The sequence below is a fragment of the Chiloscyllium punctatum genome, chromosome 2, assembly GCF_047496795.1.
Source record: "Chiloscyllium punctatum isolate Juve2018m chromosome 2, sChiPun1.3, whole genome shotgun sequence".
In the NCBI taxonomy this organism is placed as follows: domain Eukaryota; kingdom Metazoa; phylum Chordata; class Chondrichthyes; order Orectolobiformes; family Hemiscylliidae; genus Chiloscyllium; species Chiloscyllium punctatum.
In genome coordinates this window covers 144,853,474-144,925,562 of record NC_092740.1, presented here as the reverse complement: position 1 = coordinate 144,925,562, position 72,089 = coordinate 144,853,474, and the positions used below count along the sequence as shown (strand labels likewise).

Below are 72,089 nucleotides of genomic sequence, written 5' to 3'. Positions count from 1 at the left end.
TTCCCCCAGTTATACCTCTTTCCTTGCGGTATGTACCTATCCTTGCCCATTGCTATTGTAAACATAACCAATTTATAGTCACTAACGCCAAAGTGCTCACCTACCTCCAAATCTAACACCTGGCCGGGTTTATTACTCAGGACCAAATCCAATATGGCATCACCCCTTGCTGGCCTATTGTGTCAGAAAACCCTCCTGCACACACTGAACAAAAACTGACCCATCTAATCTACTTGAACTGTAGTATCCCCAGTCAATACTATCAGGTTCCTGATACATCTCTTTATGTGATGAACATGGTGGCAAGCTAAGTTGCTGCCATGTACATATATAACCTTTCTTTTTTCTTTGGGTGGATAAATATGAATGAATGACTGTTTAGCACCAGATCTCAAAGTTGAAACAAATATTAAAATAGGCACTTGTGCTTCAATTTGATAGAATTTAGGTTTATTGAACATTATAAGGAAATGATGAAGTGAATAAATTGAAGTACTGTAGTTCGTGATTATGAACCACAATACAATGATATATAAAGAAGGATACTTGATTCATCTTCATTCATCTCTTCAAAAGGTCCTGACAATCCCCGATTGCAGCAGCCATGAAAATTATTTTAAAATAACTTGCCTTTCAGAATGACATGGATAAGCTTTCAATGGTAAATGATTAGGGATTTTGCTGTAGGAAACTTATCTCCTGACTCCACTCAGCTACCTTCCCACAGCCCCAACCCCCTCCCATTTATCTCACCACCCCTTCGGCTCACATCCTCAATCCTGATGAAGGGCTTTTGCCTGTAACGTCGATTCTCCTGTACATCGGATGCTGCCAAACCTGCTGTGCTTTTCTAGCACCACATTCTCAACACTAGTCTTAATCACCTGCAGTCCTTGTTTTCTCCTCCTGACTTCACAAAGCCTGTCCACCATTGACAAGGCACAAGTCAGGAGTTTGATAGAACAGTCTCCAGATGCCTAGATGATTGGTGCCTCAACATCACTCACGAAGTTAGAACATCTGGAACAAAGCAACCTACTTGACTGGCACCCCATCCACCACTTTGAATATTCATTCCTTTCACCACTGGCTCATGGTGACAGCAGCAATGTATACCATCAACCAGATGCACTGCAACTACTCACCAGGGGCCCTTTGACAGCATTTTCCAAAAGTGCGACTTCTACCATCTGGAAAGACAAGTGCAGCAGATTCATGGAAGCACCACCATTTTCAATTCCCCTTCAAGCCACAATATGTTGACTTCCCAACAGGAAAATCCGGTTTAAAAAAAACATACAAGTGGTTGTATTGGATCTCCCATTTTGAAACATACAAGAGGAGTCATAGAGATGTACAGCATGGAAACAAACCCATCAGGCTAACCCGTCCGTGTCGACCAGATATCCCAACCCAATCTAGTCCCACCTGCCAGCACCTGGCCCATATCCCTCCAAACTCTTCCTATTCATATACCCATCCAAATGGCTCTTAAATGTTGCAATTGTACTAGCCTCCATCACTTCCTCTGGCACCTCATTCCATACATGTACCGCCCTCTGTGTGAAAAAGTTGCCTCTTAGGTCTCTTTTATATCTTTCCCCTCTCATCCCAAATCTATGCCATCTAGTTCTGGACTCCCTGACCCTAGGGAAAAGACTTTGCCTATTTACCCTATCCATGCCCCTCATAATTTTGTAAACCTCTATAAGGTCACCCCTCAGCCTCCGACGCTCCAGGGAAAACAGCCCTATCCTATCCAGCCTCTCCCTATAGCTCAAATCCCCCAACCCTGGCAACATCCTTCAAACCAGCACATCTCATTTGCCAGTTTTACTGGGGTTTTTTTGGACTGTAACTATTTCACCATTTTTTCACTGTCACTGGATCAAAATCCTGGAACTCTTACCCTAACAGTGCCGTGGGTGCACCAACCCACTGTAAACTTCAGCGGTTCAAGATGACAGTAATTAGAGACAAGTAATAAATGCTGGTTGGGCTAACAAAGCTCACCTCCCACGAATGAACACAATTTAAGAAGTCAATTTCATCCTGGAACATATGAAGGTCAGAGACCCCAGAAACCTTTACAGTCTCGGGCTCGACTATTAACTGAATGTGCATCCATGCTGCCACCTGACTAATGTTGTAGAGTTTCTTTGTTGTTACTTGGAGTGACCTTGTTCTATCAAATATTAAATGTTTCATAGGATAGAGGCCGCAATATTCTTACACTAGGCAGGACAGGATAGAAGTTGGATTTGGTGGTTAGACAATTAAATATGTGAACCTATCCCACCATTATCACCCTTAAAGGAACAGTCTTTGTGCCTCCTGAGCGTTGGTGTCATGGAGAGATGGGACCTTCACTGACATATTTAAATAGAAAGTAATCTGTAGCCTAATTTAAAATTCACTGCAAACTGGGTTTTCCCGATGTCAGGAAGACAGCGGGAGAAAGGGAGTTAGAGGTAGCTGACCCCACAAATTGTGTCTTTCTTCACACCTCTCATGGGGCTAGGAGAGGCAGAAGTGTTACATTTATAGAACCATAGAATCTCTACAGTGTGGAAACAGGCTATTTGGTCCATCGAGTCCACACCAACACTCCCAAGAGCATCCCACCCAGATCCCTGCCCCTCCTGTCCCACTCCCTCACCTTATCTCTGTAACACTGCATTTCTCCTCACTAATCCACCTAGTCTGCACATCCCTGGACACTATGGGCAATTTAGCATCAGCAATCCCACTAACCTGCACATCTTTGGACTGTGGGAGGAAATCGGAGCACTCGGAAGAAACCCACACAGACGCAGGGAGATGTGCCAACTTCATACACACAGTCACTCAAGGTTGGAATTGAACCTGGGTCCCTTGCGCTGAATGGCAGTAGTGCTAACCACTGAGCCATGTGCTGCCCTACTGAACCCTATTGTATATCCTCTTTGCTTCCTCCTACAAACTCTAGCTAATTCCCCTTATTCCTGATTACTTTAGGTCCTCTAGAATAGGCCCCACTACGGTCTCCTACTGTTGCTCTGTAGCTCTGCCCATTAACTATGAAGTTGGGTGGCTGCCCATTTGAAGGAAAATATCCAAAAATGTCAGGAGATGACAAGGTTGCTCCATATGGCCTACTTCAGTGAACGTCAATGGTGTATTTTAACAGTACCAATTATGTAATGAAAAGTCCTAAGTTGATTCAGAGGAACTTTATGAAACAAAGTGATACTCAATCACAAAGGAAATTTTAAGATAAGTGATGGCCAAAAACTTGGCGCCAGAGCTGTATATTAAGGAATGTCTTAAAGGAGGATAGAGAGGCAGAAAGGCAGAGAGGTGACAGGACAAACCTTTAGAGATTGAAACCTAGCCAACTGACAACATGGCCAGCAAAGATGTATGGCTATTCTCCTAACTAATGAATCTCCTATGACTACTCCTCTGGCTTACTTGTTCCTTTAGACCTGAATAGTCAGGCCTCTTGTGTCCTTGAAGCATGGTAATGTCTATACTCCCTTGCGGAATCGGCACCTCTTTAACAGCTTCCAAAATGGAAAACCAATTTGTGAACATGAGACTTCTGGACGAGCTGCGTGATTATTTATCACAACCTGGTGGCTACCCATTCCCTTCCTTCATCCAGTCCCTTGACCTGCTATATGACCACCTTTCTAAACACGTTATCCACGTAACTCCCAGCCTCACGATGTCCACAATGTCTGCAGATGCCACTCAAGTTTCTGCAATTGGGATCCCTTCCTGCACACATGGTCATCTAAGATGCTGGAGGTTCTGCGACACCCCACATATGACATATTACACATTTTACACAGTTGACCTTACCAATCAAGATTAAAACTTAGTCTTACTTGCTAAGTTTTCAAATTAAATAATCTTAGAGATACTCCCTTTACCTTAATTTTAATTTCCTTCTCTCATACTCTGACTTTTACTTACCTCTGGAGCTTCTCAGTTAATCCCTTATCAATCTTGCAACTCTTGGCCACTGGTCTGCTCCTGTCCCCATTGATTTGTGAAAAGTAGTTAAGAAACCAGACAGCAGAAAATAAAACTTCCTCCCCACAATTCACTAAACTCCTGCAGGTTGCAATCTAACAACATCCTAGAGGAAAAAGTACATAGTTGAGAAAGAGTAAAGAGATGCCAAAGTTTTTGAAGGAGTAAGATTAGGGAAGGATAGAAGAAATGCAAAAAAAAATCTCTGAGCAGGAAAGTAGATGATAGGACAGATAAGCTCAGGCAGATATAAGTAGCCAGCTGAATAGAGTTATTGGAAAGGAGTAAAAAAGATGGTTCCATAACAAATTGAGAGAAACAGCTAGTAAAAATGAGTTAATCCATCTGTACAGCAAATCCATAATAAAACAAGAGGACAAGTGACAATAATATCTTGTAAGGAACCTGATATGGTGGGGAAGTGGTCATGGAAAACTCAGGACTGGGAATTAAATGTTGCACGGTGTGGCATACTTTAAAAGATGGAAAGGCAACATGAAGATCTGGAGTCGCTGTATATATTGATAGTTGAACGAAAAATAGCATCCACAGCTATCAGTCAAATAGAAATAATGTCCAGGACAATGGATATAAAAGATAAAAATCAATCATGCTCATAGGAGTAATCTATATATTTTCAATAAAAATGAAAAAAAGGGATATATACTACATGAAAAGCAGAGGAGAGCAATATAAGGAAGATATGAAGAGATTAAGAGAACAGTCAAAATAATTGGGAAGGAATTGCACCACCACACACTGCCCTCGAAGAGGTGGTTAGATTGGGGGGGGGAGGGAAGAGCCTTTGAGACTGTCAGACCCCTTTGCAGAGGAAGTCGAGAGAGAGATGCAGTGGTTTGTGTTGAAGTTAGTCCCGCGCAGCTCTGTTACACAGGACTCTGTGCTCTATGGTCTGTTCCCCAGGATGTACACCGAGACAACTGTGCCTGGAGGACTGTCAACTTGGTGAAAAATGCTATTTGTCTGCCCGAAAGTAGTTGGTGTCCAGAGCAAGGAGGAGACGTGATCGAGTGTTACAGACTTGCACTATGTGCAGGACTATGTGCTGAGGGGTGCACTAAAGCTTGGGGCAGCTGCTGCCCAGGCACAGTGCAGAAAGACCATCTAAGCTCTTTCTGTTGAAGTACACTCTCCCGATGCCTCAAATATATATAAAGAGTGTCTTGCATAAGTCAGGAAAGCCTTGCATTTGTTTGTTGGAACTGTCAGGAAAGTCAAACTCCAACGTTTGCTTGTTCTTAGAATGGGTAAGACTGTGTGGAACCTAACTGCCTGAGTGACTATGTATGTATACCATGTTATTCTCTGATTAAAGTATATTTTTGGAATGGAAAAAGGGATGAAGCTACAGAAAAGGTGCACTGGAAGGGTGGGATGGAAAGGAATGGGAGGGAATAGAACTTAAAAGGGCATTTATGTCTGGGGCAATGGAAAGATCCTGGACACTGGGGAAAGTGGAAGTAATAGGGTCAATAGAACAAGCAAGGACAGGAGCTGGATACTAAGTGTGGGGAACACAGCTGGATAATGAAGTGTGCTGGGGTGGGGTGGGGGAGAGTGAATAAATGCACCTGTAACTCGAGTGATGGAGCAAAGTGGACAGGTAGAAGAATCGGAAGGGTTTAGAGGGATAAGGGACAAATGCTGGCAAATGGGACCAGTTTGCCAGTTAGGATATCTGTTTGGCAAGGACAGTTGGACTGAAGAGCCTGTTTCTATGCTGTAAAACTCTGAATTAAATTATCAAAAGACATAAAACAGTAAAATATTGTACAGGCAAATAAATATTAAAGGAAAGTCAGAATCATTTGGGATAGTCCACATAAAATCACAGGCAATGAGAGTGACACTGTATTGGCAGTAAATAATTATTTTGCTTCACTACTTATCAAAGAGATTGATCAGTGGATACAACATCAGGAACATATCCGGGGAGCTATGAATCAGATAGCTTAACATCCGCTTTGGAAAAATGAAGGAATCCCAACTAAAAGCTAAAATAGACAAACATCTAGGGCACCAAAAAAAAACAAATGAATAATCAATATAGATTTCAAAAGCAAACCTTTGATCATACTCTCTGAATTCTTTGCAGTGAGATAAAGAGGAATAGTGGCCGGGGGCAATATACAACATTTCTAGATTAACAAAAGGCTCAGATTCCATATGACAAATGGAAACAGCATCCATGATGTATTAATGGACTGGTGAAAGCGTTGTTGGAAGCAGCCCAAGTAAGATGGGAATGAGATAGCTCCCACACACAGACAGGAACAATTGGGACCCATGAGGACACGCAAAGCCACAGCTTTGACTTGGAGAAAGTGAGATGAGTTAAAGTAGGAATCGATCAAAGTGAGAATGAGCTTAGCCGGGTGGAATGTGGTGGTGGATGGGGACCGTGCCGGTCTCTTTTCGAGGGAGAAAGGAACTTTCAGACCGTTGAAATGGGGATGGATGACTAGAGGGATGGTATATTCATGGTGAAGAGGAAGCAGCTAGGGCTAGAAATTATAAATTGTGAAACGGAGGGAAAGTGTCAGAAGAATAATCAAGACTGAATGAGCAGAGAAAAGAAATAGAATCAAGATTGGAAGTACTGCGTTCAGTTCTGTTCAGCTTGCTATAGGAAGGATTTTATTAAGCTGGAGAGGGTACAGAAAAGATTTACCAGGATGCTGCTGGGAATGGAGGGTTTGAGATGTAAAAATAGACTGGAAGACTGTGACTTTTTCCACTGGAACATGGGAGGTTGATAGGTGACATTAGAGATGTTTATAAAATCATGAGAGGTATAGATAAGGTGAATGGCAGGTGTTTTTTCTCGAAGTTGGGGGATTTTGAAGGTGGGAGGAAAAAGATTTTTAAAAAGACACGACGGATAATACTTTTACACAGAGAGTAAAGGTTTGTGTGTGGAGTGAGCTTCCTGAGGAAGTGGATGAATGCACACTAACAACATTCAAAGGAAATTTGGGTCAATGCAGGAACAAGAAATGTTTTGAAGGATGTGGATCAAGCACAGGCAGGTGAGACTAGTTTAGTTTGGGATTATGGTCAGCATGGAATGGTTGGACTGAAGGGTCTGTTTCTGTGCTGTGTGACTCCATAACTCTATGAAGAAATAGGTTCAGTGGAGTAAGAAGAAGCTGAAAAGGTGGATCTATCAAGGCAGTCTTGTGGGTCAATTTTGGGAAGGAGGTAGAAGTGGATTGTGTGGTTTTGGGGGAACTATGAGATGGGAGGCTGTGGAGGGGTGATCTCAAAGGGGATGAGGCCAGTGACAATTTTGGAAATGGGCTCAATATTCAGTGTTGGGGTCATGGTCTGTGGACTCAAACCATTAACTCTACGGAGAGAGAAACAGATGCTGCCAAACCTGATGAGTTTCAATAGGCTTTCTTGTTTTTTTTGTTTTCATTTCTCCAACGTCCACAGTATTTTGCTTTTAACTTAGAATAACAAACAAGGTCAGGGCACATCAAGTCCAGGAATGGATAGCTAGCTGACTGAAAGACAGAAAATCAGCCAAAAAATGAAAATAATAGAGTCAGGTAAAGGACAGATATTCAAAGTTTCAGAATATGGGTAGTGGGGACAAACATCAACAAGCTTGATCACAACTTAAAGCAACAATTTGGGCTTTACAACCCAAAATAGAATTTCTGTATTTGTGGTCACAGAAGGACAGTTAATGCTGTGGACTGCAGTTAATTACAGAAAAATATTAATCATCTTGTTGACTGAGTATATAATTGACAAAAACATTCTTTAGTGGTATAGAGTTGGTTAGCTCAGTTGGCTGGACAGCTGGTTTGCAGAGTAATATCAATAGTACAGGTTCAATTCCTTTACCAGATGAGGTTATCATAAAGATCCCAATTTCTTAACCTCTCCCTCATCTAAGGCGTAGGGACCCTCAGGTTAAATTTATCACCAGTCAACTCTCTCTGATGAGAGAGCAGCCCTATGGTCCTCTAAGATTTCAAGAGAAGTAAATATGAGATATATATTTTGATAACAAAATATTGGTGTCACATCTAATTTAGAACATCCACAAGCAGTGAAGGAGTAGTGAGATCTGGGAGTATAAATACACAAATCACTAAATGTAGTAATGCAGGCAACAGAGTTTATTTTTGTGAGGAATAGAACTGAAGAGTTAAGATATTATTTCAAATCTATAGATTACTATGTGCAGTTCTGGCTGTCAAATTGTAAAAAAGACATACAGCCACTAGAATGAGTACAAAAATTATTTAAAATGATGGTTTCAGAACTGCAAGGTTATATGCATCAGCAAAAGATGAACAAGCTCTTTCTCTTGAAATTAAAAGGCTGACGGGTAACTCCTGGTGTGCTTCCATTTGTGGGAAAGAACAACAATTAAAGGTCATTAATATAAAAATTGTTATTTCTTTTCATGGGATGTGTGCATCCCTGGCAAGGCAAGCATTCATTGCCCATCCCTAATTGCCAGTGTGAACAGGTTTTGACTTTTTTTTAACACTCCTGTGCTGTTAGGAATAGGATTTTGACCCAGAGACAGTGAAGGAATGGCAATATATTTCCATGTGCCCTTGTTCCTGTGGGTGCTAGAGGTTGCACATTTGGAACATTCTGTCAAAGGACTCTTGGGGAGTTGCCAATTAATATAAGATAGCCTCCAAGAAATGCAATTGTGAATGCAGAACAAACCTCTCCACCTACCTCAAGGTGAGTCGTCGGGATACATTTAAAGGATAATGAAATAAGCAGAGAGTGGAGAAGGATATTGATGGTGACGCTGACAGAGATAGATGAGGGGGGATGGCAAGAGTACTGGATGAAGTATTAATGCTGACATGAACTGGTGTCTGAATTACCTGTTTCTTTGTTATATATTTTTTATAACCAGACATGTTGCTTAAGTCATTTAGACCAGAGTCTGTTACAGTATTGGTTCCTGCCAGTTACAGACTGTGACTGAATTCAATATGGCATTTTTCCCATGCAGTAGAGATACCAATGAAATTCATGTGAGAGATTTAGAGAATCTGCCACTTTTATAAGCAGGAGGAAATCCATTACCTTATCAAATGCTGGTTGTGTGTGAAGTCCAACTGTGAATTCTTCACAATAAAACCAACCTGTATTTATAGAGTGCTATAACAGTAAAACACCTGAATTCATTTCACTGGAGAGTTAACAAATGAAATTTGGCAGAAAGTTCATAAGGAGCTATGAGAACATGTAACTAAAAATTTGATCAGTCATAGCTCTAAAGTGTAAAAGTTTATTTAAGCATGTGAATCTAAAAGAGATCAGTTAGGACCAACATGGGCAGGTGGAGACAGGACAACTTAGAATGAAGAACAGGAAAATAGGAACACTAAACAATTATTTGTATCTGACGTCAGAGAAGAAAATACATTAAGTCTCCCAGAGATGCCAGGTAACCAAGGGACTGGTGAAACTAAAATTAAATTAACTTTAGTAATGTTGTGGTGCTTGAGAAGTTAACTAGATTGAAGATTGATAACTTCCTGAACCTGATTATCTACATCTCAGAATGTTGAAGAAAGTGTTCATACAGATAATGGATGCAACAGTGGTTACCTCGTAAAATTCTGTAGACTCTGAAAAGATTCCTGCAGTCCAGAAAGTAGAAAGCATAACCCCATTATTTAAGAAGGTTTGGAAAGGGAGAAACGAGAACTATAAAATTGTTAGTTTAATGTCATAGTAAGGTAAATTTTATAATCTATTATAAAGAGTGATAACTGGACACAAATAAATAGTAGATTTGGGGAATGTCCATGTGGAGCTATTAAGAAGGAATTATGTTTGAAAAAACCTGTTGGAGTTTTTTGAAAGGTATTATTTTTAGCATTGATACAGGAGAATCAGTGTATGTGATGTATTTTGATTTTCAGAAGATTTTTACTAAGTCTTTGTGTCCAAAGCTACGTGGGTGTTACTGCTCACGTGTCACTAAAAGATAACATGCAGGTGCATCAAACATAGGCAGGCTTTCATCACCTGATTAATTACAGAAGTAAAACATATTGTTCTAATTGTACAGAGCTTTGATGAGACTGCAGAGTGTTGTGTACAGTTATAGTCACCTTACCTAAGGAAGAATGTGCTTGACATACAGGTAGTGCAATAGAGGTTCACTAGACTAACTTTAGGGATGGTGGGATTGTCTTATGTGGAGAGATCGAAGAAAGTGGCTGTGTGTTCTCCGAAGTTTCAAAGAATCTTATTGAAACTTATAAAATTTTCACAAGGCATGACAGGGTGGATGTAGAGACATTTCCTCTGGCTGGTGAATCTAGAGATTGGAGACATAATACCAGAATAAGAGGCAGGAATGAAATGAGAAGGAATTGCTTCATCCAGTAGGTTGTAAATCTTTGGAATTCTTTGCATCACATAGCTATAGAAGCTCAATTACTGAGCAAATTCAAAGCAGAAATTTATTTCTGAAGACTAATACACAGATATGGATAGTAGGAAAAATGGTATCTAGGTAGATGGTCATCCATGATCTTGCTGAAAGGCAGATCAGGCTTGAAGAGCTGAATCACGGACTCCTGTTCCAAGGATGGTGACATTGGGGGGGTTAGGATATTGGGATACTTGAATATAATGTTGAGAATTTGAAAATTGAGATACTGTCTGATCAGAAGCCAATGTAGACAGGCAGGAGGCTGGAAGAACACAGCAAGCCGGGCAGCATTATGACGTGCAGGGGTTGACGTTTCGGGTGTAACCCTTCTTCAGGACTGTAATGGTAAGTGAGTGTAGAGAAGATGGATGATCAGGAATTAGTGCAAGTTCAAATACAAGAGGCGGACCTTGTAAGCACTCATGTTTATGGAAGATAGGAAAACTGCCAGGGCTGCATTGTTAGGGCAACAGAATATGGATGAGGGTTTCAGTAGGTGAGCCAAGCCAGGGACGGAGATGAACAACTTTGCAAATGGAGTATATCTCACAGTCAAATGTGACAACGCTATTGCAAATGGTTTCAGCCTCAGCCAGTAGGTACAGAGAGAGACAAAGTCAGGGATTAGGATGTGGAGTTTGTAGCAGAGGACGAAGACAATGACATCTGCTATTTAGTTGGAGAAAATTCATGCTAGCTTGTATGGTCTGTTGGTCTGACAAATCAGAGACAGTGGAGGGGGTCAAGAGATAAGGTAGACCTGGGTGTTATCAGTGTACATGTGGAAACTGGCTTGGTTTTGGATGATATTGTCGAAGGGTAGCATGAAAGTGAGGGGGCCGAGGAAAGACTTGTGGAACTCTGGAAGGAGAGAAGCAGGAAGAGATTATTGGAATGGATTCCCTGGTGGTGGCTGGTTAGAAAAGAGTAAAGGAAACGTGGCAGGAAGCCTTTGAGGATGTGCAAATGCTCCACATTACTTCTTACAAACCTCTATTTCTTAATAAACTGTAATCAACTTTGATTTAGGATTATATGCTAAATAGCATTTTGCTGATCACAAGTCTCATTGCAATCTGACAGCTGTGGCTCATGGAGCTTCCTCATGTGAGTTCCATGATGTGGAGGTGCCAGTGTTGGACTGGGGTGGGCAAAGTTAAAAATCACAAAACACCAGGTTAGAGTCCAACAGGTTTATTTGGAAGGACTAACGTTCGGAGTACTGCTCCTTCATCAGGTAGATGTGGAGCAGGAACATTAAATACAGAATTTATAGTAAAAGATTACAGTGTCATGCAATGGAATGACAGATTGAACAAACCCAGATTGCTGTTAAGTCTTTCATCACCCAGAGACCACAGTACAAATTCATACTTAAACACTTCAGCACAACGCTGAAAACATGCAGTGTTTTCAGAGGGGTCATCCTTTGGGTGAGTTATTAAAGTGGTGGCTTGCTCTCTCAAAGTCATATAAAAAGAGACCATGTTACTTTTTTGAAGAACAGCAGGGCCAATGTTTCTTCCTCAACTGGTGCCACAAGGAAAAAAGGATTATCTGATTGTTTCCTTCATTGCTGTGTTAATTAACTTGACACACATCATGGGAAATGAGCAGGAGGAACACACTATTGGTGGTTTTGTGGGGGATGAGTGTAAAAGGTTTATATGTATTACCCTTTTTGTGGGGCATGGGGCTTGGATTTCAAACTAGTGTCAAATGGGTATTGGCCTATTTTTGTGAAGGGATTTAACAGTTAACTAGATCAGTCTTTCCAAACTATGACTGAAAACCAGTATATATGAGAAAGTGGGTAACTGCAAGGCCTCCTGGAATGTTAATGGATATTTGTTATACTATGGTAGTTTATAACAGGAGAGAAGAAACATTAAGCCATTACCTGCAGCAGAATCTGGGATGAGCAAAGTTTAAAATTTGGTTCAAAAGCTTTTGATTCGGCTCAAAGGAGATCTGGCTGAAATCATATGCAAATACACTCTCTCTTAGAAGATTATTCAGAGCAGATAAAGGAATATGTTATCTCAGTGACAGTGTATAGTTTGTGAAACTTCCAGACCAGGACTGCTTATAGAATCTATAGAATCCCTAGTGTGGAAGCAAGCCATTCGGTCTTTCGAGCCCATACCTGCATTTCCCATGGCTGATCCACCTAACCTGTACATCCCTGGACACTATGGGGCAATTTAGCATGGCTAATCCACCTAATCTACACATCATTGGACTGTGGAGAATGTGTTAACTCCACACAGATAGTCACCTGAGGGTGGAGTTGAACTTGGTTTCCCTGGTGCTGTGAATTTATGGCTCTGCAGATTATTAAAACACTGAAAAGGTCTAAGATCTCTCTGGTGTGTGTGCTTTCAAGAAAAAGATTCCACAGCTCATAGGACATGAACTGAGAGAAAGCAGTTAAGTCAAAACTATACTTTGGACAGGGAAGAAAAAATTCTCTGGATTATGATTAACTTTGAAGTTCAAAGTGTTAGAAAATAGTTGAAATTTTGTTTTGCTCTCAGTTTTAATTTATTTTGCGAAATAAACTTGTTTTATTGTTAAAACTAAATCTGCAGCCGTGTGCTTAAGTTACAGTGAAAGACCATCACATTAAATAAAAAAAAAGATGTATTTCATTATAAGATATGAATTGTCCAGTAATAACATCAGCTACAATCATAACAATAGTGACAATAGAAATGTAGGAACTTGGATGAATATGTTTGAGGGTCGATTTCCTCTCAAGTGGATAGGAGTTCTTAGTTAATAAAAAAAATAAGGTAACATTATCATCCCAGCAAGGTACATGTTCAACAAACATCTTTTACCATTTCAGCTCACTTCAGCAGAATACCACATTTGCCTCTCCCCATCCAGCATTCCAATGGGATCTTAACCACATGACATCCTGACACAAAACTTAATTTGCCCTTCACACTGCATTCTACCATGTAAGTGCAGGAGATGCAACACTTGCCCTTTCGTCTTCTCTAATTCTTATGTTTAAAAACATTAACATTTATTTCAGAAATAGCCACTTATTCACAAAACTTTCAATGCTGTTTATTGTATTTACTGTTCACAATGAGGTCTCCTCTGCAGTGGGCTCATCAAATGCAGATTGGATGACTGCTTTAAGTAAAAGCTTCACAAGTGTGACCTTACACTAACTGTCAATTTAATTTGCAACTTCTTTTCTACTCTAGTCTTTCTGATCTCAGCTTGGTGCCCTAACCCAGTGAAGCTCAATAGAAGTTTCTAGAGCGAGGCTTCATCTTTCCATTTGGGACTTTACAGCCTTCCAGACTCAACATTTATTCAATAATTTCAGGTCATATGTTATGCTCCCAGCTTTTCAGATAATAATGATTTCAGTGATCAGTAAAACATTCCTGTTTCCACCCTAATCCTCCCAGCTCTGTAGAAAGGTAATTGACGTGAAACAGTGTAATAGAGTTGTTACTGCACAGGAGACCATCTCAAGGCAGCTCTTTGCAAGAAGTACTCTATTACTTCCACTGCCCATTCTGCTCCCATAGCCCTTCAATTCTTTTTCAGATAATCATCCAATTCATTTTTGAAAGCAATAATAAATGTCTTCACCACATTCCCACATCATTCAATCAATGGAAAGTTTCCCTCTATCTAATTTTTCTTCAGTTCAAGATTTTGAACACTTTGACAGCTGTGATCTCAACTTTCTGTGACTTCTGTGACAGCTGTGACTTCACTGTGAGAAAAAAGATTTTCATGCTTGCAGCAAACTTGCAAGTTGGGACAAAAAAAGCAGGAAACAATCGTTTCAAGCTAGTGAGAAGGGAAACCAAGGGCAGATTATAATAAATCAGAATGATAGAGAGTTGCTATAAAGAGTGTGAACAAAAAATATTTTCTAACTAGATCGTTGACAAAAGGACCATGTTGATCAGGAGTCTGGGGCGTACTCTATGAGGTGCATGTTTTTCTGTGAAAAGTGGCTCCTTGTTTGCTTCCTTTCTATAATTCCAGATTCCTACAGGTAGCAGAGTGGTTGATTTTGCAGCTGAGTTATGGAAGTTGAATTTTTAGTAATCTTTCTTTTTGAAAACCTTTTACTTGAAACAGCATTGTCTTGGGTAAATTGTGAGAAGGAAGAGACATGAGAAATTTCTCCCTGTGGTGTAGTGGTCAGCGAAGGTGGTTATCTCAGAGTACAACGGGACCTTGATGAGATGGGCCAATGGGCTGAGGAGTGGCAGATGGGGTTTGATTTAGATAGATATGATGTGTTGCATTTTGGTTAGACAAACTAGGGCAGGATTTATACACTTAATGGTAAGGCCTGGGGAGTCTTGCCAAACATAGAGACTTAGAGGTGCGGATGCATACTTTCTTGAAGGTGGAATCACAGGTAGACAGGGAGGTGAAGAAGGTGTTTGATACACTTGTTTTTATTGGTCAGAACATTAAGTGTAGGAGTTAGGATGCCATGTTGCAGCTGTAGAGGACATTGGTGAGGCCAGTTTTAGAATACTGCATACAATTCTGGTTGCCCTTCTATAAGAAGGATGTTGTTAAATGTGAGAAGGTGCAGAAAAGATTGACAAGGATGTTTCAAGGTTTGGAGGATTTGAGTTATAGGAAGAAGGTGAATAGGCTGGGCTGTTTACCCTGGAGTGGCAGAGGCTGAAGGGTGACCTTATAGAGGTTTATAAAACTATGAGGGGTGTGGATTGAATCAAAAACTAAAGCCTTTTTCCTAATGTAGGAGAGTCCAAAACTGGAGGGAATGGGTTTAAGAGAAAAGATTGAAAAAGAAGCTGAGGGCTAAATTTTTCATGCAGAGGATGGTCCATGTATGGGATGAGCTGCCAGAGGAAGTGGTAGAGGCTGGTACAATGACAGCATTTCAAAGGCATCTGAATGGGCACATGAGTAGGAAGTGTTTAGAGGGATATGGGCCCAATTCTGGCAAATGGGACTAGATCAGACTGGGATGGCACAGACAAGTTGGCCAGAGAGTTGGTTTCCGTGCTGAATGACTCTGTGACTGTGTCACAACTTACATGAATCTCATTATACCATAATCAGCACAGAGCCTCTGTAAACATTTGGCCTCTAGGCCTTCAAATTTTTTAATGTTCTTTACTTCTTCACATTTACCCGGAAGTGCTATCACGTACAACCAGTTTTTCCCACCACTGGATCATCTGGCAATATTCATCTCCTATCCACCATCATTAAATCACCCGTGTTTTCCAACTGATTTATTTACATACAAAGCCCATTAGGGCAATGCAGACCACCAAAGATGAGAGAGAACGAGGAGAGAAGGATGGGGCTTGGCCTTTAACTGGCCCCATAAGATGCTGCTCATTTGTGCCTCCATTTTAATCTGAACCTCGATGCAGCAGTGGTTAAGTTTAAATTTAAGTTAAAACTTTCTTTAATTCACCCTCATTTAAATATTAACACCACTGACCTGTCTCTGTAGGGGAGGGAGTTAGTTGCGATGGCTCAAATCTGAAGTGGTCATAAAGAGAGTTGGTTCATTTGCAGCAGTTTTGGAGTTGGACTTTTGCAAATGTAATACTCTCCCAGTGCAGACGCCCTTTTGTCTGTCACGTGGTGAGAAAGGCGCAGGTTAAAACCTCAAACACTATTCTTATCTGCTAAGCAGCTAACCACATTGAAAGCATCATGCCCTTCTCTCAGGAGTGTGAACTCAAATTCTATATGTTTGAATTTATCAAGAGATCTATTTATATCATATATACCATTATCTTTGGTAGAATGTATTCACAATGTTTTCAACAAACTAATCAATACAGTTATTAATTCACATTTTATATTGTGTCCCATCTCTGCAAAACATCTTCACATTTATTGCAACATTCTCTTCCCTTCTGTAGAAGAATCCATTCAATTTTTAATCCAACCAATGAAGGAAATCATTCAATTAATTCCCATCTGTAAAATAATTCATTGTGTTTCATATATTATTCACAATGAAGTAGGAATTAATCCATGTATTCTACTTATACTATAGTGTAATTCATTCACATTTTACATCTTACACTCATCTATAGTGCTTTGTTTACATAATTATTGAAATTTTACAAATGTGAATATTTACATTTTATTCATTTATCAGCAACTGTGAATAAAATCATTTACATTTTATATCTTGTTCCCACCCCTTTCCACCCTACAGTAGTGACCTGCATAACAATAAACCTAATTCTAACTGTAAGGCAGTTTTTTTTGTTAAGTTGGAAGTGACACTCCTCTTGAACTGTTGTCTGTGTTTTACTCAGTTGCAGGCTGCCGCTCCAATGCCTCTAACTGACCTCCCAGAATCGCAAACCTGCTGCCATCCTTAATTAGAAGTAGTCCCATCTCCAGATTAATTAAGAGTTCCCCATAGAAATAACAATGAATGACTGTTGTGACCAGTGGGGGCAAGTTCAGGACTTGAGCCTCATTACAGAGCTGTTTCCATTGCCAGTACAATTGCTGTGCCTGTGTACCTTTAAATCTTTGTGACCTATCAATATTGTGTAGGTTTTATAGATATGCCTTCCGTGTAATAGCATTTACATTGTCATAATGTTTTGTGACACAACTTGTAATGGTACTTAATCTTGTAAATTTCTTTGTTTGCTTCTCATATCCACTTTTGATGTGCCAAAGGGACAATGTAACTGTAGTATTTGAGCACTCGTTGCTGCTGAGTCAGCAGGTTTTAGGTTCAATATTCCCCACTCCTGGGATTTGAGCTCATCATCCAGGCTGACACTTCACTGCAGTACTGAAAGGGTGCCAAACTGTCCGGGGTGCCATGTGTGAGTTGAGACATTGAACTGACCTCTGTCTGCTGGCAGTAAAAGATGCAGAACCACTTTTCAAACAAGAATGGGGAATACACCCAGTGTCTCAGTCAATGTTTATCTCTCAACCAACATCATGATTGACCATTTAAGTTATTGCTCCTGGTGGGATCTTTTTGTGCAGAAATTGGATGCTGCATTTCTCTGCATTTACGTGACTACATTTCCAAAGTAATTCATTCACTATAAACATTTTGACACACGGTGAGTCGTGCTGTATAAGTTCAAATTTTTCTGTTGTTACCATCTTGGTATAAGAATATTTGTATTCCAATATTTGTGAGTTTAAAATGATAGTAATTGGGTGCCATTAGTGAATATGTAAACCATCTTGAACCTCAATGTTTGCATTTCAAGTCCTGCTGGCCTCCCAATCTCCTTGGGATATAAACTCGACTGTATCCAACAATTCCAGCTGAATTTTAACTCCTAAGAACTGCTAAATGGGAGCAGATGTTGGAGGAAGTGGCAGTTTTGGGATCGAGGGGGGAGCTGGGGAAGTGTCCTAGCCTTGGCCATTTTCACCTCCCTCCACAATAACCTTCCCACTGTCTTAATGTCAGGAGTAGGGATGTTCACCATGATTGCACGGTTTAGTTCCGTTCATAATTCTTCTGGTGAACAGAACAGTCCGGACTCATTTGAAGCAAATGTTATGAATGTGGCTCTTTAAAAGAGAGTTATTGAACTGAATTGAATTTATTGTCACGTGTACCGAGGCACAGTGAAGAGCTTTGTCTTGCGAGCTATACAGGAGATCACAGAGTTAAGTAGCATAGATAAGTAAATAATAGGTAAACCAGCGACAAAAACAAAAATACAGATACAGGTGAATGTTAAGAGTTTGTGAGTCCATTCAGTATTCTAACAACAGTAGGGTAGAAACGGTTCCAAAACCGGCTGGTGCGTGTGTTTAGGCATCTGTACCTTCTCCCCGATGGGAGAGGTTGTAGAAAAACATTGCCAGGGTGGGATGGATTTTTGAGAATGCTGGCGGCCTTTCCTTGACAGCGGGCCTGGTAGATGGATTCTATAGATGGCAGGTTGGCCTTTGTGATTGTCCGGGCCGAGTTCACCACTCTCTGTAACCGTCTCCGATCTTGAATGGTACAGCTACCAGACCAGATAGTGATACATCCAGACAGATTGCTCTTGATGGCGCTTCTATAAAAGTTGGCAAGGGTATTCGCCGTCATGCCAAATTTCCTCAGCTGCCTGAGGAAGAAGAGACGTTGTTGGACCTTTGTAACCAGTGCGTCCACATGAAGAGTCCGAGAAAGCTTGTTGTGGATGACCACTCCCACAACCTTGACACTCTCTAGTCGTTCCACCTCTGTGCTGTTAATGTGCAGGGGGGCATGAGTAATATCCCACCGAAAGTCAATAATGAGTTCCTTGGTTTTGCTGACATTGAGAGCTAGGTTGTTCTCAGTGCACCATTTTTCCAGGTCCTCCACCTCCCGTCTGTAGTCTGTTTCGTTGCCATCTGAGATTTGACCGACTATGATAGTGTCATCAGCGAACTTGTAAATGGCATTAGTCTGGTATTTGGCGACGCAGTCATGGGTACATAGTGAGTATAGTAGGGGCCTGAGTACGCACCCCTGGGGGGGCTTCAGTGTTGAGTGTTAGTGAGGATGAAATATTGCCCCCAGTCTTCACTAATTGTGGCCTGTGGGTCAGGAAACTGAGGATCCAGTTGCAGAGAGTGGGGCTTAGTCCGAGATCACTAAATTTAGTAATCAGTCTCAAGGGGATAATAGTGTTAAAGGCTGAACTGTCGTCAATGAGTAGGATTCTTACGAAGCTGTTCTTGGTGTCAAGATGTTCTAGGGAGGAGTGAAGGGTAAGTGATATGGCATCTGACATGGATCTGTTGGTCTGATAGGCAAATTGGAGTGGGTGAAGAGTAGTGGGGAGGCTGGAGTTGATTAATGCCATGACCAGCTTTTCAAAGCACTTCATGACTATTGAAGTTAGGGCCACTGGGCGGTAGTTATTGAGACATGCTGCACGAGCCTTCTGAGACACAGGGATGATGTTGGCCCTCTTGAAACAGTCAGGGACAGTGGCCTGCTGCAGGGAGAGGTTGAAGATGTCCGAGAAGACCTCTGCCAGTTGATCTGCGCGTGCTTGGAGTGCACGGCCTGGTACTTCGTGTGGTCCCATCACTTTCCTTGGATTCACGTGAAGGAAAACTGATCTGACCTCTGATGCAGTGACTCTCATCAGGACTTGTCAGATTAGGTGTTACCTGTCTGCCGAAATTCTGCTCAAAGCGAGCATAGAGGGTGTTGAGATGATCTGGGAGGGATGTATCATTGTCAGCTATCTAGCACTGACTCTTTTTAGAACCTGTGATGTCATTCAGTCCTTGCCATAGTCTCCAGGTGTCTGTCTGGGTCTCCAGTTTGGATCGGTATTGGTCCTGTCTTAATAGCTCTGTGGAGGTCATACTTGGATTCCTTGTATTTGAGTGGGTCTCCTGATCTGAAGGCCTCACGCCTGGTTTTTATCAGGTTCTGTATGTCCTGATTCATCCAGGGTTTCCCGTTGGGGAACACCCAGATTGACTTCCTCAGTTGTGTTCTGAGATGTCTCCTTTAACCTGAGGTGTGACAAAAAGTCCTGAGTAGGGATAGTGGTGATTACATTTAATGTCAATCCAGAGACAAGCCCACAGTTTTTGCTGTGCCCCAAACGTCTACTAGATGGATACAGTTACAAGAACAAATCCACAATCTACTCAACTTTCTATCAAGCTCTCCTGGGTTCACTAGGATCCCCTAAAAGGGTGGATTATCTTACAAACCATAGTTAAACAGGTTGGTACTCTACTTCCAAGAGTTTAAAAGAATGAGAGGTGATCTCATTGAAGCATTTTAGATTTTTAATGGACTTGACAGAGTAAATGCAGAGAGGATGTTTCCCCTCATGGGAAAATCTAGGGGCAAAGGGCATAGTCTCAGAATTAAAGGCACCAATTTAAGACTGAGATGAGGAGTAATTTTTTCTTTCAGGAGTTTGTGAGTCTTTGGAACTTCTTGCACAGTGAGCTATTTGGAGCACAGTCCTGCTGTGTACTTAAGGCTAAGACAGCTAGATTCTATTCTAGATTCAGTTGGGGAATCAAGGGTTACGGAAAAAGAGCTGGGAAGTGGAACATGAAGAATGTCAGATAAGCCGTGATAAGCTGTGGTAAAAAAAATGACTGCAGATGCGGAAAACCAAATACTGGATTAGTGGTGCTGGAAGAGCACAGCAGTTCAGGCAGCATCCAACGAGCAGCGAAATCGACGTTTCGGGCAAAAGCCCTTCATCAGGAATAAAGGCAGTGAGCCTGAAGCGTGGAGAGATAAGCTAGAGGAGGGTGGGGGTGGGGAGAGAGTAGCATAGAGTACAATGGGTGAGTGGGGGAGGAGATGAAGGTGATAGGTCAAGGAGGAGAGGGTGGAGTGGATAGGTGGAAAAGAAGATAGGCAGGTCGGACAAGTCCGGACAAGTCAAGGAGACAGTTACTGAGCTGGAAGTTTGAAACTAGGATGAGGTGGGGGAAGGGGAAATGAGGAAGCTGTTGAAGTCCACATTGATGCCCTGGTGTTGAAGTGTTCCGAGGCGGAAGATGAGGTGTTCTTCCTCCAGGCGTCTGGTGGTGAGGGAGCGGCGGTGAAGGAGGCCCAGGTCCTCGGCAGAGTGGGAGGGGGAGTTGAAATGTTGGGCCACGGGGCGGTTTGGTTGATTGGTGCGGGTGTCTCGGAGATGTTCCCTAAAGCGCTCTGCTAGGAGGCGCCCAGTCTCCCCAATGTAGAGGAAACCACATCGGGAGCAACGGATACAATAAATGATATTGGTGGATGTGCAGGTGAAGCTTTGATGGATGTGGAAGGCTCCTTTAGGGCCTTGGATAGAGATGAGGGAGGAGGTGTGGGCACAGGTTTTACAGTTCCTGCGGTGGCAGGGGAAAGTGCCAGAATGGGAGGGTGGGTCGTAGGGGGGGTGTGGACCTGACCAAGTAGTCACGGAGGGAACGGTCTTTGCGGAAGGCGGAACGGGGTGGGAAGGGAAATATAACCCTGGTGGTGGGGTCTTTTTGGAGGTGGCGGAAATGTCGGTGGATGATTTGGTTGATGCGAAGGTTTGTAGGGTGGAAGGTGAGCACCAGGAGCGTTCTGTCCTTGTTACGGTTGGAGGGGTGGGGTCTGAGGGCGGAGGTGCGGGATGTGGACGAGATGCGTTGGAGGGCATCTTTAACCACGTGGGAAGGGAAATTGCGGTCTCGAAAGAAGGAGGCCATCTGGTGTGTTGGAGTATAATTGTTTCATCTATCACTGATGAAATGGAGTTTTGTGTCAGCTTCTTTCACATTGTGTTAAAAGTTAGTTTGTTTCCTGCTGATCATATCTTGGAAGTGTGTCTATTTGAACACTTCGAACGTACATGCTTTGCTGTTTCGACAATATTTCAAATCTGTTTAACATGCTGTGTTTGTACTTTTATTGTAATATTTTTCAACTACTGCTGACAATCCTCATTGCGCATGGTAGCATGAGCATTTTTCAAAGGAACAGTTAAACCACAGTCTGCCTCTTCATGGGGTGGCACACTGCACTGTTAGAGGCTGTATCATTCAGTAACTCTCTCCTCCACCTTAGGCACATTTGAAAGATTCACAGCACTGTTTTGAGGAATGACAGGGAATTTCTCCATAGGCCTTGATCAAAGTTTATCATTTCAAGCAGATTATTTCATCCTTTGATGTCATTGCTGTCTCTGTTACCTTGCTGTGCACAGATTCACAGCTGTGTTTCCTACGTTGCATGATGAATATAACATGAAAAAATAGGAGCAGAAGTAGGCCATTTATTCCTCAAACCTGCTCTACCATTCAACCAAGTTATGGCGAATCTCCCATCCCAGCCTCATCAACTTGCACTGTCCCTGTGACCCTTCATTACCTTAAAACCCAAACAATGGTCAGTCTTTGACTTGAATATGCTCAGTGACAAAACATCCACAGCTCTCTTCTGTTGGAACCTGACGAGACTCAATCTGCTGAGTGACAACATTTCACCTTACCTTGGTACTGAATTGCTAAGCCCTTTTCTGAGATTGTGACTCCTAGTTCTTCACTCTTCTGCAAGTACAAACATTCTTCCAGCACCTATTTTGTCCAGTTAATTAAGAACTGAATAGGTTACAAAGTGATCCCCTTTTATTCATCTAAACTCTTAAGTCTGTAGACTTTGTCTGTTTAATCTCTCTTTATGGAACATTCGTAATGCCCCAAGAATCACTGTGCCTTCATTTCACTCCCTCTGTGAGGAATGTAAATCCCTTCATAGGAAAGGAGTACAAATCCTTTTACAGTACCAAGATCCTGTTAAATTGCAATTAGATATCTTCAACTTATATCTAATTTATCTTTAAAAATGCATTCCTAATTACTTGCTGCCTTTCTCATGAAATCGTGTATCCTGTGCTCCAGGTAAGATCTTCTCCTGGTTTCCTTGTAACACCCACCCCTGCCCCAAAAGCCCAGCTGCCACTACTTCAGACTCTCCCAATCAGCACTGATCTCTCACACTCCCAATCAGCATTGATCTCTCACACTGCAGGGGCTTGATCTGGAAAAGGTCTTTAGGGGAAAGACAAGCTCCTTCCAGGACAGAGATCTGAAGGTGCTGCTGGGCTGTCTGGTGGAGAGGATGGGAATCCTTATCCTTGCTCACCTCCCCCATCCCCCAAAGGGGAACACCATAACAAAGCCAACCAACCCTGGCATAAAGAGCAGTGTGGGTCAGTGCTGTGTACAGAGTGAAAAGATTTTCTGCACTCTGCAAGATCAAGTGCCACCATCTTCGCTCTGTTACCTCTTACTCAGGATATGGCACTTGCCTTTCCCAAGGCTCATGAACTCCTTGCATGCATTGTGTCCCACCCAAGGGCTCACAGCATCACCTCAGCCTCCCAAACTGCTAACCCTTTCAGCATTTCTAGCTCACTCACGGGGGACACCTGATGACCTCTTGTGATAATGCTGTGGCTAAAGGAAGTGTGTTTTGTCCTGGTTACGATTAAGCAAAGTTTTAAGGCAGAGGTGCCGAATTGGCTAGTGAGAGCCTAGAATGTAAACAACTTGGGAGGCCTTGTTTCTTTTTAAAGTTGGAATAATAGATGCAGCCTGATGGGTGTGGTCAGTTCTCACATTTCTAGTTTTTTAGTTTTGAGATTCAGCATCGGTTGCTATTGTGATGTTGAAAAAGTGGAATCTATTTTTCCCCTCTCTTGATTATAATGAAAAGCTAGCGGTTCTCTTCATAGGTTGCTGGATGACATGTGAGTCAAAATCTGTTTTCTGAATTTGCCTTTTTGCCAAAAGGTGTGTTTATGGAATACTACTATATTGAAACAGTTAATTAGTAATAGTTGTTGTATTTATTGTTCTGTTAAGTTTTCCAGTCGAATTAATTTATTCTAAGTTCTTCTTTCTTTTGTTGTATTTTAACTATAGCATTTGAATACATTGTGTTTTACATAGAACATAGAGCAATACAGCACAGTACAGGCCCTTCAGCCCACGATGTTGTGCCGACCACTGATCCTCATGTATGCACCCTCAAATTTCTTGTTTAATATCAAGTAGTTTGACCAGTAAATAGTGTCCGGAACACGGCACGTTACATCTGTCTTTAAAATAAGAAAAGATTCGGGCCTAGACTACCTTCTTAAAATATTTTGAGAGGGTCTGGTCTGGTCTGGTCCATAACACTCTCCTGTTCATCATCTCCTCCCTCCGCTCATGTGTCCCTCTCTGTCAGACTGAATCTCTCCCTTTGTCTCATTGCAAAAAAAAGCTGGACCACCCCCCTCACAGATTGATGCCTCAACTGACCCACCTGTAATCACTAGACTACATCACTTGAATTGACTGTGACCATCCTCATATAGTGTGATTGATTGACTGTGGTGGATCCTCTAATGTTCACACATCACCACTTACTCGAAGCGCATGAATTGTATTTGGTGTGTAAGCAGCTGGCAGTCTGAGTGATGATGGTCTCCGACAGTCTGTAACCTGGTGCTAAAGTTAATGAGCGTCAATCCGCCATGTCAGCATCCTGTGTCGATGTGTGAAGTGCATTGGGTGATGGCAGGATGAGTCTTCACCAAGTTGTAGTTGTCAGGAACCGGCACTGACCTTTCTGTTGGAAATTTTCACTGTCTACATTTCGTGGTAGAGGAGAGGTGTTTTGAAAAAGTGATGTAAGTAGGTCGAATTGGGCTTTTAATGAACTGCAAATGCACTGAAATAAGGTCGTCACCTCTTCGAAATCACCTTTCTAAGTTGCAGGGCAAATCAAGACCTTCTTTTGCAATGATGCAAATCTATACTTTTTTCCTTTCTCACCTTATTTTGTCACCACACTTGTCATTACTCTCATGACATCAGGGTGGGAGAATTCACTCAAACTTTTAAAATTAAAACTAAGCCTTTCAAATTCACAACTGTCCCAGAAGATGGCATTCCAAGGTAATATGTGGGACTGTAATTTTCAAAGTTTCCCAGCACTGGATCAAAATCCCATGGCCATTTGATGTCTAACCCAATAATTCAGATCTCGGAATCATTTATAGAGTCAGGGCAACACGAAAACAGACTATTCAGTCCAACTCGTCCATGAGGACCAGATAACCTAATTTAGTCCCATTTGCCAGCACTTGGCCCTTACCCCTCTAAACCCTTCCTGTTCATATACCCATCCAGATGCTTTTTCAATGTTGTAATTGTGCCAATGTCCACCACTTCCTCTGGCAACTCATTCCATACACACACCACCCTTTGTGTGAAAAAGGTGCCCCTTAGGACCCTTTTAAATTGTTTCCCTTTCATCTTAAACCTATGCCCTCTAGTTTTGGACTCCCCCACCCATGGAAAAGTCCTTATCTATTTACCCTCACGATTTTATAAACCTCTGTAAGGTCACCCCTCAGCCTCCAGGGAAAACAGACAATCTTGTGGCAGTGACTCTGTTGTCATTGTGTATCCCTCTTCCTCATTCATGTTTTGCTCCTTGATTTGTTCCATTCTGACTTCATTTGCCTAACACCATTAACCCCCATTTGTTATTGTCCAGCCTTCAATCTCATTTCAGACCATCCCATGGTTTTTCTTTCCACTCTCTACCCTTGCATTTGCTTAAAACCTGGTACATCCCTAAGGCTAGGATTTAATGTGGTGAGTACTAAGTGCAGGCATAGGTGACTTCATGGGGCATTAACCTACTAGCCCCCTCTATCAACCCAGCATGAACAATCATTGTATTGAGCATCAATTTAGTACTTAATGGCTTCTCCTTTGTCCAATCAGGAGCTTGCTCACTGAATCCTTGCCCTGCCCACCACCCACCCACAGGTAACTGGCTAATCAGAGATTTGTAGGCTCAGGGAGTATGGTGGAAGCACAAGTGGCACACCATGACCAGCTTCACCAGTGGGTAAGTAAGTGGGTATTTTGGGGACACTATTGGGGATGGGATGAGAACCTCTCCCTGTCCCAATTAGCCCCAGATTGAGGCAAGTGGAGGTTCCCTGTGAAGAAAACACGCCCTGTTCCCACCAGCTGGGAGAGAGGGTATTCAGGCCAATGAGTGGCTTAGGCCCTAAAGTGCCCATTAGCTGATGATTCAAAAGCTTCACCTGTTGGCGGGCTGAGGATGCCCACCGTGGATTTTCCTGCCCGGAGTGGAGGTGGTGAGAAAGGGACTGAGTATGCCTCTGGGTGAACTCAGCCAAATATTTGCCTTTTCCTCACCATCTCCAGGGAGGGGAAATCGCACCCTGACTTTATCCACTTCTGAAGAAGGCATATTGGAGCCTGAGCAGACCATTCAGCCCTTTGAGCCTGTTCCGCCATTCTAGACCGTGGACTGATCATTCACCTCAATGGGTGCATCAGTGACTCACTAGCCTGAAAATTTCTCCACAGATGCTGCCAAACTTGCTGAAAATTTCCTGGTTTTATTCACTAACTACATTTTGATCTCATCCTAACCAATTTGCTGCAGTTTGGATAGGGCAGCCATTCTGTGACTCTTAGCCTCTGTCTTTGATTCTATTAACTCACCAAGAATCTTCTGATCCTTTGACATTCTTGAAACAGCTTGCTGGAATTTTTCACCCTGGATTTGGCAGGTCCCTCTTGTCCTAAAGGATGGGTGTGTCAGTTTTGAGGTGGATACAGAGAAGCAGAGGAAATCCCTTTTACAATGACCTAGCTCTCAAAAAGCCAATGCGATGGGGAGAGGCTACGAGTGAGAATTTTGCAGGAACCTGACAGAGTCCAGGCTGGGGGTGGGGGATGGGGGATTGAAGGGGTGTGGTGAGGATGGGTGCGAGGTGGATTAAATAATATGGAAAATAATATGGAAAATAATAAGATACTGACAATGATTGACAAATACGACTCTTGCTTTTTTTGTGATTGAAGAAATCGAGGTCCAGCCGATGGAGCAGCTGCTAACACAAACCAGCTGAGCAGCCCTTTGAAGGTGACAGTGAAGATTATCAAAGATCCACTGCTGGACTATGGCTTTATGGTCTCAGAAGATACACCAGTGTGTGTGAGGTCTGTCACTGCAGGTAAATACCCTGGGAATGGGAGGTTCCAATGTGGGCGGCACGTTGGCACAGCAGATAGCACTGCTGCCTCACAGTGCCAGAGACACGGGTTCAATTCCCGCCTCGGTGTGGAGTTTGTACATTCTCCCCGTGTCTGCGCGGGTTTCCTCCGGGTGCTCCGGTTTCCTCCCAGAGTCCAAAAATGTGCAGGTCAGGTGAATTGGCCATGCTAAATTGCCCGTAGTGTTAGGTAAGGGGTAGATGTAGGGGTATGGGTGGGTTGCGCTTCGGCGGGTCGGTGTGGACTTGTTGTGCCGAAGGGCCTGTTTCCACACTGTAAGTAATCTAATCTAATCTAATCTAATCTAATCTGATCTAATCTAATCTCACTCTTCCTCCCACACAGTCAGATTTGCCATGGTGACAGTACTTAGAGTGGAATTTTCTCTTCCCCGAAGGTGGTCAGAAGGTGATATAATGGGCTTGGCCCCTCACCCTCTTCCTGCCACCTCGGTAATTAATTAAAATGATCCATAGATAGCCTTCTTGACTTCCACCAAAATGGTCAATTCAGGGCCTGAACCCGTCACCTTCCAAATTATCTGCCCCCTGGTGGTCAACAAAGGTGCCTAATTTCCAAACTGAGAAACCATGACAACTTGCAAACTAGGTTAAGGAATAGAGCCTGCATTTTATCCAACTAGTGACAATGGGGGCAGGGATGGGGGCAAGGAATGGCCTCAAATCCGCACCCCAATCCAAGCCTCCAACTCCTCCTGAGACCCCTTCCTCAAGAACCCACCCCACAATAAGATCATAAAAGTGGCTTATCATCTAATTGCTGGATTTTTTCCAAGGGGTGAGATATGACCAGTGGACGTTAGGACCCAGAGGTTCTCTCCTCACGTATTTAAAAAAGTTCATAGAGATTTGTAGGGCCTTTACTACTGTCTCTGATCGGCTGAAAATTAGCTACATCTTCAGCCACTCTGTCCTCAATGATAGGCCTAGATATTTGCCAATGCAAGATGTGAGGTTATTTGGGCTATAATTCACCAGGCTTCTGAATTTAATTTAATGTAATTTATTGTCACGTGTACCAAGGCACAGTGGAAAGCTTTGTCTTGCGAGCAATACAGCCAGATCACAGAGTTCAGTAGCACAGATAAGTAAATAATAGGTAAACAGCAGCAAAAACAAAAACACAGGTACAGGCGAATGTTAAGAGTTTGTGAGTTCATTCAGTATTCTAACAACAGGAGGGTAGAAACTGTTATGAAACTGGCTGGTGCGTGTGTTCAGGCTTCTGTACCTTCTTCCCGATGGTAGAGGTTGTAGAAAAACATTGCCGGGGTGGGATGGATCTTTAAGAATGCTGACGGCCTTTCCTTGACAGTGGGCCTGATAGATGGATTCTATAGATGGGAGGTTGGCCTTTATGATTGTCCGGGCCGAGTTCACCACATCTCCAAATCTTGTTTGGTACAGCAGTGATACATCCAGACAGAATGCTGTCAATGGCGCACCTATAAAATATAACAAGGGTATTCACCGTCATGCCAAATTTCCTCAGCTGCCTGAGGAAGAAGAGATATTGTTGGGCCTTTGTAATCAGTGCATCCACATGAAGGGTCCAAGAAAGCTTGTTATGGATGACCATTCCGAAGAGCTTGACACTCTCCAGTCGTTCCACCTCTGTGCTATTAATGTGCACTCTGTGCCGAAAGTCAATGAGTTCCTTGGTTTTGCCGACATTGAGAGCTAGGTTGTACTCAGTGCACCATTTTTTCAGGTCCTCCACCTCCCGTCTGTAGTCTGTTTCGTCACCATCTGAAATTCGACTGACTATGGTGGTATCATCAGCGAACTTGTAAATGGCATTAGTCTGGTATTGGTGACGCATCATGGGTATACAGTGAGTACAGTAGGGGGATGAGTACACAACCCTAAGGGGCTCCAGTGTTGAGTGTTAGTGAGGATGAAATATTGTCCCCAGTCTTCACTAATTGTGGCCTGTGGGTCAGGAAACTGAGGATCCAGTTGCAGAGAGTGGGGCTTAGTCTGAGATCACTAAGTTTAGTAATCAGTCTCGAGGGGATAATAGTGTTGAAGGCTGAACTGTAGTCAATGAGTAGGATTCTCACGTAGCTGTTCTTGGTGTCAAGATGTTCTAGGGAGGAGTGAAGGGTAAGTGATATGGCATCTGACATGGATCTGTTGGTTCGATAGGCAAATTGGAATGGGTCAAGAGTAGTGGGGAGGCTGGAGTTGATTAATGCCATGACCAGCTTTTCAAAGCACTTCATGACTATTGAAGTTAGGGCCACTGGGCGGTAGTCATTGAGACATGCTGCACGAGCCTTCTGAGACACAGGGATGATGTTGGCCCTCTTGAAACAGTCAGGGACAGTGGCCTGCTGCAGGGAGAGGTTCAAGATGTCCAAGAAGACCTCTGCCAGTTGATCTGCGCACGCTCTGAGTGCAGGGCCTGGTACTCCGTGTGGTCCCATCACTTTCCTTGGATTCACACGAAGGAAAACTGATCTGACCTCTGATGCAGTTCTTCTCCCTTTCTCAACTGTTGGAGTGACATGAGTAATTTTTCAGTCTATGGGACCAGTTCCTCAGCTTTGATAGGTTACAGTCAGGGTATATGTATTGTCTGCACCAATTCTCCTTTAAAACTCTGGCATGGAATCTTCTGCTCTGGGTGATTTGTCACACTTTCATGCCTTTAACTTGTTCATTATTTTCATAGAATCATCATTGAATCCCTACCGTGCAGATAGAGGCTATTCGGCCCATTGAGTCTGCACTAACCCTCTGAACAGCATCTCACCCAATCTCCTTACCTCCACATTTACCACAGTTAACCCATCTAGCCTACACACTATGGGGCAATTTAGCATGGCCAGTCCACCTAAATTGCACATCTTTGGATTGGCAGGAAACCGGAGCACCCAAAGGAAACCCACATAGACATGGAGGGGGAACGTAGAAACTCCACACAGGCAGATTTGCTTTGGTTATTTTGGTGAGCTCCTGTCCTTGGTCCAATATCAATTTCCTTATGATTTCTTGCATGCTGGTCTGCTGGTTCTACGCTGTGATTATTCAACACACACAAGAATCCTTAGTCCCATTGACATTATCTGTGTTCCCTAGTTCTCTATAAGAAAGTCCCAAACAGGTACAATCCACCTCTCTCTCTCTCTCCACAATCTGAGAAATGCATCATTCCCTTTTCATTGAGATGAGACAAGCTTCAGGCAGCAAGATGTGCAGTTGTAAAAAAAAAGTATGAATAATTTTCTGTGTGTTTTTTTTATCCTTTGCATTTGCTAATGAGCTTCCCATGTACTTTCAGCTTTTTCTCCTCTTTCTGTGAGGGACAACCAATGCTTCATTCAAAAATATGCTGACTTCATTTTCCTTCTTAGGTGGTCCTGGAGAGGGAAAGCTATTCCCAGGAGACCAGATTTTACAAATTAACAACATGCCTCTGGATACAATTTCCCAGGAACATATCGATAACATTATTAGGTGAGGACCCTTTTAGCTCATTCACTGAATGTAAAGTTTTAATAGTTACCACCAGCTAATTATTAATGACCAGAGTCGCAGGTAGACAGGATAGTGAAGAAGATGTTATGGTTTCCTTTATTGCATTGAACATAGGAGTTGGGATGTCATGTTGTGGCTGTACAGGACATTGGTTAAGCCACTTTTGGAATATTATGTGCAATTCTCGTCTCCTTCCTATCGGAAGGATGTTGTGAAACTTGAAAGGTTTCAGAAAAGATTTACAAGGATGTTGCCAGGGTTGGAGAATCTGAGCTACAGGGAGAGGCTGAACAGGCTGGGGCTGTTTTCTCTGGAGCATCGGAGGCTAAGGGGTGACCTGAAAGATGTTTATAAAATCATGAGAGGCATGGTTAGGGTAAATAGCCAATGGCTTTTCCCTGGGGTGGGGACGTCCAGAACCAGAGGGCATAGGTTTAGGGTGAGGGGGAAAGATATAAAAGGGTCCTAAGGGGCAACCTTTTCACGCAGAGGGTGCTGCATGTATGGAATGAGCTGCCAGAGGAAGTGATGGAGGCTGGTACAATTGCAACATTTAAAAGGCATCTGAATAGGAAGGGTTGAGAGGGATGTGGGCCAAATGCTGGCAAACGGGACTAGATTAATTTAGGATATCTGTTCGGCATGGATACGTTGGACTGAAGGGACTGTTTCTGTGCTGTACATCTCTATGACCTTATTTGAGGGCTGTCTTTAAGTTCTTCAATAGGTGAACGTGCTATGAAGTTTGAATTATGAAGTTTTATGACATTCAAAGTGCTATATAAATGCAAGTTGTTGGTGGCAAACTCAGAAAATAAAACAAAGCTAAAGTGTAGAAAATTGTTTGCAGTTCTAAAGGGAGATCACCAACAAGATTTAATTGAGTGTCATATGTCTCCATAGTTCTACAGCAGCTCACCAAGACATCTTGCACAATAGTGTTCTATAATATAAACCATCACATATATTGAATTACACAAACAGTTGAGTTCTCAATTACTCACAGAGACAAATATTCTACTGCACGCACAGTCGACATTTCAATCGAAAATTCCATTACACAGACTGTTGAATATTTTTCACACACAAGGTTGAATATTCCATTACACACCTTGCCTAGTTCTCTATTACATGCAAACACAATTGAATACCCCATTTTAAACACATTTGAAAATTCAAATACAAAGACAAACTTGTATGCACAATTGAATGCTTTGATATGCATCAAGAGTGTGATGCTGGAAAAGCACAGCAGGTCAAGCAGCATTCGAGGAGCAGGAGAATCGACATTTCAGGCAAAAGCCCTTCATCAGAAATCCTTTATTCCTGTTGAAGGGCTTTTTCCCGAAACGTCAACTCCCCTGCTCCTCGGATGCTGCCTGACCTGCTGTGCTTTTCCAGCACCACACTCTCGACTCTGATCTCCAGCATCTGCAGTCCTCACTTTCTCTTTCTTTGATATATGCACTGTCAGGTTACACATACAGTCAAATACTTGAATATACATATAGTCAAATACTCCATATACACACAATCAAGAACTCCATTTCAAGTACTATTGAATGCTCCGTTGTGTACCCTACACAAATAACCAGTACCCCATTACACGTACAACCAATTTCTCCATAAAATACACACAGTTGAACACTCTATTATCCACACAGTTGAGTTCTTGCTTGCTTACCTAAGATGAATTCTCCATTGTATCCATAGTCCCACTATTTACAATTCAGTGTATTCTATCAGAAATGCAGTTAAAGAAAGCATTTTAAGTTAAAGATTGTTCATAAATGATAAACCAAATCAAGATGTATGTCGCGTGTGCATTTGTCAAACCCAGAGTCTCTTTTGTTGGAATATATTTCTCCTTTCCAATGCTTGCAGCTCTAGGATTCAGTGCTAAGGTGGGGATCATTACAAAAGAATTTCTCAGTAACTTTACTGAATTTGATTTGCTTCCTGTCAAAGGTGTTCTCAAGGGTTTTGGGCTTAAACAGTGTTGTCTGGCTGGATCTTAAGAACTGTTTAGCAGAATATATAGAATGGAGTTCCCACTTGTGTAGAAAACCTCACTGCAACCCCAATTTAAATACATGCCAAACATTGGAGGCAGGGTTTGTAAGAACCGAATATGTAAAACTAAGTATGGTCTGAGTTATGACTTGTACTCCTTTGGATATATTTCAATCTCTAATGTGTTCAGGATCAAATCCAGAATGTATAAGGCTGACGTCTTTGTTAGACTTCACTCTGCTTTAATCTGGGCTGTGGGAGACTGCTTATAGGAAGACATCTGCCCTTTGTATCTGAACTCTGGACTTACACTGGAGCTTTAGTACTATTGATTACCAGAAATGTTTCTGATGCTGATGTCTTTGTATAGACATTGGTTACCATGAAGGACTCTCCTTCTCAATCTTTCCCCTTTTCTGAGGTTCAAGTTAAACCACTACCATTACAGAAAGCCCTAATAGAGTCAGAGAGTCATGGAGATGTATAGCACAGAAACAGACCCTTCTGTCCAACTCATCCATGCTGATCAGATATCCGAACCTAATCTGGTACCATTTGCCAGCGCTGAGCCCAATATCTCTCTAAACCCTTCCTATTCATATACCCATCCAGATGCCTTTTAAATGTTGTAATTGTCCCAGCCTCCACCACTTCCTCTGGTAGCTTGTTCCATACACGCACCACCCTCTGCGTGAAACATTGCCTCCTCAAGCCCTTTTATATCTTTCCCCTCTCACCCTAAACCTATGCCCTCCAGTTCTGAACCCCCACCCCCAACAATAGTAAGACTGCAATGTGAATCTTTTTATTTCATTATTTCTTATTTTCCTAACTTATACTGTGTATATCTGTCGTGTTCTGTAACTTCTTTCTTTATTTTCTCTAATTTTATACCTGAGATTTATATCTAGGTATTTTGTACTTAAGATGGCACTGTGTGTTGGTGACATTGTACACTTTTCACTGCACTCCAGTACTTTTGTAACTTGAGTACACGTGACAATGAACCTAATTCTAATTCACCAGTCACCTCTCTTTCTCAAATGAGAGCGCAGTCCCATGGGTCTTGTAAGATAGTGGCAATTTTATTTTTAACATTGAACTACAATCTGAGTGAGATAGATGGACTAGATCAGATTGGGATGTCTGGTCAGTGAGGACAAGTTGGACAAAAGGGTCTGGTTCCACGCTGTTCAACTCTTATGAGTCTTATGTGTTGGTGTTAAGTTCAAGCCTGTGATCTCCTGTGATCTCAGAAAATAATATTCTGCGCCAGGAGCTTAATTTTGCAGGTTTTAGTCAAGCGTCCTTTTTTTTCTGCACTGGACCCATATTGTTTTAATATTTGTCAAATTGTTTATTGCAGGGAATGTGGTAACACTGTTACAGTGACTGTACTGCAAAATACCTCAGTAAGTACAACCTTTCGACTTTAAAAAGCAGAGCTTTCCAATGCTACTCATGGTCATCGGTTCGATTCCAGCCTCGGGCGACTGTCTGTGTGAAGTTTCCATATTAAATTACTAAATTGCCCATAGTGTTCAGGGATGTGTGGGTTAAGTGCATTAGTCAGGGGAAATGTAGAGTTATATGGTAGGGGAATGGATCTGGGTGGGATACTCTTCGGAGGGTCGGTGTGGACCTGTTGGGCCAAATGGCCTGTGTCTACACTGTCGGGATTCTATGGGTTTCTTCGCAACTCGTTGCAGTCCAGAAGAGATTCACTCGACGTGATTCAGATTCATTCCCAAATACTTTAGTCTGGCATTTGCAATGGCAGTTTGAATGACATGATATTCCTCTCAGCTCAGATATAACGGATCTATAGCTGGGATGGATGCTGACATCTACAGTGAGCACTTGATCTTGGACACGAGAACAGGAGCAGGCTATTTGGCCTGTTCCTTCAGTCAGTTGTACCTCATCTCTGTCTACTCACTGTCGCTGAGTATTCCAACAAAACTCTATCAAGCTTAGTCTTGAAAACTTCAATTGACCCTATTTCCTTAGCATTAAGAGAACTAGATGTCTTGAAGTAAGCTTGCAGAAAGCCACCTGACTCAGAACAGGATGGTGCTTTATGTTCAATTAACATTTGATGGGGCTTGATGAGACTGTGCACGGGTCCAAGTTTGACACAAATTCAACCAGCTCACGTCAGAAGGGTTTGATTCATGCTTCAGTGGCCATTTGTCTTGTGTGATGTGTTATCAAGCTACATAATCAAAGAAGCTTTATGCAGGATACAAACGAAGATTTGATCATTAATCTCAGCATATCCTAAAGTGGAGCAACACCCATCAACTAGACCTCCAGTTCTCTCTATCTAGCTAGAAGTCCATGATATTACGGGGATATTGGATGAGCTCCAGTGCAAGACTGAGGCAAGCACTACACTTTTAGAGTTGAATTATTAAACCGAGATGCCATGTCCGCTTTCAGATGGATACAAAAGGTCACATGGCTCAATTTGAATGGTTTATTGCAAGGGGAATTAACTGCAAATGTAGGGAGGTTATACATTAATTTTACAGGGCATTGGGGAGAACACATCTGGAGTACTGTATAAAGTATTGGTCACTGTACTTATGGAAGGATGTTAACGCATCGGAAGCAGTTCAGAGAAGGAATACCTGGAATAAGTGGATTGCCTTAGATGGAGAGGCTAGGCCAGATGGGCTTGTATCCTGTGGAGTTTTGAAGAGTTATAAATGAGTTAACTAAAACATCTGAGATCTCAAGGGGTCTTGAACGAATGCTGAAAGAATTCAGGTTTCCTCTGTGGGAGAATCTGAGAACTGGAGATCATTATTTTAAAATGGGGGGGGCACCCATTTAAAACAAAGATGAGGAAACCCTTTTTCTCTCAAAGGGTTGTGGGCCTTTAGAATACCCTTCCTCACAAGGCAGTAGATGCAGAATATTTAAATATTTTTTAAGGCAGAGATAGACAGATTCTTGATGACTGAGGAGTTGAAAGATTATCAGGGAGATGCAGGAATCCAGCCTCGGGTGACCCCGTGGAGTTTGCACAATGTCCCAATGTCTGCGTGGGTTTCCTCCTGGGTGCTCCGGTTTTCTCCCACAGTCCAAAGATGTGTAGGTTAGGTGAATTGGTAGTGCTAAATTGCCCATTGTATTCAGGGGTGTGTAGGTTAGGTGCATTAGTCAGGGGTTGGGGAATGGGTCTGGGTGAGTTACTCTTTGGAAAGTTGGTGTGGACTTGTTGGGCTGAAGGGCCTGGATCCTACAATAAAATCGGAACAGCCATGATTTTATTGAAGAGTGAAGGAGGCTCATAGGCCTACTCTCTTAATCCTTGTTTGTATGTTCGTATTTTAGGTTACAATCAAACTTTTGGAACCCAAAACATCAGTGCAGGGCTTTCCCAATTGCCACACATTGTCAACACAAAACGCCAAAGCTGTTGTTTAAGTGTCATGGTTTCTGTTTGTATACAGGGGCCCAAGTCATCATTTATTACTGAAGAAAAGCGAGCCAGATTGAAAAGCAACCCAGTCAAAGTACGCTTTGCTGAGGAAGTGATTGTCAATGGCCACACACAGGTTTGTGCCTTCCGCAGGCATTTAGCCCACTGACTAGTTCAGCCAGATTATAATTAATCTGATTTGCTCCCAGTATGTTCTGGACTGGGTAACTTGTATTTTTCTATAAAACACTAGGTGCCTTTTGGCTTTATGCTTCCTGAGGGCCTGAATAATGTTGATTGTGGTGAGCATGAGTGAAACCTGAGTCCCATACTAGCATTCTAGAATTAAACAAAGCTAATTACATAGGGAAATTGACAGATTTGGCCCTAGTGGACCAGGTGGAAAAACTAAAATGTAGGACTATTGATGAACATTAAAGGAGATATTTAATTCCTCCAACTAAAATATATTTAGAATGGAAGAAAAGAATATAAGAGGGATAAATGCTTCCATAGCTAACTAAGGAAGTTAAAGATAACATAATTGACGAGGTCAATTCCTGGAATGGCAGGATTGCCTTACACGGAAAGACTGAAGCGACTGGGCTTGTATACCCTTGAGTTTAGAAGACTGAGAGGGGATCTGATTGAAACGTATAGGCTTATGAAAGGACTGGACACTCTGGCAGGAGGGAACATATTTCCGTTGATGGGGGAGTGCCGAACCAGAGGACACAACTTAAAAATACGGGGTAGACCATTTAGGACAGAGATGAGGAGAAACTACTTCACCCAGAGAGTGGTGGCTGTGTGGAATGCTCTGCCCCAGAAGGCAGTGGAGGCCCAGTCTCTGGATTCTTTTAAGAAAGAATTGGATAGAGCTCTTAAAGATAGTGGAGTCAAGGGGTATGGAGATAAGGCTGGAACAGGATACTGATTAGGAATGATCAGCCATGATCATATTGAATGGCGGTGCAGGCTCGAAGGGCAGAATGGCCTACTCCTGCATCTATTGTCTATTGTCTATTGTCTATAAGGGCAAAAACTAAGGCATGCCATATTGTAAAGGGCAGTGGCAGGCTGGAGGATTGGGAAACTTTTAAAGACCAGCAAAGCGTGACTCAAAAGTAATAAAAAGAACGAAGGTTAATTATGAAAGAAAACTAGTTCAAAATATAAAAACAGACAGCAAATAATTTTATCAGTATATAAAAAGGAGAGTAGCTAAAATGAATGTTGGCCCTTTCGAGGTTGAGGAGTTAATAGTGGGGAGCACAGAAATGGCAGAGACTCTAAATCGATTTTTTACCTCAGTTTTCACAGTGGAAGACACTGAAACCATCCCAATGGTAACAGGTAATGCAGAGATTATAGAAAAGGTAGAATTTGTAGCAATCACCATCAATAGGGAGAAAATTCTGAGCAAAGTATTGGGATTAAAGGCAGACAAGTCCCCAGGATCTGATGACCTATTCCGTATAGTCTTAAAGGAAGTGACAGCATGGATAGTGGATACATTAATTATAGTATTCCAAAATGTCCCGAATTCTGGAAAGGTTCTAGTGGATGGAAAATTGCTAATGTAAGACAATAGTTCAAAATGGGAGGGAAATAGAAAGTAGGAAACCACAGAATGGTTAGTTTAATGTCTGTCATTGGGAAATTGTTTAAATTCATTATTAAGTAGTATTACATTTGTAAAGTAAAACACAACTCACCACAGTTAGTGTGGTTTGATGAAGAATAATTCATTTTCTTTATGAAGAGTAATTCATTTAATTTGCTAGAGCTCTTTGAAGATGTAACAAGTGAAGTGGGTAATGGGGGTCCTGCAGATATAGTATATCTGGACTTCTGGAAAGCATTTGATAAGGTGCCACACATAACTGGTCTGTGGTTTCCTACTTCTGCCTCCCTACAGGTAATGTGGAACTGGGAGGAACCTGTGTGTCTTCCCCATCAGGTTATTAAAAACAGTTTGTGCTCCAGACGTGTGTGGACATTTGATCCCCTGATACTTCATACCATGGTGCCAACTCTCAGTTATGCCACTACTTTTTTGGATGCCCAGATCAAAAGTTAGTGCCCTCCAACTAGCCACATTTTGAGGCCTTCTTTCACTAATCTGAAGTAACTGTATGTCCTTCATTAGATCTACCAACTCTACTTAGGGCAACACTTAGGGTGGCTCAATGGTTAGCACTGCTGCCTCACAGCACCAGAGTCCCAGGTTTGATTCCAGCCTTGGTCGATTGTCTGTGTGGAGCTTGCATGTTCTCCCAGTGGGGTTCCTCCGGGTGCTCCGGTTTCCTCCCACAGTCACGAAGATGTGCAAGTCAGGTGTATTGGCCATGCTAAATTGCCCATAGTGTTAGGTGCATTAGTCAGAGAGGGATGGGTCTGGGTGGGTTACTCTTCGGAGGGTCGTTGTGGACTGGTTGGGCCGAAGAGTCTGTTTCCACATTGTAGGGAATCTAATCTAAACCTACAACAAGGCCCTTAGTAAGGCTGGAAATCGGGAACTTTAGGCACAAGATGCACACTACCTCAACCCCACTCTGGATTCCTGATCTTCAGTGTGGTCCCTCCAAACCAGTTGCTTTGTTTGGCCTGGTCTCCGGACAAAACCATAGAAAACTCCTGTGGCTGTGATGGTTTTTTTTATTGTTTAATCCCAAAGGATTGGCTGAGCTTTTCTATGGATGTGTGTATGTGAGTGAACTTTGGAACAAAATGACAGCAAGAACTTCATGAATACCTGGAGAGATTGGATCTGAAACTCCAGGAGGGATATTGGAGGCAAACTGTACATATCACTAGGCACAAACACAAAAACAGGTACACACACACACACACACACACACACACGCACAGACATATGCACATACGCAGACACAGATACAGACACACACACAAGCACAGATACCAACACCCACACCGGCACACATATGCAGACACACACAAACACAGACACATACAAACACACAGGCAAACACACACAAATGCATACACACACACAGACAAAGATACACAGAAACATAAATGTGCACGCACACACACATGCAGATGCACAAATACATCCACACCTATATATTTTATATATGCGTACACACACTCTCTCTGCTGTCCCTCATTTTAGTATTTGTAACAACGATAATGAGGAGTCTATTATGTTATTTTGCTTATCTGTTTTCATAAATAATTCTAGAATTTTGTGTTTTATCATTCCCGCAGGGTAACTCACTACTTTTCATGCCCAGTGTTCTCAAGGTGTATTTGGAAAATGGACAGACCAAAGCCTTTCGATATGAGAAAAATACAACAGTGAAGGTAATGATGGCTATAAGTGTTCTTTGTTCCTTGCTGTGATATTTTCCCATTTGTTGATTTTGCTCAGCTTTGAATGTACTATTAATTTTAACCATCGACTGGGGGTGGGGTAGGAGGGAGGGAGGAGGTGTTGGGGATGGGCTTGGTGGGGAGGGCAGTAAATGAGTGAAAAATTTTAATTCAGTTGTCGATGGATTAAAGTAGCATTAGTGACAAAGATGCAGGAGAGAGATGATGGTGCTTTTTTTCTTTATTTCTCTATTTTAATACCTAAAGTTTGTAATAGGTAGAACTTTTATTTTATAGAATCCCTGCAGTGTGGAAACAGGCCCTTTGGCCCAACAAGTCCACACTGACCCTCCGAAGAGTATCCCATCCAGACCCATTCCCCTACCCTTTTACTTTACATTTCCCCTGACTAATACACCTAACCTACACATCGCTGAACACTGTGGGCAATTTAGCACGGACAATTCACCTAACCTGCACATCTCTGGATTGTGGGAGGAAACCAGAGCACCCGAAGGAAACCCACGTCAACACAGGGAGAAGGTGCAAACTCCACACAGACAGTTGCCTGAGGCTGGAATCGAACCCAGTCCCTGGCGCTGTGAGGCAGCAGTGCTAACCACTGAGTCACCGTGCTGCCCCTAACTTTGTACCTAACGTGGTGCCGTGTGTGGTGGCATTGTAACTTGTCACCATACTCCTATACTTTTATACTTGAGTACACGTGACAATAAAACCTAAAATCTAATTCTGATTTAAAAACCAATTCTAGACCATTCGTTCCTGTCTACAAATGTTACTTTTCATTGTCACAATTTTTGTTTATGCTTTGTTAACACTGAATGTTGTAAATCAACATTTCCATTCAAGTGCCATAATGTTTTTACAAGCTGTGGCCACTAAGTGATCCCAGGGATATATTTCACTCAATATGATGTGTAGTAAAGACTCAGGTTTGTTATCTAACCATGGAAGTTGCTATGGGCAATCTAGCATTCATTAATATAAATAATAGCGAGATTGATTTGGATTTATCATTCAGATAAAGCACCTTACCTTTAAACAGAGGTCTCCTCTGGGAGCACTAGTGAGACATAAACATCCAATAAATGACTGGTTCCAAATTCAAGGAACAGGCTGTTTGACTGAAATGAGTTAGCTTGTTCTTTTGTCTTGTTATAGAGTCATACAGTCATGGGGTCATGCAGCACGGAAAGAGACCCTTCGGTCCAACTCAACCATGCTGACCTGATATCCCAATCTGATCTTGTCCCATTTGTCAACATTTGGCCCATACCCCTCTAATCTCTTCCTATTCATCTCCCCATTCACATGCCTTTTAAATGTTGCAATTGTACCAGCCTGCAACACGTCCTCTGGCAACTCATTCCATACATGCACCAGCCTCTGTGTGAAAAAGTTGCCTGTCAGGTCCCTGTCAAATCTTTTCCCTCTCACTTTAAACCTATGCCCTCTAATTTTGGATTCCCTTACCCCGGGAAAACGATCTTGACCAGTCATCCTATCCATGCCCCTCCTGATTTCAATAAACCTCTATAAGGTCACCCCTCAGCCTCCTACGCTCCAGGGAAAACAGCCCCAGCCTATTCAGCCTCTCCCTATAGCTCAAACCCTCCAACTCTGGCAACATCCTTTTTAATATTTTCTGAACCCTTTCAAGCTTAAGAATGTATTTCTTATAGCAAGGCGACCAGAATTGAACGTAGTATTCTTTAAGTGGCTTCACCAGTTTCCTGTACAGTTGCAACATGACCTCTCAATTCCTATATTCAATGCACTGACCAATGCACTGACAAACATGCCAAATGCCTTCTTCAGCACCTGCAACTCCAGTTTCAAGGAACTATGCACTTGCACTCCTAAGTATCTTTGTTCAGTAGCACTCCCCAGGACCTTACCATTAAGTGTATAAGTCCTGCCCTGATTTGCCCTATCAAAATGCAGCACCTCACATTTATCTAAATTAAACTCCATCTGCCATTCCTCGGCCCATTGACCCACCTGATCAAGATCCTATTGTACTCTGAGATAACCTTCTTCACTATTACTCCATCACCAATGTTTGTTTCATTAACATCCTGTTTTGCCCAGTGAAATCATCCACCTTGTCATTTAATCCCTCCTGCCTTCCATCACAGATCTTTCCTTTTTCTCTTTCACCACTCACTGCTCTCTGTCTGCAATACTCATTTTGAACCTGTTACATCTCCAACTCTCTCTAATTCTGAAATATGCTCTTCATTAATGCTGAAACTTTAATTTTGTTTCTCTCTCCATAGATACAGTCTGACAGGTTTATTATTTCCAGCTTTTTCTATTTTTTTTATTTCAGAGTCTCAGTATTCTGATCTGCTCCTTATATTAAAATGATTTTTATTAACAACATCAATGACAACAATCTGCATTTATAGAGTGTATTTACTCAGGTGTTTCACAGGACATTTATGAAACCAAAATTGACACAAATCATATAAAGAGATACTAGGATAAATGATAAAACTCTTAGTGAAAGAGATGTGTCTTAAAGGAGGTGAAAGGGATGGAAAGGCAGGGAAATGCTGATCTTGGCTATCAGCGATGGAATGTTTAAAGTCAGGGAGTTGAATGAGGCCAGAATTTGAAGAATGTAGGTGTCTTGGAGGATGGTAGGAGTGGAGGACACACAGAAATAAAGATGGTCAAGAAAATGGAGGGTTTTGAAATGAAGGATAATGGTCAAGTCAGTGTACACCAAAGAGACAGGGTTCGGGTGAAGAGGAACTTGTAAGTTAAATGGAGGCAACAGATTTATGGATAAGTTATCATCTATGAAGGGTGGGAGAGGGGACACCGGGCAGGAATTTGGACCTCAATATAATTAAGTTGCAGTCGAGTGTTTCAGCAACAGATGAGTCGAGGATGGATTCAGGCAATAGTATTGAGGTGGGATATAGGCAGTCTTAGCGATGATGTGGATTTGTGGTAAGATCTCTGGTCAAATGTGGTACCCAGGTTGCAAAGTCTGGTTCAGCCTCAGCTAGTTGAGAGAGAGGTGGAATTGGTAACTAGAGAATGGCAGGACTTGAAAATAATAGCTTTAGTCTTTCTGGTATTCAGTTTGAAGAAATCTTCTCTCATCAGTACTGGATGTCAATCCAAAGTCTAACAGTCTGGAGACATTGAAGGTTGGAAGGGAATCATAGTTCAATAATTTCTTTGAGATTTTAATTTGGTTATGAACTGAAAGAGCAAGATTGATTATACCGTAGCCATCTGGTAATCTGTGAAATGAGCGAACTTTGAGGTACAATACTGATCATGTTTCAGAAGTAGCTTTTTGGCATTAAAGCACTTTGGAACATCTTTTGGTGATAAAAATGTGTTGTCCAAATGCTGTCCCTTTCTTTAATGCACATGAACAGTATACAAAAGCAACCGAATCTGCAGAATAGCAAACAAAACATAGAACAAAAATTATTGATGTAGGCTTGTCGGTCAACCCTTGATTTTTAATCTGACTTTCAATTCATATCCAAAGTCTTGTATTCACTGCAAAATGGATGAAAGCATTTATCCGCTAAAGGCCAAATTCTGCAGTGAGGATTGTCAAGGTTCATGTATGATAACTGAAATAAGTCAACTCCGAAAATGCTTTTCCATCTTTGCAAGTTAATGTATCCAGCAATTAAAAAAGTTTTCAAAAGCTTTTAGACGTTGACAGAACAGGACAGACAATAGATGTTGGAAAGGGAAACAAGAACGACTGCTCTGTCAATGGGCTCTGTCCTGCCAATGGCAGAGGTACTGGGAGATATGGTAACCCCCCCCCCCAACCCTTTAAGTCTGGTCACCAATTAGTTCTAGTCAAGAAGGTCCATGGGCAACCTATTCAATCTGCTAAGGTCTTAAGTAATCAATTATTGGCCACTGAAGAGCCTCAAATGACCACCTTCGACGTCTCTCTCTTTACATTCCTGCTGGTGGTTGGTTTCCCTGGAAAACCAGGGTGACCTCGCTGCCGGATTGGGAGGGGATCTCCAGTTACCCCAAATGGCATCTACCTCTGAACTCCCTGACCATCCCCCATCGCCTTCCCACCCTGTGACAAGAAGATAAAGAAGACTTGTGTTATTGCAGCTGGATCTCATGATGAGCAGGCCTTGCCTGACTTCAGGACTCAAAGGCTGCTAGCCTCTGATTGGCAGGCAGTTTCTGACAACCCAGGATACTAGCATTGAGCCCAATGAAGGGCCAGGAACCTCACCCAGGCTTACCAGTTAGCTCTGACTGTCTTCACAGCCAAGGGTAGGGGTACGTTACTCACCACCTAAAGCCAGTGTGAGAAAAAACAGGAACTTCATGCCCTCTGAGTCGATATATTAGGCACCAGGATTGTGGATGGTGCATAGGTTTGGACAATTTATAGAGCAAGAGATGTAGTGAGTGGATGGAGAAGGGGGTTTGGACAGCAGGTGGAGAAGAGGGTTGGTACAGTGGGTGGAGAAGGGGTTTGGGAGAATAGATGAGGAAGGGATTTGGGACATTGGAGAGAGATTGTGGTTGGGAGAGTGGGTGGAGAAGGGGGCTGGGAGAGTGGGTGAAGAAGGGGTTTGGGAGGTTGGGTGAAGAAGGGGGTTGGGAGAGTGGGTGGAGAAGGGGGCTGGGAGAGTGGGAGAAGAAGGCGGTTGGGAGGGTGGGTGAAGAAGGGGGTTGGGAGAGTGGGTGGAGAAGGGGGTTGGGATAGTGGATGGAGAAGAGGGCTGGGAGAGTGGGTGGAGAAGGTGGTTGGGAGGGTGGGTGAAGAAAGGGGTTGGGAGGGTGGGTGGAGAAGGGGGTTGGGAGAGTGGGTGGAGAAGGGGGTTGGGAGGGTGGGTGAAGAAGGGGATTGGGAGAGTAGATGGGGACAGGGGTTTGGGAGAGTGGATGGGAAAGGGGGTTGGAACAGTGGAGAAGGGCATTGGGAGAGTGGGTGGAGAAGGGGGTTGGGAGACTGGGTGGGGAAGGGGGTTGGGAGAGTGGGTGGGGAAGGGGGTTTGGGAGAGTGGGTGGAGAAGGGGTTTGGGAGAGTGGGTGGAGAAGGGGGTTGGGATAGTGGGTTGAGAAGGGGTTTTGGAGAGTGGGTGGAGAAGGGGGTTGGGAGAGTGGGTGGAGAAGGGGGTTTGGGAGAGTGGATGGGGAAGGGGGTTTGGGAGAGTGGGTGGAGAAGGGGTTCGAAGAATGGGTGGAGAATGGGGCTGGGAGAGTGGATGGAGGATGGGGTTGGGAGAGTGGATGGAGGATGGGGTTGGGAGAGTGGATGGAGGATGGGGTTGGGACACTGGATCGAGCAGGGGGTTCCCACAGCAATGGAGGAGCGGATATAGACTGTGGATGGAACAGGGACTGCAGACTTGGGCAGTGAGTAAGGCAGGATGTTAGGGATGATTTAACACTATTTCCTTCTTATTTCTGCAATGCTTATAATCATGTTGCCTTAGGAGTCTTCTTAGACCATAAGAGCATAAGGAACAAGTGGAGAAGTCGGCCATTTAGCTCCCTCACTCCTACCCTGCCATTATGCAAGATCATGGCTGATCTGCTCCAGCCCTCAACTCCTGTTTCATGCTCACTTCTTAATATTTTAAATATCTACCTAGTGCTTCTTTAAATACTTTCAGGGATCTCAACTCCACAACTCTTTGTGATTGAGAATTCAGCTATTCACCTTTCTCCGGGAAAAGAAATTCCTTTCCATGTCATTCTGTAACTATGTCCCCGAGTTTGAGATTCCCCCACAAGTGGAAACATCTTCTCAACATCCAGCCTTTCACGTCCCCTGAGAATCCTATATGTTTCAGTCAGGTCACCCCTCATTCTTCTACACTCGAGTGAATAATGGCCGAACCTGTTTAGCCGTTCCTGAGAACTCAACCCCTTTGTCCCAGGAATCAGCCAATAGAAGAAGAGTATTGTGTGAGTGAAAGTTGGGGATAGGTAATAAGACCGTATATCTTCAACAGGAAATTCAGAAAGGCAATAAGAAATTAATTTTATTGTCCCTTTCTTCTGCAATTTGACAGGATATCATCCTCACCCTGAAGTCAAAGTTATCCATCCGTTGTATTGAACATTTTGCCCTGGTTTTGAAGGAACGATACAGTATCACCAAGGTCTATCTCTTACATGATGATGAAATCATTGAGCAGGTATGTTGGGGTTTCTGTGGACTGTGTACATGAAGGAGTGATATCCCTGAGAGTTTGCGAGCTTTAAAGTAGACAACTAAAGTTACCCACATGTACGTCTACAGAATGAAACCCTTAACCATCCTCTGTATCAGTTCTGAGGAAGGGTCACTGGACCCACTGGGTCACATTAACTCTGATTTCTCTTCACAAATGCTGCCAGACCTGCTGAGCTCTTCCAGCAACTTCTGTTTTGCCTCTATATCTGTTGGCTTTGTTACCTAACATTGGACTGCTGTCCAAGTCTGGCATTTTAAATAGTTCCATCTGCTGCAGCCTAAAGAAAAGTTCTATTTTTGGAGACTTTGTAAATGGAATTTGAACAAAGCAACATCTCTTGGTTTTATCAAATTCTGGTTCAGAAATGCTGATCAATATTAGACAACATAGGAGTGAAGAAGATGTCTCTCTGCATTACCTGTGGTATTTCCTGGTAATCACTTTTCTGGGAAGGCAAATTGTACGTTCACTTTGGATAAAAAATTGGATTGGATGTAGGAGTCAAACAGTCTTCGCACAACAATTCCAAGATATTGGTGAGGTCACACCTAAACGACTGTGTACTGTTTGGGTCCATCTACCGAAGGAAGGATGTGACAGTAGAAGAGGGGCTCAGACTGATTCCTAGAATGAGGTGATTGTCTTATGTTGGAAAGTTGAGTAAATGAATTCAGTGTTTCTTGAAGTTCAGAAGAATGCGAGGAGATAGAATGGAAATCTATGGGACTGTTCTTAATGTCCCATGTAACATAAAATATGACAGGTGGCTAATTTACTGCCTTCCTGTCCACTCCAACCTGCTCCTGATAAAATGAAGGTACATGAGTGAGTGCCAATATCAGCAACTAGACTGTATTTTTAAAAGAAATTAACAGGTATTTGGAATTGTTAACTTGATCTAAATGGCGAAGCCATGATATATTTGGCATGGATCAGCTCTTCCTTTAGGCAGACTGGTTAAAAGATAGGAGGAAAGAGAGTGGTGGTCCATCCTTCTTCGGGTGCCGTGTCCACATTGAGAGCCTTCCCCTTGGCTGTCACTCCCCCCCTTTGTAAGTTCCCACGTGGCTGGTGAATCTCGGACATAGGGTCACACCCTCAGAATAAGATGCTGCTCAAGTAGGACTGGGATAGAGAGTTGAGTCGTGAATCTTTGGAAAACTGTATTTGGAGAGCTGAGGATGGTCTGACATCGAGCCTGTTCAAGGTAGAGGGTGGCAGATTTTTGTGTTCTAAAAGAACAAAGGGATATGGAGATAATACAGGAGGGTGAAGTTAAGTTACATGTTAATTATAATTTTGTTGAATGGTGGAGCAGGCTAGAAAGACCAAATGGCCTTCCCCAGTTCCTAATGCTTATGTTTCGTATGTTCAACTGCAAAATGTATGTGAAAATTGATTCAGCATAGAAATAACAAGTTTTATTGAGACTGCTAAAAATAGCATTGCATTGCAAGTAATTAAAGAACTTGGGGACTGGGCCTCCATTTAACAAAAAGAAATCTAGGCTGATATCAACAAATGTATCCAGAGAAGCTTCCCTCCTCTGTTTCACAACACCACCCAGTGCAAAATGCTTCTTCTTAAAATATAAGCTTAAAGAAATTTTTTTGTTGATTATTTCCACAGTGTGACAATAAGAAGTTAATTCCTGATATAAATGTTTTCTACCTTGTCACAGGTGGTCCAGAAGCGAGAGCCCCGTGATTATAGGTGTCTCTTCAGGGTTTGTTTCCTGCCAAGAGATCCACTTGTACTTTTACAAGATGATCCAGTTACTTTTGAATACCTCTACTCACAGGTATCTATTTGACATGAAGGTTCATGGTAAGCCCCTTATAAGGATCATGGTAAGCCCCTTATAACAATCATGACTGACCACACCAAATAAGGTTCTGTTTCCCAAGATTGATAAAGCCGGAGGACGTATTTGCACTTAAAGTGGAATATATTCAAAACTAATACTCTGAAGTACATTAGGGGAGATTATGGCCTCGTGCTCATATCACTGGACTATTAATCCAGAGACCCAGCTAATGTTTTAGGAGCCTGGGAACAAATCCTGCCACTGCAGATTGTGGAATTTGAATTATCTGGAATTAAGGGTCAAATGTTGATTGTTGGGAAAAACTCATCCTATTCACTAAAATCCTTCAGGGAAGGAAACTCTGTACATGTGACCCAGACCCACAGCAATGTGGTTCACTCTGAAACCACCTTCTGGATAATTAAGGGATGTGCATTAGAGGCTGGCTTGGCCAGCGACATCCTCATTCCCTAAATGAATTTTAAAAGTATTTCAATGAGGACGTTGTGGAACATACCTCTAAGGGAGTGGAGTAAATCAGCTTGGGCGATTCACATAAAAATTAAATAGATTACTTTCAGACAATAGCAACTTTGGATATGTCATATAAACATGACATTTGGTAAGTGTGACCGGTCTAGGAGAAATGGGTGACTTTGGATCTGCCAAAATCCCCACCTCCAGTGGTTTTGCACACGTGTTGTCTGCATCTGTTGTATATTAATAGTTAGGGATGAATTACCATGATTAGATAATAGTAACATTATCACTGTACAATTAGTATAGCAAGATTGCAGATGGTGAACTAGATGGACTTCATTTTCGTACATCCAACAATTTTGGTATTTGTGAGATGTTCTGTATTCATGGTTAAAATTATAGTTGACATATGGGGATTGGTAATTTGAGTTTTGTAGCAGCTAGAGAAAGTGAGGTGGTTCTCTGTAGAGCAGAGAAACTTAAGGGGAGATTTAATACGGGTGTCTATAAATACAAGTGGCTTTGACTGAGTAAATGAAAAGAAACTTTTCACCATTTTCACTTTGGTTACTAACCAGAAGGCACTGGTTTAAGGTAAAAGAACAGTGAGCAGATGAACAATGCTCCCTCTCAGAGGTCCTGTAGATTTCAATGACTTCCGGTTCTGGAAGATACTGCAGGAATCTCAGGATTCCATGCAGCAGAAAAATAATTTAAGAGAAAGGAGGTTAAAGGTTTATATTCAGTGTGTTATAATCTGAAATTCACTGCCTGAAAAAGAATGGTGGATGTACTTTGGCAGTAAGATTTGTTTAGTGTTTGTAGATAATTTCTGTTCAACCTGTTTTTTAAATTAATTCATGGGATCAGGGCATCACTGACTAGGCTAACATTTGTTACCCATTCTGAATTGTCCAGATGGCAGTTAAAAGTCAAACCACATTGCTGTGGGTCTGGAGTCACAAGTAGGCCAGACGGTAAGGATGGCAGACTCCTTCCCTAAGGGATGTTCGTGACCTAGGTGGGTTTTTCGCCAACAATGGTTCACGGTTATCATTAGACTTTTAATTCCAGATTTTTATTGAATTCCAGTTTCCAGCATCTACCATGGTGGGATTCAAACCCAGGTCCCCAGAACATTATCTGGGTTAACAGTCTAGTTGTACCACTAGATGATCACCTCCCTTCAGAGCTCAGAGGTGTTTTTACACGTTTCTGGAGCAGATGGGACTTGTAGCCAAAACTCCTAGCTCAAAGGTAGGGACACTGCCACTGTACCACAGAGCCTTTGATTAGTTTTGGATATGTAGTTGTAAAGAAAATATGTAGAGCTACAAGGAAAGAACTAGGGTGTTGGTTTAACTGGACAGATCATTCAAAGAACCAGCAGCAACACAATGCACTTGCGAAGCCAAGACAGACAAAGCTATGGACCAAGTGCTGGAAAAGGGGTTTTTGACCAACACATACTTGATGGACCAAGGGGCATTTTTCTGTTGCATAGTTTTATTCTATTCTGTAATTTTGTGAAAGCATTTGTAAGTGGTGGCAATTTGTGTGGATATTTTCTAGATGGCTGTGTGTTGCCTTTAGTAATCTCTTTTACAGAGTTGCAATGATGTGCTGCAGGAGAAGTTTGCGATGGAGATGAAATGCAACACTGCTATCCGTCTCGCAGCACTGCAAATTCAGGAATGCATCCTCAGCTCCAAGCATTCTCAGAAAGTCTCCATGAAGTACATTGAGTGAGTCAATACATTCAGCAGATTGAACTGGGCAGTGCTTCAGCTGCACCTCACACCACACTATGTTCACACGGCACTTTCTGGACTTCTTGATAGAAAGACCCCTGTTTCATAATCCATCTCATCAGTCAGACACTTTCTTAGTGGGCTGCTTAATTGGCAAATCTTCCCATTAGTGTGATCCTTCATTAGCTAGTCTTCCTTTTATTGAAACTCCTTATTAAGGAGATTCTTTATTCGTCAGTTACCTTGTTCATAAGATTCCCAGCTAGTGAGGTGTTTGTTTGGAGGAACTTGCTGTTGGTGAGGCACTGTTTGCATGAGTTTAGCAACTCGACCCTTCATTAAGGACACTCCTCATTGACAGCACTCAGTGTTTGTGAAACTCCAGGCGAGAGGAACTTCTCAGTTATGAGTTACTTCACTAACATGTCATAGAATTACTCTTTAAGTGTAATTAATCCTAGATTCTTATTTTTAGTCCTCTACTTGAAGACTAACTCCCTGGCACTTCGTAATTCTTTAAATTTCATCCAGACCCGAATTTAAATTAGGATAGGAATGGAAGTCAACTTAGCATCAATCTCTACTGACACAAAAACAGGCCCAGACACCTTTCACTCCCAGGCCCTGTCAGTGTGACCTCAATAGCTGTAACAGCAGTCCACTGATAGAGTCGTCGAGTCATAGAGATGTACAGCATACAAACGGACCTTTGGTCCAACCCGTCCATGCCGACCAGATGTCCTAACTTAATCTAGTCCCATTTGCCAGCACTTGGCCCATTTCACTCTAAACCCTTCTTTTTGATATACCCTTCCAGATGCCTTTTAAATGTTGTAATTGTACCAGCTTCCTGCACTTCCTCTGGCAGCTCATTCCCTACACGCACCACCCTTTGTGTGAAAAAGTTTCCCCTCAGGTCCCTTTCAAATGTTTCTCCTCTCACCCTTTGGTTCTGGACTCCCGCACCCAGAGAAATCACTTCGTCTATTGACCCAATCCATGCCCCTCATGATTTTATAAACCTCTATAAGGTCACCCCTCAGCCTCTGACACTTCAGGGAAATCAGCCCCAGCCTATTCAACCTCTCCCTTTAGCTCAAACCCTCCAAACCCAGGCAATATCCTTGCAAGTCTTTTCTGAAGTCTTTCAGGTTTCACAACTAGGAAGCAGAAGTGCAGTACTTGGTATATTCTTCCTGAGAAAACAAGAGTTTTTAAAAAAAAATCCAACATGCATTGGATATTTCTAGCCAATATTTATTGCTCATCAAAATCAGGTTTTCAGTTCTCATTGCTGTGTGTCAGCAATTGCTGTGTACAAATTAACTGCAATGTTTCTTTTATCATGACAGTGACCATATTTTAAATGTACTTTATTAGCAATAAAGCACTTTGGGATGTCCCAAGGTTCTGACTCATTTACAGGGATCCCTGATTTACAAACGTCCACCTTAAGAATGCTCATACGGATCATTCTGCTGTAGCGCGCATTTTGTTAATGTGAGTTCGCTATAACATAATTGACGAATTGGGGACACTGTTTCTATCGTGTAAACTTTTGAGTATAACACGACTATGGCCCCATTAGTTTAAATGGTGCTGCTATTACGTGATTTTCTTATAACACAGGTTTGCACAAGAACAGAACAATAGCATTATAGCAGAACTGACTGTACTTATGAATGTGTTCCATTGCATGTTCATAACTTTAACGACCAGATAGCCAAACATTTCCTGTACTTATGAATAGCTGCTTTCCATTGTCCTGCATTGTGTGCTGCCTTGTGTACAAACCAACTTGTGAACAAACTCCAGAATGGAACCCATTTGCAAACCAGACACTCCCTGTATTGGAAATCTCTACGGCAACTGTCGCAATGTAGTTGCAGCTTCAGATCACCAGATGGCTCTATGAGGTAGGGTTCTTTGTTCCAACTCCACCATCATTGTGCAGAAGATGCAACTATTACTTAATTGAACACGGGATTTTAAAACAAAATCACTCATAAATCATGGGTGATGCTGGCTGGCCCACCATTTCTTGCTCATCTCTTGTTGCCCTTGAGAAGGTGGTGGTGAGCTGCCATCTTGAACTGCTGCAGTCCACGTACTGTGGATTGACCCACAATGCCCTTAGGGTTGGAATTGCAGGATTTTGACCCAGTGACAGTTAAGAAATGGCAATAGATTTCCAAGTCAGAATGGTAAGTGGTTTGGAGGAATAGTTTCCAATGTCATAAATATCATAGCTGTTCTGGGAGCCAGTACAGACACAATGGGTGAAATAGCCTTTTTCTGTACTGTAAAATTCTATGATTTGGAGTTAAATAGTTTTAAATGCAATCTTATTATTTTCAGGAAGGATTGGGGAATTGAGAATTTTGTCTCACCAACGCTGCTTCATAACATGAGAGAGAAAGATATCAGAAAGGCTATTAACTATCACCTTAAGAACAATCATAGCTTGATTGCACCAGGACAAAAGGTAATTCTGTATAACCGGCTATCCAGAGGTGAAAGTGAGTTTTTAAAAAAAGATTAATCTTTACTGCTTTCCACCCAATCACAGATGCTCTTTCTGCACATACCCTTGAGTTTTTTTTATGCCTTGTTTAAATACTGTTACATCTCAAAGTGCTCTCAGTGCTGACAAAGCATTCCCCATGTTAACTGTTTTCCTCCCTCCAAGCATGCTACCTGACTTGCTGAATATTTCCAACTTTCTCAGGTATCTGTTTCAGATTTACAGCTTTCTTGGTGGTTTTGCTGTTTTATAAAATTGTGCTGTTTCATAAGCCATGACTCGATGTGTAGCGCACCTGCCATTTGGTCAAAAACATTGTGGATCAGGTCCAATTCTGGAGACTTGAGAACAAGTAACTTGGTTGATGTTGCAGTGCAGTAATGAGGGCATGCTGAAATGCTTAAGGTGCCATCTGTTGAATGAGTCATTAAACCAAGGTCCCTTCCTGCTCTCCGGAGATTTCATAGAATGGAGTCCCTCCAGTGTGGAAACAGGCCATTTGGCCCAACAAGTCTACACTGTCCCTCTGATCTGTATCCCACCCTGACCCATTCCCCTATCCACGACTCTATATGTACCCCTGATTAATGCACCTAACCTACACATCCCTGAACAATATAGGCAATTTAGCATGGCCAATTTACCTAACCTGCACATCTTTGGATTTTGGGAGGAAACTGGAGGAAACTTGCGCAGACACGGAGAGAACATGCAAACGCCAGACAGACAGTCTCCCGAGGCTGGAACTGATTCCGGGTCCCTGGCACTGTGAGGCAGCAGTGCTAACCACTGATCCAATAGCACAAGAGTATTTCAAAGACTTGGTCCGTTCTTCTTGTGTCCAAGAGAATCGATAGCTCTCAATGAGGAAAACAAGCAAAATAATTATCGTTCATTTGCACATTACGATTATGGAATCTGTTTACTGCACTGTGTACAATACTGATCACCATATGTATGGAAGGATATTAATGCATTGTGATTAGTGTAGGGCTTTACTAAACTGGACCTATATAGGAGTTTAGATGAGTCAGAGGTGACTTCATTGAAACATGTAGGAACATGTGAAGAGGTTATTATCCCAAGTGCAAAAGTTTCTAGTTTTATACTGAAGAGAAAATATTTCCCTTTACACTTTAATACTGTTGCTAAAGCAGGCCGGTGTAAGGTGTGAATGTTCTTTGCCTTCTAAGAATCAGTGAAATGTTTATTTGTTACTTCTTAAAGCCCCTTAAATATGTGTCTGAGTTGCATTTCAGATCACATCTGTATTCGTGAATTATTAAAGGAGGAGAAAATAAACTTTTGCTGTTTTCTCTGTTTCCATCTCCTGATGGTGTTAGCTCATTCCGAGTTTTTGGTTTTGCTGCCATTATTCATTCCTTGGTGCTTTGTCCAAGTGGCCTTTCCTCATATGGGAACCTGGTCGTGAATGGTTGCTGTATTCAACTGTCGGGGGCATCACAATGAAGCCCTGTCATACCCAGAGGAAAAAAACCCGATAAAACTGGCAGATGACACATACTGGTCTGCCCCTCTTGTAATCGAGCTTCATCGAGGGCCGAAGGGCCTGTTCTGCGCTGTATTGAAATTAAGCTTCATTGTGTCCAAGGATCACATTTCTTTTTAAACTCTCTATTTTCTCCATTTGCCACCACCTTGAATCCAGCCTGAGTTTATGGCCATCATCAAGGGCAGAATCTGAACTGTTATCCCTTAACCCAAGGTCATTGAGGCCTGTTTAACGGAATGAAAGACATGTACTAAACAATATTCTTTTTCACAAAAGAAGTCACAAATACTTCAGACCAAGTGAACCTGTTTTGAAATGTTGTCATTATTATAGGACAGGAATCCTAGCAAACAATTTCCACAAAACAGGCTCCCACAAACAACAACACGATAACTAACTAAGGTATCTTAATAAAATGTTGGCTGAGTGGTAAATATTGGCCACTACTGTTCTTTAAATCGTACCATGGAATCTTGTTTAATTCTCTTTATGGAATATCTAATATCTCAATCATAGAAAAATACAGCGCAGTGCAGGCCCTTTGGCCCTCAATGTTGCGCCGATCCAAGCCCACCTAACCAACACTAGCCCACTATCCTCCATATGCCTATCCAATGCCCGCTTAAATGCCCATAAAGAGGGAGAGTCCACCACTGCTACTGGCAGGGCATTCCATGAACTCAAAACTCGCTGAGTAAAGATTCTGGATTAGTGGTGCTGGAAGAGCACAGCAGTTCAGGCAGCATCCAAGTAGCTTCGAAATTGGATGCTGCCTGAACTGCTGTGCTCTTCCAGCACCACTAATCCAGAATCTGATTTCCAGCATCTGCAGTCATTGTTTTTACCTCACTGAGTAAAGAACCTACCATCAAAGGATGGCAGCTTTGTCCCTGAAGAACATTAATGAAGTTTTCCCAACAATTGGCAATAGATTTATGATCATCACTAGACTCTTTAATTCCAGATATTTATTGAATTAAAATTTCACCATTTTCCATGGCAGGATTCAAATGGTTCACAGGGCATTATCTGGGTCTCTGGATTAACAAAACAGCAATAACACCACTAGGCTATCACCTCCTCTATCAGTCAGCCAACCATTAATGCGTGCCTGTAAGTTACTTCTCATCCTAAGTGCTTCAAGATAATCTTAGCACCAGTGCAGAATTATCCATTATCCTGAATCACCCTTCGATTTTTTTTTCCATATACTGCATTTTAATAACACTTTTACAATCCCTGTATGGTCTCATACATCTCTAGGAAACTTTTCCTACTTGACCTCCAAGTCCATATCCTTTTAACCTCGTCATGTGTTTGTCTTTTCTGCTGCTGTATTCCTCAATAAGAGACTTCAGTTGTGTATTTTCCTCCACTGCTTCTACCTCTGCTGCCCCTCTTTAGACATCCCCCTACTCAGCTGTGAAGTGATGTAGGAAATTCCACTGTAACCAGCACTATTAAGTTGAAGCTTGTTTGTAAAGAGTGCTTTAAACAAAATTGCTTTCTTGGGAATTGCAGTTTCAAAGATGCATATTTTATAATTAGGTCAAAAGTTTTAATTAAATCTTCTCATATTGTAAGCCCAGTTAAGCATTTCAATATTTTTGTGTATGAAAGATTGAAGTTGATCAGCCCCTGAAATTGCTCATCATTATCTATCAGCCACTTTGTGATCCCCAGTGTTAACTGCAGACATTACATTTTAGGGAGGAAAACCAACTGTTCACAATATAAAGAATATCTTTGATAAATTGAGCTTCATGAATATACATTGGTTATTTGATATTAAAACTTTTTTTTGTAAAGCAATTATTTAAATCCATGCAACAAAGATAAAAGATAAAATGTATTCATCACATGGATTTTCCATTAATTTCTTTCAAATCAGAGGAAGTGTGCCTCGTTGTTTTATGATAATAAACTCAACTGGATTAGTTTGGTAAATAATGGAATCAAAATGTGAAGATGGCAAATTAACTAGACATCTGAAAATTCAGAACTATTGTGGGCGGCACGGTGGCACAGAGGTTAGCACTGCTGCCTCACAGTGCCAGAGACCCGGGTTCAATTCCCGCCCCAGGCGACTGACTGTGTGGAGTTTGCACATTCTCCTTGTGTCTGCGTGGGTTTGCTCCGGTTTCCTCCCACAGCCCAGCTTAGGTGAATTGGCCATGCTAAATTGCCCGTAGTGTTAGGTAAAGTGTAGATGTAGGGGTATGGGTGGGTACGCTTCGGCGGGGCGGTGTGGACTTGTTGGGCCGAAGGGCCTGTTTCCACACTGTAAGTAATCTAATTATGTCTGGGAAGGAAATGCTGAAAATCATGTTTTATGCATTGAAGGAGAGAATTATTGTAGGGTCTTTATTAACATGCAAGATTGAGTTTAAAGAGGATGTAATCACAGGGTTAACTTGATTTGCTGATAGGTGTTTGCTGTCATTGTACTGAATCACTAGTTAGAAAATTCCAGGCGGGATTCCCATTATTTTCCATTGAAAGTCTTTGACCATTTTTGATAAATGTTGCCAAAAGTGCAACGCTGCTGGGGACATCTTTTCATTAAAATAACTTTCCATGCCAGTATATTAAAATACACTCATTCTGTTTGAAGCAACTGATATCCACGGCACAAGTCCGGCTGAATTACCTGAACATACTGAGTGATCTTCGAGCATATGGAGGGAAGACCTTTAACGCAACCCTTCTGGTACGTAGGGAGAAACAGAAACCCGGCTCATTTTTTTAAACTTGACTTTTTTTAATAAGTTTCTAATGAAATGCAACTTCTTCAGCTGCAGGACAGAGAATCATTTATCACATTGTTGGTCGGAGCCAAGTATGGTATCAGCCAAGTTATTAACAGCAAACTCAATATTATAAACCAGTTAACAAACTTCAACAACATCCGGAAGTTGGAATTGACCTTTGAGTGTGAGAAGGTCAGCATGGTGAACATCTACCTGGTGGATGTGAAGGTAAAGGCTATTGATGCTAATTGCTTGCTTGGACAAGGGCTTGGTACATTTTATAATACAGGTTGTTGTCTGGTCAAATCCTTGATGCTGTGACCTGTGCTGCATTAACAGTTGTTTAGCAATTATTCCTATCCTCAGTTTGCTAATGTTTTGCAATGAAGTTACTTGGGAGTGACTCTTACCTTTGCTCACTGTCAATCAGACAGCAGATGCCTTTAGTACTTACCCGCACTGGCACCTCCATGATCCCAACATGAAGAGACCTGACTGCAATTTAACTCGGGCCTGAGCTAGGGAGGCCTCTGCATATTTCCAGCCAGGCCAGGCCAATCTGATCAAGCCCAGCAAAGTGAAGTGAAGGAAAGGGAGGAAGTACCAAGGACATTTACCAAGGAAAGATGGGATTTCTGCCTGTCTGCCAGCCCGTCTTGCCTGTTTTCCCAGAATGCCAGTGACACTAATCTGCTGACACTGGAATAATTTCCAAAGGCAGCAGTGACTAGGCCACTGCAGACCAGAGGAAGGCAGTCTCTTCGAGTCATAATTCCTGCCTCTCCAATTACAAATTAATTCTGTTCCTCAGAATCATTCAAGCAATTTCTCCACCACGAGGTAAGACTGACTGGCTTCTAGCTCCTGGTTTATCCTTTGCTCCTTTTTGAATAACAGTACTACACTGGCTGTCCTCAAGTCCTCTGACTCTTCTCCTGGGCCAGACAGGTTTAGAAAATTATTGCAATGTCCCTGATTTTGTCCCTGCCTCACTCACCAACCTGGGATATATTTCATCCAGCCCTGGACATTTATCGAATTCTAAGCCAGACCACTCAGAGCTCTCTCTGTCAATGATAATTTCTTTAATTGTATCACAGACCTTCTCCCTGTTTTCTGTATGCATATTGTCCATTTCACAAGTGAGTACTGTCTCATAGTATTCTTTTGGAATCCTACCTACATCCCCTGACTCCCTGCACAAATTACTGCTGTAGTCCCAATGGCACTACTCTTTTACCCTAACTGTAAACCAGTTTAGGATTTCCTTCTATTTTAATTTTAGTATCCTTTCATGTCACCTATTTGGTCTCCTATTCTCCATTTTAAGTTCCCTCTTGAACATTCTGTACTCCTCTAGGATTTCAGCTGTTTTCAGCCCTGGATATCTGCCATAAGTATCTCTTTATTCTTTAAATCCATTGCTGTGTATCTTTAGATATCTAGGGCTCACAGGATTTAATGGTCTCACCCCTTCCTTTATTGGACCATGTTGGCCCTGTACTCTCCATATTTCCTTCTTGAATGCGCCCCATTTCTCTGTGACAAATTTGCCTGAAAGTTATAAGAAATTGTTGCATTTAAATATTAATGATTAATTGAACTCACCCCACTCCTTTCAGACGGTATCTGAAAGATAATCCATGTTTGTAAAGTGATGTCTAGTGGCTCTGAAATATGCTATATAAATGCAAAGTTTCCTTTCAGGAAGTTGGTAATAGTTAGTACTTGACAACACCAAGACATTTTTAATGATGAAGTTTAGGTTTTCATAACACAATCCACCTCTCCCATTCAGAAGAGGAATAAATCAAACCCCAGATATTATTCCAAACTGTAATAAATGTTGTTAGAAATTTGCAACCTTTTACATTTGCTTTCACTTCTCCTTTCTCTCTTTTTTTTTGTCTGTATCCAAACAATTTTTCTTATTCTTTGTTTCTCTTTCTGAGCCCAATTTGACTAATTCACCTGCCTTCTCTATTGTTCCTGCTTCTTTCTCAATCCTTGAATTTCGTGGTTAAAGAAATAGATTGTTTTATCCAATATTTGCCCAGATCTTAGATTCCCTGTTGCCCTCACTTATCAACTCGCAATTTCAGCATTGTACAACATTTTCACGCTATAGATTGGAAGGAAAACAAATGAGGGAAAACACTGCTCCCAGCAAATTCAAGGAAGCTAATGTTGAGCAAAATCTTTAAAATGAGTGAGTTGATATCATTTTCAGGTTAGGTCTGTTAGTGGAAAAGTTTAATTACTGACTCTGTTTTTATTTACAGTCCCTGACATTGTTACTGGAAGCTCATCATGCTAAAGACCTTGTGTGTTTGATTGCTGGATATCATAGGCTATATGTGAACTCAACAGACTCCATATTCATCTGGCCTAGCAACTATCAAAGTCAGACAACTGAAGAAGGTAATACATTAGTCATTTTTTTAAACAATAAGAATCCCAGTTTTATTCCTGCCATACCTTTGCCCAAGAAACACAGAGAGTGATAGATGCTTGGAATGCAGAGGTAGTAGAGACAGACACGGTAGATTAATTTAAGGTGCATCTGGACAGATGTATGAGTAGGTGGGGAGCAGAGGGATACAAATGCTTAGGAATTGGGCGATAGATTTAGACAGTGGATTTGGATCGGCTCAGGCTTGGAGGGCCGAATGGCCTGTTCCTGGGCTGTAAGTTTTCTTTGATCTTTGAAAGCAAACTTCCAAATGTGAATTTTGTTTCTATTGTCACCACCCCCAGGCAGAACTATGTTTTCTCTGCCATTTGTTAACACTCCAAATCAGACAGGGATGTTCTGAATATAGAGACTGATTGAATCCTTGGTTAATGTCAGCTTTTGTTAAGTGGCAACCTTTACATCCTGTGTGAAAGTTGCAGTTTCAAGTAACACTTGAAGACTCTCTCACTGACTGGATGCTGAACATTAAGACTTGGGAAAGCTTAGATAATTCTGTGTACTATTTGGAAAAAAGGGAAGAGGTTTCTCCTGGTATCTTGGTCTTTTGTACCAATCTTGGTGACAAGATTAATTATTGGCCACAGAGAAAAGGCATCTCTAGGTAGATTGAATCTCCTTTCCAGCTTTAAAGGGAGATGAGTGGGTCTGAGACTAGTATTTTACAATTTAAAAAGGGCAATTATGTATGCTCGAAAACTGCACACCTAAGATGAACTGAGACACTAAGTTCAGGAATAGACTGATATAGAAGTAAAGGTAGATATTTAAGAGATATTTCAAAATAAGTATATTTAAGAGTAAATGTATTCCTACTGTAAAAAAGAAGTTGCAAAGGAAGAACAAACCATCTATGGCCAACATAAGAATTTAAGGAAGGTACTGAGATTAAGGAAGAAGTATAATATGATTAGCAGATCAGATATTGGACAGAAGATAAGGAATGGCATAGAATGACAACAAGATTAATCAAGGGAAAGAAATTAGAGTAAGAGAGGATGCTAACTAGAAAAGGAAGAACAGATAATGAGTTTTTACTAGTATTTAGAAAGGAAAAGATTAAGTAAGGTGAGTGATCCTCTTGATAGTGAGAATGGGGAGAAATTAATATATAATAAATAAATGGCAGTTGAATTAAACAAATATTTGCTTCTGTCTTCACTATAGAAAATACAAAAACACTCTAGTAATAGCTGTAAATCGAAGGGAGAGAGAAACCTGGTGAAATTACAATTAAGAGGGAAGTGTGATGAAGCCAACAGGTAGACCTCTGGGCTGACAGGCTTTCAGACCCATTTGGACTTCATCCTGGGTTCTTAAACAGAGGGACCAATGTGAAAGTCGAAGCATTGATGTTGATTTTCCAAAGTTTCATAGATTTGGATAAGGTTCTATTGGATTGAAATGTAGCAAATGTTATGTCATTATTCAAGAAGGGAGGGAAAGAGGAAACTATTGGCTTGTCACAGGGTAAGTGTTGGAATCATTACTGAGGAGCTTATAGCTGGACACAACTCTAGCTATTTGGGAAGAATCAGCATTATTCTGTGAAAGGGAAATCATGCTTAATCAATTTATGTCAATCTTTGAAGGGTTAGCCTATGCTTTGGATAATGGAACCGGTAGAGATACTATACTTGGGTTTTCAGTGGGATTTGATGTGCCACATAAAAGATAATTGCACCAAATAGGACCTAAATATTCACTTATTTGAATGGATAGAAGATTGGCTGGGTTCAAGTCCCATCTGATCCAGAGATGTGTAATAACATCACTGAACAGGTTAATTAAAAATATCTAGAAGATTGACCGGCTGACAGAAAGAGAGAATGTGTTTGAAAAAGCTCTCTTTCTGATTGGCAGGATGATGAGTCCCAGAAGAATCTGTGTTGGGGCCTCAGCATTTATAACAATGATTTAGATATGGGGAGGAAAGCCATGGCAGCTAAATTTGCAGATGACTCAAAGATGGGTGGGGAAGTATGTTGTGAAGAGGACATAAGGAGTTTTCAGATGGGTGTCAATCAATTAAATGAGTGCCCAAAAATTAGATTCTAGATTAGAGTGGTGCTGGAAAATCACAGCAGTTCAGGCAGTATTCAAGGAGCAGGAAAATCGACATTTTGGGAAAAATTTCCTGCTCCTTGGATGCTGCCTGAACTGCTGTGCTTTTCCAGCACCACTCTAATCTAGAATCTGGTTTTCAGCATCTGCAGTTCTTGTTTTTACCTAGTTGATTTTAACCCTACTGCGAATCCTCTGCAAGGATGCCTGCATTGAAGAAGTTTTCCTCCTCTCTCTACAAGAATTTCAGGAAGTCCCTCTCACTCTGCAACTCCCAGGTCATTTCCTCTGCCCTGAAGCTCTTCAACCACATCCTGAAACAAAAAGCTCTATTCCTGATGAAGGGCTTTTGCTCGAAACATCGATTTTCCTGCTCCTCGGTTGCTGCCTGAACTGCTGTGCTCTTCCAGCGCCACTCTAATCTAGAATCTAGTTTCCAGCATCTGCAGTCATTGTTTTTCCCCCGCCCAAAAGTTAGGCCAATGTAGTATAATGTGGAAAAATTATTTAGTTTGCAGGCAGAATGAAAAAAAGCAGAGTTTTACTTAAAGTAAGAACAACTGCACCATTTCAAGGAGCAGAGATATCTTTCTGTGATAGTGCATAATTCACAAAACATTAGTTTGCATGTGCAGCACATAATTATGAAGGCTAATGGAATGTAAACATAAAGGTGTTTTGCTTCAATTATCCAGGGAATTGATGACAGTACAGGTCTAATATTTCAGGTAGTTTTGGTCTTCTCGATTAAGGAAGACCATAAATGTTTTTAAAACAGTTCAGAGGAGCTTTCTGAGATTGATACCTGGAACGTGCAAGTTGTCTTATGAGAAAAGGTTGGGCAGACTGCCTTGTTTCCTTTGGTGTTTAGAAGTGCAATCCTTGACAAGTTGGAAATGGAAATAAAGTCTCCTCTTGTGGGTGAATCAAAAATTAGGGGTCACAGTTTTTAAAAGAATACAACCTTTTAGAGCAGAGATGTGTGCTTTTCTTTCAGATGGTTGGTGGGGGCTGCGGTCATTAAATCCTTTTTAAGGCAAAAGTAGATAAATATTTGTTAAGCAGGAGAATGAAAGGTTATCACATGGAAGTGGGGAAATGGAATTTGAAACACAGATAGATTAGTTATGGTTGTATTGATTGGCAGAGGAGGCTTCATTGTCCAAGTGACTCACATCTGTTCCCAAGTAGTATGTGCTTACATAAAGCCCTACTTTTTCTCTTTGCTTTCAGTTCAGTCAATTTCCTGAATGTAAAGGCTCAGATTCTTTTCTCAGTGTACATTTCCTGCTATGACATATCATCCACACAATTAGTAAAGATAAACGGCAACTCACCCACCATCCTCTCAAGGGCAATTGGGGATGGGCAATAAATGTTGGTCATCCAGCAATGCCGTCATCACATGAATTAATATATGAAAAAACACAGTGTAAAGGACAGGAGGACTCTTCTCTCCGACCCTTTGAGATGTGTGCAGATTATTAGAAATCGAGGTTAATGGACTGTTCAGCTCCTGTGGGTATTGTACCTAAGGGATGGTAATAATTTTCATGTCCATGCCAATCCTTCCATTAGACTGATCAGTTCTGTGGAGCATTAGCGAGGTTTGTGATTATTGGCATCACTTTCAGACAGTGACTCTTTGCAATGAAGTTATGATAGAAAATAAACTCATGTCAGTTTAAACATGTTTCCCTCTCAGAATGATATCAGTAGCAGCAATCTGAGAGAGAGTTCAGACACAACTCACATTTTCCAATGGCATTGCTCACTCTGACTTTATGCCAATTAGGTGAGTTACAGTTGCTGATAAGTCTTGTTAAAATTCCAGAATGTAGGAACTTACATTTTATTATATGTATCCATAGGATCTAGAAAGTCTTGAAAGCTTATGCAAGGAATGTCTCAATCAGAAACATTGATCAAGAAATAGGATATCAAATTTTATTTACTGTAAAAGTTACTACTTTTCTTTTTACATTGTGAGTAATAGCCTGGCACTGTATTTGAGTGGTGTCCTGAAGCTGAATGAACATGTACAATTGGTATGACTTCAATATTGAAGCTTTAACAGTTAAAGACTCCACCCCAGGTATTTCCTTCAACCAACTCCTTGCAGACAGTAATACCCTGTTTACGTGAAGAAACTTATCCAAACAAACATTTTCAAGCAAAATAAATAACCTAAACAGAAAGGAAGAGCATAGAAGTTAATCATTGAAGTTTTTATAATTTTTTTTTATTCATTAATGGGATGTCATTTATTGCCCATTACTAATTGCCAGGAGGGCATTTTAAGATGGCAGAATTCAGTTTTTAAAGAAATATTAGATGGTTCCTTCATCTGACCTTAGATGTACCTTATTTTACTGTGCAGGTGACGAAGCCCGAGGATTAAGTGATTCAGAGTCATCATCAGACATTGAGTCATCATTAGACTTGTCTATAGAGCTCCACAAAATGAGGAGTGGATTCTTACAGCCTCTGACTGAAGAAAATGAGGACATCGAGAACTCGGAAAGTGAAGCTACAGACAGTGACTGCTTACGGGAGGATATCCAGGAAGAGACCAGTTGCAGCACAGGGGATGTGTCTGATTTGAATGATGAAACAACAAGTCAGGGAGGAGACTTTTGTGAAAGAAGCTGTTCTGCAGACTCTATGGACGAACTGCAAACGGAGACTTCAATGAGCAGCACTTCAGGTCCACACTCACATGGTGAGATTTCAGAAGATGATGACAAAGATTCTATCGCTGAAGAGAGTGATGGTGAGCCAGTTACAAAGAAGCACTGTACCGTGGAATCAAAAGACAGTCTTGAACAACCTTCAGCAGACTCCTTAGCCTCTACTCCGACCCTTTCTAAATACATTGCAAGTGATATAAAGGTGGTTTGCTCTATTCCTGACCTCAGCCAAAGTGAGAACCCATGCACTGCAGAACTTTGCAACCAGTGCCCCAGAAACGAGGGTGAGAGTTATGCACAAGGGGACAAGTCTTGGAATGTGACAAGTCGTGGCCTGCTCACTGAGTTACCACCAATTCCTTTTCCAGAGGAACCAGCTATTGATGGGAACCTATCCAGTGAGGTCCTCACTATCCCGATTCTGGCTCCTCCCCCTGGCTTTCAGGACAACAGCTCTGATGACGAATTTTTCGATGCAGCTGAAAAGTTTACTGATGTGGAATGTTCAGGTGACATCAAATTCAGTGGAACTGAAGCAGGTAGGTCTGACAGATGACAATCAGGTTTCCATTTACTTCCACTTACTCCATACAACAAATTAAATGAAATCCAAAATATATTTGAACACATTTCAAACATACTTAAGAATGATGAATAATTAAAATATTTTCTGTGTTTATTTTGATTCACTTATTACATGTTACCAATGCACCTTTATATACCCGACTAGTGATGTCACATGAGGAACAGGTACTGAGTTCCAGTGATGTGAAGAATCTGAATTAAACAGGCAATGATGAAATTATTGATGTCTTCACAAGTTAAAAATTGCATCTTCAGTTATGAATTCAATTTAGTCCCATTGTTGAGCTCATTTGAAAAAGTCAGTTTTAAGTAATTGACATATCGGAGAATTATAAAGCTTCAAACCTCGAGACAATTAATCCCTGGTAAAGTCATTCCGTTTCTAAAGAAATAAACAGACAAAGCAATTTAAGAAAATTATACTTCACTAAAAATAGAAGAATTCACTAAAACTTCTTTCTCCAAATTAAAAGTTTTTACCCTTGGTATGTCTTTGATCATTTTCCAGACCAGTTTAGTGAAATCCTGGTCACTATTATGGAAATACATTATGGAAATACATTCCTGCTGATACTTCTTGAATCTGCCCTGCTTAGTTTCCAAAACCAAAATCCAGAACAACCCTTGATCATCACAAAAGGGGATAAGAACAACTGTTCCCTAATGTCTTTTTAAAAAAAACACAGGTTTTGGAAATAAGGACTAAAAATATCCGCAGTCCTGTTGATATTCTGAGTTGTGGTCTTGTCAGGCACTTATCCTTCTGGAAATCGAAATACAATCCATTCATCAGTTCTCTTTTATCCATGGGACATGTTCCTTCCTCAAAGAACTCTAATAGATTGGTTAAATGTGATTTCCTATTCACAAAACCACGTTGATACTACCTGATTATTGAGAGTTTATCCAAGTGGCCTGCTATAACTTCTTTAATAATAACTTCTGACATTTTCCCTATGCAGATGTTAAGCCTGTCATTCCCTGCTTCCTGCCCTCCTGCCATTTGAGTAAAGAAATTACATACACTGTCTTCCAGTTTAATAGAATTTTTCCTGAATCTCAGGAAATTTAGATAATTAAAACTAAGGCAACAACTATCTGACTGTGGGGGGCGGGGGGGAAGGGAGGTCCCCGAATTACGAACATCGAAATTAGAGACAATATTGTATTCAAACATGATCCTGGGATTTATTAATTTTAATTTTAAAGATCTGATAGATGGAAGTTACTTACAAATGGTTATTTTACATTTTCCTGCATCGCATTCTGACTAGTCATTCCTTTTAAGATTCTTGAATAAAGTCCACCAGAACCTGGGCACATGGCAGGCTTCATCTCCAACAAATTACTCAATACCACTTCTTTGCTAATTGTAAATAGCTTCCCATCTTTTCATTTTATGACTTGTAGCTGCATCTGAAATGCTATTTGTATACACAATAGCGAAGACCGATACAGTTTCACTAACATTAGTGAACCATTAGGGCATTTTTGACTACCTGGCAACTTTTACTAGTAACCTTTTTCTTTGTAGCCAGCATAAATGACCTTGTTTGCTTCATTAAACTCCCACCTTGCAATGATGGATTTTGGTCTTAGAAACCTTTGGAGTAGCTGCCCAGACATTTAACCGGAGCAGGAGAATCAACGTTTTGGGATTTCCCGATGAAGGGCTTTTGCCCAAAACGTCAATTCTCCTGCTCCTCAGATGCTGCCTGACCTGCTGTATTTTTCCAGCACTACACCCTCGACTCTGATCTCCAGCATCTGCAGTCCCTCCTTTCTTCTAGATCTACAAATTGTGAAGGAGTCGGCCATCATGAATCACAGCAACATTCTAGCAAAGCTTGACCTGTTGAACCTAAGCAGAGCAAGCAGAAGTGCCATTTCCTCAGAACACTAGTGGTTGGCTCCTAACTGCAACATAGCTTTCATTGAAAAAACAGAAACGACATGTTGTTGAGTAGCTGAAACTGTCGTTAACCGTGTAACATTCCTTGTTGCCAAGCAGCCAAACCCTAGTTCAGTCTACTGTCTCAAAGAGAGCTGAAACGGTAGACTAATGTAGGAAGATAGTGTTGTAACTATCGACAGGATAGTGGACATTTAGCAGCATGATATTCTAGATAAGGTTGCAGAACAAGAGTACATTTGTGATTTTGGTATATCTTCCCATTGAGGCACAATACTGGCAAGGGCACAAGCATTTAACCAATGAATCCTTGTTCCATTGAAAAATCCACTTATAAAAATTCACCCTAATGTGCCCCTAGAATCACTGGAATAAATCATTTCAAGGGGCAACTCTAGTACAGTAAAGACATTTGCTACGCTCACTATAAAATAGAAAGGAATATAGAAACTTGAAGTTTTGCTCCTTATCCGTTATTCAATTCATTTTATTTAAGATAGGACAGTTCCTCTTTGTACTGCTCTATTGGTATATTCAAGAATTTATTTCAAATATAGGTTGAAAATCAATTAACAATGGAGGCCAATGATTACATGTATATGCTAAGAGTCATGTAGATGAAAATTAAACTGCTCTGTTAACTAGCAGAGTAGTCACTGTTGTTTGATGTTTGGAGAAAGGATAAACAATATGTCCACAAATTAAATATTTTATTTTGTTTTCTTGGTAGAGTTGGAGTCTGCTAACATTAAGGGGATTGAAGCAAAACAGAATATGCAGATAAGTCCAAGTCCTTATGGCACAGGACTGGACATCAAATCTGTTGAATGCATCAAAAGTAAAGCAGAAGAAATAAAATACACAACTACAGGAAAAAGACATTTTGCATCTGATGACGTATATGATGTAAAAGCAGTTGAATTGCAGTGTCATTCAAACAAAGATGGAGATCATATGTGTTGTTATGAAAAGGAACATCTTATGACAAAAATGCAGCGATCACTTACTCTTTCTTCTTTGACAAGTATCGAGAGTGAACTTGCCTTGTTGGAAACTAAGCCTATTGGTCCATTAAAATCCATTTCCACCTGTGCCAATAAAAAGGTCCAATCAGATTTAATGGAAATGGAGCCAGATACCATGGAAACGAAGTCAGTCACAGAAACAATACCAGTCATTACTCCAGTTTCAGTTAGACGTTACCCATGTGATTCAGGCATGAGAGAGGAATGTGCTTCTCATACAGAGACTAAAGTAGGAGAAAAATTAAACAAACTTTCTCTTAAAGCCCAGCTGCCTGGAGCTGACTGCACCAATGTGGAGGAGTGTTCAAGTCCTTCAGGAGTAATTCTAGAGCTTGCTCATGCATACTCACAGAATCTAACAGAAGATAAGATGCATAATGTTACCACTGTGTCTTGCGCTGATGAACAACAAACCATGAACACAATTAGCATGAAAGACAAGGAGCAAGATGAAGCAATTGTCAAAAACAACACAGTCCTAGAAATGGGAGATGAACATGCTCAGTGGATGGACAAGGATCAAAGTGGAACTGCATTCAGGCAAACTTTATATCAAGTAAACTCCAAGGAAAATATGTTCATCTCTGAAGAAGTGGTTAAAAATAGTCAAAGAGGAGGATCATGTTACCAAAATGATGATGGCAGTATAACTTCACAGCTATATTCTATGAAGTCTACAGGAGATCTGACAGCACTGTCAGAAAACTCAGTACTGGAAAAGAGAATCTCCAGCAGGAGGAACTCATCTGAGACAGACAAAGGAAGCAAAGATGCTTACTCCCTTGACATATCCAGGTTACTTCTGAATTTAAATCGAGTCTCCTTTAAGACATTCGGCACGGTTAAACATTTGGGATCACCACACTTAGAACCAAAGATTGAAACTTGCGCAGTGAGGTCTCTTAACATTTCTAAGTGCAACACAGAGCCTGCAGAAGACAGCTCGAAAGATTACTTACCAAAAACAGAACAGATCTCTAACCAGACTGAGGCAAGTATAAATGAGATCAGTACATCGATAATTTGCCCTCAAGATAGAAACCTTCCTCAGGAAATATCTTCGCTGACAAATACACCAAGGCAGCTTTATGAAGTAGACAACTCAATCATTCAGGAATCCTCAACTGCAACTCAGCAAAATAAATGTCCCTCCACCAAACTGAGCTGTCTCCAACAAATAAAAGATAAACACAGTTTGAATGTTGACTCCAGAGTTCCAGCTGTCCTCACAACTGACTTGGATAAGGAAACAGATGAACAGCTCCCAATGGGTGATAAGAGCACATGTAGCTGTAAGATAGTATATGGGAATTGTTTTAGAGCACAGGGCACTGATGTTGATGACGAAAGCAAAGATTTAGCATATTCCATACAGCAGTGTTCACCAAAGACCACCCCACCTGATTCAGGAAACCACCTCTCTCAATACCTCACAACATTTACTGGGCGAAGTGAGAAATCCATGCTTACCTGTTGTTCCTTTGATTTTCCTAAAACTGATCTTACACCAAAGCTTGAAAGCTCCATTCTGTCACAATTCAAGGCTAAAAGATATAGCATGCCGAATGGATTCCATCTGATACAGAACGATATCATGGAGCTACTCAATGTGCTGAAAGAATTCCCCAGAGAAAGTCATATTGAGGAAGAATGTGCAATACTTACTTCATCAATAAAGGAGAAATTATATACTGAAAGTGGAAAACTGATGTCTGCTTGCCAGAAGGGCATTAAAGTAGACCAGGCTCCTGTGGAGATGCTCCTGGGAGTTTCTGAAAGTTTCCAGGCCCTCATACAGCTAACAGCAACATGTCTCCAGTTCACGACCTGCATGCATTGCGCAGAACGTCATGCCGAAGTGGTCAATAACTTAAAAGAGGTTTCTTTGACTTATAAAACCTTTGTGCAAATCTCTGAGGATGCATGCAGCAGGAAGTGTGATGACTTAAGCATGAAACTCCTGGCTCAACAGTGTACTGCACTGACCGCTGGGGTTTTCTGCTTGACACAGCCATTCAAATAATTCACCCCTGAAACAGAAAACAGTGTTTGTAAAGTTTGGGACATGAGAGAATATAATTAGAAAAATCTAAAGAAAGATGTAGAATTGTGTGACAAGTACATGACATGCACTAAACTCATCCCCTGGAAAAACATGTGTACTACAATATGACACATTGATTGGCATTGGCCACATGACTAACAACAATCAGAACTGATGTAAGACATGTCCTGTTTCTAGGGTAATATAGTACTCTGCTGATTCTTCAGACTTCTATATAGACAGCATTTTAATGCTGCCCTTTCAACCTGAAACTGAGGTCTGAATTCATTCCATTGGCTGTTGGGATCTGAAGGTTTCAGGGGCTTCCCACGTGTTACCAGAGAGGACCAGGTCATGCTACAAAATTTCATATCATTTGATATGAGTTGATACCAAATAAGCAATCTCATCCAGAGGGACCCAGTTGATAGCTCTCGAAATGAAAATATTATGTCTGCCTACGTGTGTCTGTGCATGAGTGCATGAGTGTGTGTGTGTGTGTGTGCGCTGAGGAAAGAAGGTGCTGTCTTCAGACTGTTGATAAAGTAGGCAGTGAAAAATAGTTTAAATATAAGAATTTTCCCTTAGTATCTATCTCATGTTCTGTGTGTTTGATATTAGCACTAGATATTTTAAGCCGTAGAATGTTTCAGTCTTTTTAATTTGACATTGTTTGTTGCAATAGAAAAATATATGGTATTAAAGAATCCTATTTCCATATTACAATGTTAAAGAGTGATCATTGGATTTTCTCAGGATGGCGGGAGACGGGTTGCATTATCTATCACTTGCTAGGGTTTACTAGAAAGACTTTCTTAGTTAGTTGATATATTTGTGTAATTTCTATCTGAATAGAAAGAGGCTAGGATTTTAGGATACAGAGATTAAATGGGCAATGCTGCGAAAGATCATTAATTCTCTCAGTGGTTTATAACAACACAAAAATTTAAGCTATCACCTCACCAATTCTTTTGACATGCCAATGCTGATTATATCAAGATAGAAGCCATTATTTGTCACATACAAGACTGTAAAAATTCTAAGTTTTTTCGTAGTTATACACATGGTCTGGGACTAACTCCTTGATGCACAGCACTGAAAGAGCTCTTGAACACAATTATGTTATACTGAGGCTGACAATTTGCCCATCATTAAAACTAAGGTATTGAAAATTATCGCTTGCAATTCTGGGTCTACAGTTTCCGTACAATTATCAGTCCCTAGATGGGGAGTGTTGGTTTAAGGAATCACCTTTGTGATAATGGATGCCCAAGACAGCTTTTAATCAGAAAAACTTCCTTGTTTTTTCTTTTAATGGTTCAAAACTCATACAACCTTGAATAAAAAGGCAACAAAGACTATACTTTCACAGAAGCACATTGTTGCATGTACAGAGAAAGTCATACTTTCAAACATTTTATTTTCTCTTTCAGCTATAATTCACATAAACTGATCTTTGCTCCTACAAGCAGGAAGTTGCATTTTTTTCAGTGACCTATCACTGGAGAGTTGCATAATCCAAGAATTAACAGTGTCCTGCTGGCAGTCATTTCCTCACTAATCATTGATGGTCAATTTCCATGGGTTTGGGAAGAGGAGAGAGTCTCAACATGTGGTTAAAAAGCCATATTCATTCCAGAAAATGACTGAAAATATTGTTTCTGCTATTTGAGGATTTCTGTAGGGATATTTACAACTCACATTTACATTGATTTTTACAGGAAACACATATGATGATCCCCTGCATAAGTGACCCGATTAGCTCATGCTATTACAGTAGCAACAAATTTTACAATGGGTGATTTAAAACTCAACTTTGTCTTTATAACCTAACAAGAGTGGGGGAATTCAAAACTAGGTGAGAGGAGAAAGATTTAAAAGGGATTTGAGAGTCATATGTAGAATGTACTGCCAGAGGAAGTGGTAGATACAGGCACAGTTACAAAATTTAAACAACATTGGACATGCACATGATTGAGGGATAGGGGCCAAACACAGGCAAGTGGCACTAGTTTAGTTTGAGAAACTTGGTCGGCATGGATGATTTGTACCAAAAGGTCTGTTTCCATGCTAAATGACTTTATGACTCTAAATTAACATGTATTTATTATTATTAAATAGAACTGTGATTTTAGACATAATCTATGGGGACCACAGACATGTTGCAGAGTTCCATGTGGTTATACAGTTTGAAGGGTACCTGTCTGCATTAAGCACAGCAAGGCAAAAATTCAATCCTTTATGTGCAGGATTTGAACATCCATTGTTCATTTCATTCTACTCCAGACACTAGTCATCCAGCCCAGTAAACAAATCAACTCTTAGAGAGAGATATGAAGCACACCAATAAGATCATTATAAGGGACAAGGAATAATCCTTTGAGCTTATGTTATTGATGAGCATGAATTCAATATGAGTCTTATTCTCAGATTTCTACATAAATGGAAGTTAGTGAAATTCCAGCTGGAAATGACAATGGCCACACAGTAAGTCCATTCAGATTGACTAGAAAGACTGTTACAATGATCAACCAGTAGGTAGGTTAAATGAGTGAACCAAATCAACCTAGGTTGTAAAAACACTTTCTGGTATTTTATTTACAAAGGAAGAAATATCAAATTTTATGAGAAAACTAATATATAATTTTGTGATGTCAAAATCTGTCTTTGCACAATTCATTTCACCCAAATTGCTCTTCATTTGTCAGGTTCTCACTTTCTTCTCACACAAAGTACTGGTTCAAAGAATCAGACTGCATCGAAGAGGCCCTTTGGTCCATCAAGTATGTGCTGACAAAGCTACACTAAACCTACACTCGTCCCATAGCTTTGAATATTATGACATTTCAAGTCCTCATTCAAATACTTTATAAAGGTTGTGAAATTCATTTGAGGTGGAGTTCCATTGAAGAGTGTACAATTTTG

General features: G+C 41.4%; 1 protein-coding gene across 1 annotated transcript; it reads left to right on the top strand.

The window, feature by feature from the left end:
• Positions 1–25,833: 25,833 nt before the first annotated feature.
• LOC140492515 (FERM and PDZ domain-containing protein 1-like) lies at positions 25,834–69,343 on the top strand. Its single transcript, XM_072591438.1, has 15 exons — positions 25,834–25,853; positions 26,846–26,997; positions 30,417–30,519; positions 33,920–33,969; positions 35,896–36,119; positions 39,218–39,313; positions 45,382–45,507; positions 47,228–47,347; positions 49,442–49,578; positions 51,943–52,069; positions 56,236–56,331; positions 56,417–56,599; positions 58,654–58,792; positions 63,289–64,137; positions 66,826–69,343. Exons 1-15 carry the CDS (start codon positions 25,834–25,836, stop codon positions 69,141–69,143), a joined length of 4,740 nt encoding a protein of 1,579 aa, XP_072447539.1. The 3' UTR covers positions 69,144–69,343.
• Positions 69,344–72,089: the final 2,746 nt, after the last annotated feature.

Bases quoted from the DNA above. Each gene is read 5' to 3' on its own strand.
- LOC140492515 (XM_072591438.1), top strand. From the start codon at position 25,834: ATGACCAGCTTCACCAGTGG. The intron at 33,970-35,895 runs GTACAACCTTTC...TTCGTATTTTAG, and splicing joins ACTGCAAAATACCTCAGTAA to GTTACAATCAAACTTTTGGA. The intron at 58,793-63,288 runs GTAATACATTAG...TTTACTGTGCAG, and splicing joins AAGTCAGACAACTGAAGAAG to GTGACGAAGCCCGAGGATTA.